General features: G+C 47.4%; 4 protein-coding genes across 5 annotated transcripts; 2 read left to right on the forward strand and 2 right to left on the reverse strand.

The window, feature by feature from the left end:
• Nucleotides 1–29,645: 29,645 nt before the first annotated feature.
• Nucleotides 29,646–33,044, reverse strand: GCC1 (GRIP and coiled-coil domain containing 1). Its single transcript, NM_001205744.1, has 2 exons — nt 32,013–33,044; nt 29,646–30,941 (listed from the first exon to the last, which is right to left on the reverse strand). The coding sequence occupies exons 1-2, from the start codon at nt 33,042–33,044 to the stop codon at nt 29,646–29,648; spliced, it is 2,328 nt and encodes a 775-aa protein (NP_001192673.1).
• Nucleotides 33,045–36,932: 3,888 nt separating this feature from the next.
• On the forward strand, nt 36,933–39,914 carry ARF5 (ADP ribosylation factor 5). Its single transcript, NM_001083671.1, is given in 6 exon segments — nt 36,933–37,116; nt 37,648–37,728; nt 38,055–38,164; nt 38,639–38,710; nt 39,200–39,325; nt 39,429–39,914. Coding segments are annotated over 6 exon segments (543 nt in total). The 5' UTR covers nt 36,933–37,049; the 3' UTR covers nt 39,516–39,914.
• A 1,951-nt stretch (nt 39,915–41,865) lies between these two features.
• Nucleotides 41,866–53,383, forward strand: FSCN3 (fascin actin-bundling protein 3). 2 transcript variants are annotated; one of them, XR_009494259.1, is made up of 8 exons: nt 41,866–42,162; nt 43,227–43,923; nt 44,257–44,375; nt 45,985–46,144; nt 46,778–46,948; nt 47,281–47,481; nt 49,850–50,128; nt 53,234–53,383. XR_009494259.1 is itself a non-coding variant. In XM_015470662.3 (7 exons), the coding sequence occupies exons 1-6, from the start codon at nt 42,019–42,021 to the stop codon at nt 47,479–47,481; spliced, it is 1,497 nt and encodes a 498-aa protein (XP_015326148.1). In that variant the 5' UTR covers nt 41,869–42,018; the 3' UTR covers nt 49,850–50,026. The 2 variants fall into 2 exon arrangements, 1 of the variants encoding a protein (XP_015326148.1); XM_015470662.3 differs by lacking the exon at nt 53,234–53,383 and having other exon boundaries at nt 41,869–42,162; nt 47,276–47,481; nt 49,850–50,026.
• A 512-nt stretch (nt 53,384–53,895) lies between these two features.
• Nucleotides 53,896–60,633, reverse strand: PAX4 (paired box 4). The gene is given in 12 exon segments (XM_024990953.2): nt 53,896–54,144; nt 54,146–54,212; nt 54,545–54,684; nt 54,948–55,003; nt 55,509–55,578; nt 55,932–56,014; nt 56,230–56,355; nt 56,922–56,997; nt 57,327–57,542; nt 57,799–58,076; nt 60,287–60,445; nt 60,561–60,633. Coding segments are annotated over 12 exon segments (1,401 nt in total). The 3' UTR covers nt 53,896–54,087.
• Nucleotides 60,634–70,860: the final 10,227 nt, after the last annotated feature.

Here is a 70,860-nt window from a genome sequence, read left to right on the forward strand (position 1 = left end):
TCCCTTGGACAGCAAGGCGATCCAACCAGTCCATCCTTAAAGGCAATCAGTCCTGAATACTCATTGGAAGGACTGATGCTGAAGCTGAAGCTCCAATATTTTGGCCACCTGATGTGAAGAACTGACTCATTGGAGAAGATCCTGATGCTGGGAAAGACTGAAAGTGGGAGGAGAAGGGGACAACAGAAGATGAAATGGTTGGATGGCATCACTGACTCAATGGATATGAGTTTGAGAAAACTCCGGGAGTTGGTGATGGACGAGGAGGCCTGGCGTCCTGCAGTCCATGGGATCGTAAAGACTTGGACACAACTGAGGACAGAGCATATCAGGGAATTTTATGCAAGGAAGTAACTCAGCTGCAACAATCCAAGAGCATCTTCTTTTGTGTCCACACCTCAGCTCACATGTCTAACCTCCAGGTTTTTCCTGAGGACCCATCTTTTGAGGCAGACCTCCTCAGCTCCCACATATGTGAGGCAAATAATGCCCCATGGGTTGAATCTGACTAAGGCAAGAGAGCAGCTGACAGATAAATTCTTCTCCCTTTCATCTCCTTATGGACTGCTCTGAAAAAAAAAAAAAAATCAAATTCAAAGCCAGCCAGAAAATAATCTCACAAGATTGAGAAATCAATCATCCTTTTTTTCTCCCCTTTCCAGTTTCATTGAGATGTAATTGACATAACAGCACAGTATAAGTTTAAGGAGTACAGCATAATGGTTTGACTTTTATACATCATGAAATGATTATCACAATAGGTGTAGTGAACAAATCCATCATCTCATATAGATGTAACAACAAATTAAAGAAATAGAAAACAACATTTTCCTTGTGAGAAATCAGTCGTTTTCAAACCCAAGTGGTGGCCTATTGACTGCTACACATTCACACTCTCTCCTCTCCTGCCTTACCCTCTGCCCTCACCCTTCTACCTGGGATTGGGTTCTGAAAGCACGAGTCCAAGCAGAGGTGCATCTGCTCTGCCACCTTACTGCCCAGCAGCCCCTGCAGGCAGTGCTAGAAGTATCTGCAGTGGATGAGAACGCTGTGCAGAGTCTCTGGAAAGCCTTGGCGGAAAGTTAGCACAAAACACGAGGGTTGTGAAGCAAGGCCAGATCTTCCGTGGCCAAGGACTATTCTTCATTTGAAAAACAGCTCCTGGTACCACTGAGACCTCATAGAACTTGACTGATCTTGGGCCATCAACTGACTGTACAAGTGACTATGAGAACTGCCCACTAAGCTGGATGGGATTAGATCACTGAATTATGAGGTCAGAGAAATACAGCAATCCACTATATGATGGAAAATGTGTATTTAGTTTTGGGCCCAAGCAAGTCCAGAAGGTATAAGCAAACTACCTAAACAGGCAGTTCAGATTCCCCTGCACCTCCCTCTAGTGCATTAACGCCTCTTCCTTGACTCACAGCCTCATAGAGGATTCCTTGATACCAATTAACAGAAGAGGAAAGGACTCAGGTGTGGTCCATAGATGGGCCAATACCAGTATATTGGTATAAAAACAAAATGCTACAGCTGCATTACTCAGGAGTGGGTCTAAAGGGCTGGGATGAAGGCAAATTCTCCCTGTCGGCAGAGCTCTGAGCAGTATACTTGGTCATCCATTCCGTATGGAGGGGCCTGAAATACAGATAAATATAAATTCCTAAACAGTGGCCAAAAATGGCTTAATGGTCAAGCCCTGAAAGAACAAGATTGGAATATCAGAAATAAGGATGTCTGGATAAACAACGAGATCCTAGTGTATAGCACAGGGAACTATATTCAATGTCTTATAATAACCTGTAATGAAAAATAATCTGGAAATATATATATATATATATCTGAATCACTTTGCTGTACACCAGAAATTAACACAACATTGTAAATCAATTATATTTCAGTAAGAAAGAAAGAAGTGGTCTGGGGAAGGGGTATGTGGATGGATCTATAGAAGTATACACTAAGTGTTTAGGTCTCTGAGACTCATGCTAACACCCTGAGTGGGTGTTCCTTCCAGCTAAGGCTCTCACCAACCAGATGGACAGGATGACTTGTCTTATGGACATGAGTCAGCCTTTCTTTCTTGGCCACCACTGTGCTTGTGCAGTAGACCCATGCTATACCCACAGCTTCCATCCATGCTCCCTGCTATGGATGGGCTAAATAGCATGAATTACCGCTCACTAAGACTCATGTAGCTACTACCACTGCTGAAGGCCCAAACTGCCAAGAGCAGAGACTGTCAATGAGCTACTGACACGGCATTATTGCTCAGAATTCGTGCTTCTCATTCCTTTAGCCTTAGACTCTGCTGTGTTAGGACTCCCTGTCCTGGGTGAGGATACTTCTGCTAGGAAACACAGTAAGACCTCTACTAACCTTGAAGCCTTGACTCCTACTTGGTCACTTTCATCTCCTCAATCCAGTAGACCAACAAGCAAATACATGAGTTTATTTCTAATTAGCATGAGAGGCTAGGATGGATACTACACAATGGAACAGGACAGAGTATGTCTAAAACCCAAGGCAAGGGACCTACTGGAATATCTCTTGGTGCTTCCTTGCCCAGTGATAACAATGGATGGAGAGTTGACTTATCAGTGACTGATCAAATTAAGGCAACTAAGGATTCTGATCCCTCAAAGATGAAGGTCTAGGTCAGTCTACCAGCAAAGGAACTCAGACCAGTGGAGTGTTGGACAAGGAAGAGAGGGATCTAGAAGGGGTGGCGGAGGGAGAAGTTGATGATGGATATCTACTACAAGTATAGGACAAGTTGCAGGTTGCAGCATCAGTTGTAGCCATTTTGCTAAATCTTTTCAGAACTTATGGCAGGCCATCATCTCGTGAATGTGCACCTCCTTTCTCAGGGAAGACATAAAAACATCTTCACATCACAAAAACGAAGGCCACATATCACAGTATGAGAGCCAGATACAGGGAGAGGGTAGAACCAACCTGAGAGATAGAAGAGGCAAGCTGTCTCAGCACTTGTCGCGCACCTGTCCAGACCTTCTTGGTCTCACCCACCCGCCTTTGGCCAGTTGTTCCAGATACAGCTGCAGTGGTAGTGACCTCTCCGTGTGGCCTCTGACCCACTGAGGCACACAAGAGCTGGTGCTCCACACCAAGCTGCACACTCCCATCCTTGCCCTGGAGCATCCTCACCAACACCAAGATACAGTACACACAGACCCACTCCGTGCCCGCAGGGCCCGCTGCAGAATTTGCGGTACAAACTGAAAATGTGAAGTCACTTGTTCAAAAGGCATAAAAGCCTTTTTCTTCTTCCAAAGTCTCTCTCTTGACCTGTCATGGTATATTTTATCTGCTATTTCATGCGGCACTCCCTCGAGCAGAGATGTACTCACCAGGTGAGTGTGGACCCTTCCTAGGGTCCAGGGCACCACCCAAGACCAAGCAGTACAAAGTCGGGCACTGAGAACCCATCTCAGGGAGGCAGGGAAAAGAAGAGACCACTCTGAGCAGAGGCACCAAGCCCCTCGGCGCAGGCTCCGTCATCCCTCAAACTTCGCTTATAAAACACAAGTTCAGAAATAAAATTAGTAAGACTTTCCAGGCAGTACCTACAGAGCATTAAATCCCAAGAGTGGGTCCGAGTCTGAGATCGGCTATGACTTCATTGGTCACGTGCCCAGGAAGCCTGCCCTGGTGCCTACTCATGCCCAGACAGGAGTGTAAGGGAATTAACACCCCTCACAGCAAACCGTTAACCAATGGGAGACGGGAGACAAGTCAATTCTTCTCCCTCCTTAATCCAGACATACTGTGCTGAAGAGCAGTTTCTCAGAAAATTAACCTATAAGAAATCAGTCCCACTGGATTCCAAGTGCAGGCTGGCTCCGCTGGGCATTTTCACATTAGTGTCTCCTTCCTGGACTCACTTTCCTTTTTTTCGTCTTGCTTGGGCTGCATTCCAATTAAAGTAATAGTACCTAAGCCATTTCCACAGGCTCTAAATTTTGGGTGACCCAGGCTAAGACCATCAGTTAACTGAAAAGGCAAGGCAACAGGGAACATACTTTAAATAGCTTGTTTTCATTTAAATGGATTATTTTAGTTTAGAATGCTATTTTAATTTAAAACATTTAAGCATGCATTCGTTTGCCAATGTTCCAAAGTTTTTTTTGTTTGTTTGTTTGTTTAAGATTCAGTTCACTCTGGAACAACCCAGAGGGATAGGGTAGGGAGGGAGGTGAGAGGGGGTTTCAGGATGTGGCATATACATGTATACTTGTGGCCAATTCATGCTGATGTATGGCAAAAAAAAAAATCACAATATTGTAAAGTAATTATCCTCCAATCAAAATTAATTAATTAATTGAAAAAAAAGAGGGGGTTCACTGGTTGAAGTCCTACTTTATCTTTTTTGATATACCATAGCCATAAGGCAACATTTACTGTTTGTAGGGTTGATTTATTTAAAGTAAAACAATAATTTAAAGACACTTTTAAAGCAATGTGAATGCACCATTTCTCAGTTTTTATCGATTCTTTTCTTTCTTTAAGAGTTGCCACACCAAGCCTGACTTGGCAGTACTCTTTTAGTGGGTATGTATATCAAGTCATTCCAAAGTACTCAGTATAGTTCCAGAATAAGAGTTATTTTTCTGACTATGTTTTCATAAGTTTATATGACATTTATTCAAATTACAGTCACAAGTATATTACCTATAAGCAGGTTTACATCATTACAATTCTAAAGACAATTGCAAGTACAATAAACGGGTTTGATGGCAAACACAATTGATTCCTGGTAACATTCAGCTCCACTGACGGGGACAGAAGACTGGGGTGTCCTTATATCAGTGATTCTCAAAGTGTCCCCAGACCAGCAGCAGCAGCATCCCCTGGGAAATGGTTATAAAAGCAAAATTCTCAGGCCACCTCCAGACCTACTGGAACCAGAATCCAGAAATGCAAGTCACACACAAGTGTGAGAAACATTGTTCTAGAGAATTATTTAGTAACCGAGAGCATTGCGTGATGGGCAACAACTAGTACACTTTACTAAGTAGAGAGTATCCTTATGTAACAAGTAGTTCATTGGAGGTCAGTTAAAAGAGTTTCTAGTGTGCTTTGTTAGGATTAGGCTTGACTCTGTCTAAACAAAAAATGTAAAACAAAATAGTTCATGTAAATATAGCTGGTGCTACAGAACTGTACACTTAAAGATGGTTAAGATGGTAAAGTTTGTATTATTTTTTACCAGAATTAAAGTGAAAGTGAAAGTGAAGTCACTCAGTCATGTCTGACTCTTTGTGACCCCATGGACTATAGCCTACCAGGCTCCTCCGTCTACGGGATTTTCCAGGCAAGAATGCTGGAGTGGATTGCCATTTCCTTCTCCAGGAGATCTTCCTGACCCAGGGATTGAACCCGGGTCTCCTGCATTGTAGGCAGACGCTTTACCATCTGAGCCACCAGGGAAGTTAAATCAAATTCAAATTTTAAAAGCAGTGGCCTGGACTTCCCTCGTGGCACAATGGATAATAATCTGCCTGCTGAGGCAGGAGACATGGGTCTGATCCCTGGTCTGGGAAGATGCCACATACCTCGAGGCAACTAAACCCACACACCACAACTACTGAGCCCAGGTGCTGCAGTTACGGAAACCTGGGCACCTAGAGCCCACGCTCCACAACAAGAGAAGCCACCGAAATGAGAAGCCCACGCGCCACAGTGAAGAGTAGCCCCCACTCGCCACAGTGACACTCACATGCAGCAATGGAGACCCAGCACAGCCGAAAATAAATAAATAAATAAATAAAAAGGATTTTCCTTAAAAAAAAAAAAAAGCAGCAGTAGCTTGAGCACATTAGAAATGTGTTTTTCTTTCATCTAAAAGAAACCCAGAAATAGGCAGTTCGTGACCTGTATGGCACTCCCTTAAGTGACCAAAGATTCAAGTGCCTTCTGCCTCACTTTCCACTGTCCCCCTTAGAGTGGGACGCTTGCCCTCATGGCCCAAGAGGGCTGCTAGAACTTCAGTCACTGCATCTACATCCCAGGCAACAGCATGGAACAAAGGAAATGACAGGGCAATCCCTCCACTGAAAGGAGCCTTCACAGAAATCCCACACAACACTTCCTTTTAACATCTCATTGTCCAGTAGTTACATGGTTTTCAATAGCTGCAAATTGAAAGGGAGCTGCAAACTGCAAAGGGAGCTGGCAAATATCTTTTAACTTGATGCACAACGTGCCCACTCAGACATTACTAAGGGAGAAGAGGATAACAAATACTGAGAGACAATTAGCCAATTCTATCACACATCCTAATTGCAAAATTATACCTGCCATTACCAAACCCCCAAATGAAGATATCTCTTGTGTAAACACTTTTAGACATTGCTGTCATAAAAATGCACATGAAGCCAGTCAGGTTTCCTTGAATAAATAAGAATTCACGTCTTTTTCATGAGATTTTTAAAGAGAATGGGGGGAAGAAAGACACCCTTTACCAAGGCCTGCTGTGTGCCAACCACAGAGCCTTTGCATCTGCATCTCATTGATTGTCTACTACCAGGAGTAGTAGGAAGTCTAACTTTCTATAATGGTCAAGGTGGGCTGGATTTGATGTAGTTAAAGAGAAAATTCCTGCTTACTTGTTGGGAGGGGGATAGGGGAGTGAAGGAATCATGCAAGAGTTCCTATAGATCAAAGAAGGGGAGATGACCACCCCTATCTTCCAGCAGGTGACCAAGTGCTGAGAACTGGAAACATCATTGGCTGATGGTTCAGGGTTAGAACGAAGCTCGTAGAAGCCAGGATCACTGCCTCACCACCTTTGTATCTAGCGCCTGGCCCACATCCTCACACACCCAAGAAGACTGATAAATGTTAGTTTGCCAAAGGAAAGTTTTAAAATCCCCCCTAATCTCCCGCATGAACCTCAATCATCTTTCTAGAACCAGTCTTCCTGAAAGAATTAACTTCTGCAGCATCATTCCTAGAATAGATGGTGAAAAAGATAAGAACTTGCTGAAAATTAGGTTCCACTCAACTTCATCCACATTGCCTGCCACCCAAGAGAAAAAATTCCCCAATGCAGCATGGATGCCAGCCTTCTAATGGAGGAAACACTTATTTTGACTTTCATGCTACAGTACAATTTGATGTGTCAAAACTCTTGTCTTTAATTTGCCCTTTTACAAGGACGTCATAACAAATGTTACAAAAGGGAAATACATTTTTTCTGATGATGAGGTTACATAGCAGACTAATCACTTTCGCTTTTCTGAAGAATCAAGTGCTGGTGTTGTTATTAGGGATTGTCAGCTAAATAATTTAAGCTGTGCTATTTACGTAAGTCCTTAATTACTGCTGGGATTTGAACAGTAAGATAGAGTTAATGATCTTTTCTGTCACATCTCTTCTGTAATGTGATGACTTTTGGGAGCTTCCTCCTTCTAATTGCATAAAACAACTAAAGCACTGTGTTAAGGAAAAATGAGTTACTAAATAATGATGAGTCAAAACCCACCTAATTAAGACATGAGTGCCAGAGCTGAGCCCAGAGCTGCTTAGGGGCACACGTCTCATCATTACCGGACATCTCAGAAACCAACCACACATTGATGTACCCGGGGAAATAGCCAGGATTATCCATCCAAGTGTCTTCATCAGTACCTTCCCCTGAGTCTCTGGTGTCAGTACTTTAACTCTGAAAGCCATGGAGTGCTGAAATTAGATAATTTGATACCACTTTGGACAAAAACCTTATTAGGTAGGTTCTCATTCACCTCTCTACTCCTCATTCTGGATCCATAAAGATTTTAGGCTTTGAAAAGAAATGGCCCTTGGACCACTGTGGACTTTTGGAGTGAATTCCTATGATTCTGAGGGAATTCTCCAGCTGTCCAGTGGTTAAGAGTGTGCTTCCACTGCACAGGATACAGGTTTGATCCCTGGTCTGGAGGAAGGCATGGCAACCTACACCAGGATTCTTGCCTGGAGAATCCCCATGGACAGAGGAACCTGGTGGGCTACAGTCCATGGGGCCGCAAACGGTCGGACACAGCTGAGTGACTAAGTGCACACATACACACATGCAAGCACACAGGGCACTAAGATCCCACGTGTTGTGCAGCATACCAAAAATACTTTTTTAATTTTTAAAATTGTATTTAGTTTTTGAGTGTGCTGGGTCTTCGCTGCTGCTCAGGCTTTTCTCTAGTTGTGATGAGGGAGGGCTACTCTCTAGTTGCAGTGCACGGGCTTCCATTGTGGTGGCTTCTCTTGCTGTGGAGCACAGGCTCTCGGGCACGCCGGTCTCAGCAGTTGCGGCTCCCAGGCTCTAGAGCACAGGCTCAATAGCTGTGGCACATGGAGCTGTTCCTTGTCATGTGGGATCTTCCAGATCAGGGATCACACTTGTGTTTCCTGCAGTGGCAGGCAGATTCTTTACCAGTGAACCACTGGGGAACCCACCCCCCAAATTTTTTAATAAAAAAAACAATCTGTGGAAGTGTTTGCTAGCCTGGACTCTGATTCAAGGCAGCTCATGCGAGCAGTCAGAGGGTAGAAGGAGAAGTGTCAGGACCTCCAGGCACATGACTCTGGTCACAAAGGAGGTTGTAGGCCCATCAGTCCGCTGGAGCAAATGAAGAGCAAGGGCAGGAGGGTGTCATCACAGAGAGGGAGTGTGGAACCGAGCTGCACCAGGAGGATGGAGACCTTCATTTTGAAAGTGGAGGGCTTGTGATTCTAGCTGAAAGAAGAGGTAAATCGGTACAGGGCTTAGAACACCCTGAGCTCAGGTGACTGTACCTCCGATGGAAACCCTTTATGGACCACATGCAGTTGGAGCTCAAGGAAACATTTCCAACAAGAACACAGATTTGGGAGTCACGCGTGGTGGCAATTACAGTAAGGAAACTGGATAAATACCCAAATGAGTTTTAGAGTGATAAGAGAAGATCAAATATCCGGGTGCACTGTAACATTTTGTAATGGGTGGTGGAAGAAGAGATGAGTCACAGAGGTCAGAAGAGAGGAAGTCACAGAAGAAAGAGGTGTTGGCCCCAAGGAGAGACGTTTCAGCAAGGGACGGCTCATGGTGTCAGAGGCCATAATGATCGAGCAGATCGTGAGTCTGAAACAAAGAGGCTCTTTGGCTTGGAGGCTCAGGCAAGAAAACACCCAGAGAAGAGAAGGGGGACACATCTCAAGGAACCACAAGGTCTACTTTGGAGGAGGATTCTACACATTTGTTTCCTTCAAATCACGGGACAAGGATTTCACAAAGAGATCCCACCTAGGGGGAGCCTTCACTGTAAGAATAGAAGGCATGGGGGAAACCTTGTATCACCTATGCTAATTATAATTAATTTTTGGACCACACAAGACTCACAAATGGGAACCTCCAGATCTGGGTCTCCCAGGGACAGCAGATCCCATAGCGCAGTCCCTCTGAAGCACATGTGCAGCTGGGGACTGTACACCCGCCCGCCTGTCCTCACCAAATGCATTCATTTCCCTCAAGCTGCCATCACAGAGTATAATCCAGGAGGTTTAAAACAACAGAAATTTATTCTTCCTTAGCTCTGGAGGCTACAGGTCCAAAATCAAGGCATCGGCGGGCTCACGGTCCCTCTGAGGGCTGTAGGGCACTATCCTTCCTTGCCTCCTCCACCTTCTGGTGGCTCCCAGCAACCCCCAGTGTACGCTGGGCTGTGGCCACACCATTCCAACCTCCACCTCCAACTTCACCTGGCCTCTTCCCTGTCTGTATCTGTGTGCCCTCTCTTTTCCACACCAGGACAACAGTCACTGGGTTAAGGCCCACTCGAATCCAGGATGACCTCCTCCTAACCAAGTGCAACGGCAGAGACACTATTTCCAAACAAGGTTACATTCTGAGGGTCCAGGAGGACCTGAACTTGAGGGACTCTATTCAGTCCGTTAAACTGAACACGTGAGCACCTCCCTAGGGAAACTTGCCCCAGCTTGAAGAGCATGACAGACTGCCGAGTCACTTTTCTCCCCTCCCTCCACCTCTTCAGTCCTCCTTTTTCCCCAGCAGTGCCCGTGGTGGGGTGGAGCTGTTCCGGAGGCTTCTTGTCTGGCCAGACTGTCTGCCTTAACTGTCATGAGAAGTGTGTTGGCCTGTCGTGCATGAGAGCAGAGACCCAGGAACCCAGGACTCCTGAATTCACTCCTGATTGACCCTGTTGCATGACTGGTCTACTAGCCCCTGCTCATTCTCAGACACAAAGGCTGGCTACACTTTCAGCTCCTGACCTTCAGCTCTGCCCTGGATGCAGAACTTCCCTCGACTCCCTGAGATAATGACTTCTTGGGTTGGTCCTTCCCTAACGGCCACTGGGACCTGGCCCAGGGCTACCACAGGCTCACTCCTTGTCGCTCGTTGTCCAGGAAGGCCTCACTCAGCCTAAGACCAGAATGCGTACTTCCGCTCCAATGCTCTCATCTTCCTGTCCACTCTGCCAGGACTTTCAAACTCTATCATTTATACACAGGTAAGTGGAACTCTTCCAGGCCGCACTGATGATACAGGAGCTACCTGCTAACCACTCTTCAAATGGGGCATATTGGATGATACTCTTCTTTTAAAATGGTCTGACCAAGTCAGAGCCAAGTGCTCTCATGGGGGTGGGAACAGTATGTTTTTGGAGGATTTAATAAAGCTTTAACTTCAGAATCATTTTAGATTTACAGAAAAATTTCAAAGACAATGTAGAGTGTCTATATACTCTGTACTATATATACGTGTGTGTGTGTGTGTGTGTGTATATATATAGTGTATATACCTATATACTCTAAACCTAGTTTTCTCTCTAATGAGGAAAACATCTTACATTGGTATGGCACATTTGTCACAATTAATGAACCAATATTGATTTATTACTAAGGCCCTTACTTTATTCTTTAATTTTGCGTATTTATTTAGGCCATAGCTCTCAGCTTGCAGGATCTCAGTTCCCTGCACAAGGATCAAACCCAAGCCCTTGGCAGTGAGAGCATGGGGTCCTAACCACCAGGGAATTCCCCATACTTTTTTTTCTTAATGTTTAATTAATGTCCTTCTCCTGTCCCGGGATCCCATCCTGAATGGTATTACGTTTAGTCATGTCTCCCCCTACTTCTCCTGATTAATTCTCCTGGCTGTAAGAGTTGGGGTGCTATCTTCTACAACAGCTCTGCTGTCTCAAACTCAACATCCATCTATAGCCCACCACCTAGACTCCAGAACCCATGAGCCCTGGGAGGAAGTTCATGGGGCAGACGTGGATCACTCAAAATAATGCATGTAGCCTGAGCCAAACCGCACTGTTTATAAATGCCTACAAAACAAAATAACTCTTACTATGGTGTGTGTGCAAGGTGGGGGGTACCTTGTCCTGTAAGAAACAGTATACAGCACAAGAAGAGGAATAGGAAATGGATCAAGAATAAAGCCTTCACATGGCTGTGAAGGAAACATCAGAACACAGGAGGAGCTGCTCTATCAGTGGGACAGGAGGGAGAGTGAGTAGCCTGAGAACCCAGAGCAAGGCCACCAGGGGGCAGAGACAGACGCTGCTAGTCCACACCTCCCATGGGGAGCAGGGAGACGGGCAGCTTCCAGTGTTCCACTCCAAGAGTCTTTATTTTCCAATTAAATGGGTAAACTGTGTGATGGGCCGCAGGGATATATCAGACTCACGGAACCCCTCTCTTGTGCCATGAGGACCAGAGACCCCCCCCCACCCCGCAAAAGGATATTTGTTCCCAGAACCAGAGATGCCTATCACCTGGAGACACCCTCAGCAGTCAGGGGCCATGAATTCTATTCTGTTCTCTGTTTCCATCAGCTCATTCTCCATTTTATCTCTATAGGGAATAGAACGGCCATCTCTCTCCTCCTCTGGTGCCAGGTCACCTCACAAGGTGAACATTCTGCTGACTGCAGTGAGGTGGTGGGGAAGGAGACTTAGTACATGCGAAAGAAAGGGGAAGCCATGCTGAGCCCTGGTGAAGGAACTGGGGGAAGGGGGCAAAACACAAATAGAAAGTACTTCACCCATCTCTTCTTCATGGTCTCTAATTAGTCATTACCCATTTTTGCCTCCTTGACCCACCTATTTTTTTTTTGGCAACTTTTAGAGATATAATAGCTTCCCTGGTTGGCTCAGAGGTTAAAGTGTCTGCCTGCAATGCGGGAGACCTGGGTTCAATCCCTGGATCAGGGAAGATCTCCTGGAGATGGAAATGGCAACCCACTCCAGTATTCTTGCCTGGAGAATCTCATGGACGGAGGAGCCTGGTAGGCTACCATCCACGGGGTCGCTCACATACAAAACAATTCACCCATTTAAAGTGTACAATTCAAGGGTTTTTAGGGTTTTAATATATTCACAAAGCTATTCAACTATCACCACTAATTTCAGGACATTTTTTATTACCTCCCAAATAACCTGGTACCCATTAGCAGTCACACCTCCACCCTTCCCTCCCCACTCCCCAGACCCTGGCAACCACTAATCTGCTTTCTGTCTCTATGGATTTGCCTGTTCTGGACATTTCATATAAACAGAATCATATAATATGTGGCCTTTTGTATCTGACTTCTTTTTTTTTTTTTTTTTTGTATCTGACTTCTTAACCTACTGTTTTTCAGTTTCTACCATATTGTAGCATGTTATCAGTACTTCATTCCCTTTCATGGTTAAGAAATGTTCCCTTGTATGGACACACCACATTTTTTTATCCATTTATTAGCTGATGGACATTTGGGTTGTTTCCACTTTCTGGCTATTATGAATAATGCTATTATGAACATTAGTGTCCAAATTTTTCTACAAAAATATGTTTTTAATTCTCTTGGATATATATCTAGGAGTAGAATCAACTGGGTCATATAGTAACTCTATATTTAACTTTTTGATGAACTGCCAAACCATGGCCATACCAATCCTTTCACAACAGCAAGAAAGAAACCTGTTATTTAAGCCAGTGTTCTTTGGGGTTTTAATGTGTATACAGCTAGGCCTGGTTATTAACGGCACACTTGGCCATCAAGTCTTCAGTGTTTTGTAAATGGGTACACACATTTTAACTGACAAAGTGTGTTATCTGCCCAATAAGACTGGGTGCAATTTGGAGATGAGGACCTTATCTTTCCGCATCTATCACAGAATCCAGCATGGTGCCAGGCCCCACAGAATTAATTTAAATACTTCTGGATGCATGGGTGTAGGGGTTCAGTCTAAAGAACACACAAGACAGAATCTGCCTTCTATGTCTACGAGTACTGAGAATTTCCTTTTTCTACCATTAGTCTGAGCTGTACCTTTTTAATTACAGGACACCATATTTTCTGTTGAAATTTATTTGGAGAGACACTAGGTGCTGCTGGTTTCCCATGAAAAAGAATATTGCTAGGAATTATAGAGTAATATTGGAAGCCCTTATTGCCAACAAGTTAGGAAGAACTTTGATTTTTCATTTTTAGCTTTTGCCAAAATTCTTTCCAGATATGGGAGAATGGCATTGAAACATGTAAAATATCATGTATGAAATGAGATGCCAGTCCAGGTTCGATGCACGGTACTGGATGCTTGGAGCTAGTGCACTGGGATGACCCAGAGGGATGGTATGGGGAGGGAGGAGGGAGGAGGGTTCAGGATGGGGAACACATGTATACCTGTGGCGGATTCATTTTGATATTTGGCAAAACTAATACAATTATGTAAAGTTTAAAAATAAAATAAAATTTAAAAAAAATTCTTTCCAGATAAAATATTTACAAAATATATAATATGTTAGGAAGAATAATATCCCCCCCACACCCAGATATTCATGTTTTAATCTCCAGAACCCGTTACATGACAAAGGGGAATTAAAGTTGCTAATCAACTGACCTTGAAATGGGGAGATTATCCTGGATTATCTGGGATGTAATCACAAGGGTCCCTTAGAATGGAAGAGAAAGGACGATGTGACTATGGAGAAAAGGCTCAGATCTGACATCGCTGGCTTTGCAGATGGAGGAAGGGGACCATGAAAAAAGGAACATAGACAGTCTCTAGAAACTGGAAAAAAACAAGGAAACACATTCTCCCATTGAGCCTCCAGAATGGAACACAGCCCTGCTGACACCTTGGTTTTAGCCCAGTGAGATCCTCTTTCAGATTTCTGATCTCCAAAACTGTCAGGTGATTATTTTGTGTTGTTTCAAAGTCATCAAGTTTGTGGTAATTTGTTACGGCAGCAGTAGAAAGTCAATATATGTAATATATATATATAAAATAACATTTTTCCCACCTCATATTTTTAAAAGTATGAATCTTCTTCTTGGGAAGACAGTGGAATAGGGGAGCTAAAGTGGGAGTTAGGTAACAGTTTACCAACATAGAGTTAATTTATCATTGTATTCTGTTATCTAGTACATGTGATGTCAGACATTAATAATAATTACATTTTATAGTACTTTATACTTTTCTAAGAACTTTAATGTACTATTTGATTTGATCAATGAACAAACAAAAATCATCACAATAACTTTGAGAAGCTCTGCAAATTCACTGTTTCCCTTTTTGACAGATTAAAAAGAATGAGTCACAAAGAAATCCCAGAGACAGGTAATGACAAAATGAGCTTTCATCTCTTCCAGGGGTGGTTCTTAGCCCTTAATATCTTACTCTTTCAAAGAACTTGGGTCCAGGATACTAGAAACCAAAAGCCCACTTTCCTAAGGACATCTGTATATCTGCAGGCATTCTGCTACCGTACCTAGCACTTAGGGAGAGAGGTCAAAGACATTAAGTTAATTGAAAGCTTCTACCTTGGGCTTGCAATGACCTGAAGTCTGGTAGGCAGGCAGGCCTAGCTATTTCAGACTTTATATCATGTTAATATGATTTACAGTTCCCAAAGGCCTCTCCTCATTGGCTCTCCCTCCTACCCAGCCTCCACCCTCCTCTGAACTCTGGCAGTAGCCTTGTGGGCCAGGGGTTCGCCAATGTCTGATACTGAATCTCTGGTTTGAACGTATCCCTCTGGCCTGTCTTACTCTGGTTTCCAGAAGTAGAAAAGTCTACCCTGTTTGTGACCACTCGAAGCCCAACTCTCTATACAAGTCAGACACATCCTACAGTTCATGTCACCTACATTCTCACTCTCCAATAGATGCCCCAGCTTCTACCTTCCTCCCCCCCTCCCTTTCTACCTTCTTTTCCTTCAATAAATATTGAGGGCACATCTCTTCTGCATACTGCACAAGACACTTGGCATCAGGCAGTGAAGAGCAAGCCCACTCTCTAGTCTCTGACCCTGACACCTACAGGGAATACGTACATTAAATAACAAATTCTGAAATACACATGTACATTAAATAACAAATTCTGAAAAGGGGGAAACACAGGGCATCCACACTCAGTTAGCAAGCAGACTGGCTCCAGCTCCCTTAATAAGCTTGGAATTGGTTATTTTCAGCTTGGTGATACCACTCTCAAGGGGTATCATAGTGCAATGATTAAGAACCTGGGCTCCAAAGCCAGACTTCCTGGGCCCAAACACTACACCTGCTCTTGCTAGCTATGGGCAAGTTAGTTGACCTTTCTTTGCCTCAGTTTCCTCAGATGTAACAAGGATGATGATAATAATGCTTCCTAAGGTATGATTAATGCTGATAAATTAATAGCACTGAGTCGCTCTTAAATCAGGTCTACATGTATTATAAATATACTGTACTTTATATAGTGTATATAAAATATATATATCTTAGCCTGGTATATATTAGGCTAAGATCATATGAAACAGCCATCATAGACTGAATATCAGCAACTCCATATGTTTTAATCTTGGCGAAAGTTATGTAAGTGTAGTCAGCATCTTTTTACAGAGCAGTGGGAGAGTGAGCAGATGAAAGGGCAAGGATGTGAGTGGCTCTGGAAGCCACAGAAGCTAGAAGAAAGGTGGCCTCTTCCCTCTTGAATCAGCACAGCCATTAAAACAGGTCAGAATGAAGGGTGGGAGGACACATGGAAAATGAACAGGTGCTACGAGGCTGCTGCTGCTGGGGCTGCTAAGTCGCTTCAGGCGTGTCCGACTCTGTGCGACCCCAGAGACGGCAACCCACCAGGCTCCCCCATCCCTGGGATTCTCCAGGCAAGAACACTGGAGTGGGTTGCCATTTCTTCTCCAATGCATGAAAGTGAAAAGTGAAAGTGAAGTCGCTCAGTCGTGTGTGACTCTTAGCGACCCCATGGACTGTAGCCTACCAGGCTCCTCTGTCCATGGGATTCTCCAGGCAAGAGTACTGGAGTGGGTTGCCATTGCCTTCTCCGCTACAAGATTATCTCAAGCAAAAAGCAAAACATCAAATTATAATGCAATCTTACAACTGCAACAGCGTAAAGGAAAGTATTCCTGGACAGATATTGGAAGGGAGCATCAAAATGAAAACAGCTGGTGCTTTACATAGCCAGGATATGCATGAAAAGCCTTTAAAAGCCTTTAAAAATCTTGTAAAGTGATTTAAACTTGATGGGGCTGAATATTCTCTCCATGATAAAGCTCATTTCTCCCTTGAATTCTTTGATAGCCTCTGCTGGTTTCCCCCTGCTTTTCTGTTGTCCCTCATCTGCTCTGCCTACTTTTTAGATGTTAATGTAAATATGTAGTGTTACATATTGTTATACCTATATTACACTTACACAGTGTTACATAATGTAGTGTTAATAACATCACTAATAAAACACTAAAGGGCTCCATCCTAGGGTTCTTGCTGTAGAAGAAACACACATGAGTTAGTGGATGGTAAGAAAAAACTGAGTAGAAATGGATTGGAATCGGAGATATTGGTGCAAACTGGCAATGTTTAAACTGTGTATGTGTGTATGTATAGCTACACATGCATGTATATATGTATATATAATTTATATTTTCAAAGTCTGTCTGCTAGCAATGAGCTCACATAGCTCCCAGATACTGGTTTCTAATACCAGTTTCCACAAAAAAGAACCAGAGATCACCAGAGAAGTAGTTGATTCCAAGACTGGGACACAGAAACTGTAAGATGAGCCAAAAACATATTTTCAAGACAGAAAGTAAGGAAGCACTCCAAAAATGATGGGAGTGTGTCACAAGAACATGGGAGTTTGAAGGGATTCTTACCAATCTGGGGAAATTTAAGCCAAAAAATTAAGTAAAATAGCAAATTATAAACCAATGAGTAACAGGAATCCATCAGTCTAGTAATAAATAGATAAATAAATGTTAGATAAGTGATGGAGAAGACAGGGCTCTCCCTGAGAAAATGCCAAGGACCAAAAGATAAATGTGGTAATAGTGCTAGAGTTGAAAAATCATTGATTTTCCATCATCAAAGCAAAGACTGGGTTATCATCAGTTAAATTTAGGGGGGAAATTTTGATAAAAGCAGGATATCTGCATGGATTTAAAGTGTCTCCTCAGATTATTAGCACTGAAGCAAAAATGCTTACTATACAGTGAAGAAATCAGATACCTTGTCTGAGGATCAGAATTATCACTAATGAGAAGCAGCAGATGGTAATCTGCCTCTGGGAGTGCTACCCTGAGAAGAGCATATAAAACAAGGAATGTGGCTTAACATCCAGGTATGCAATGATTAAGTCATCAGCCACTGCAGTCGCTGACCAACAACGCACCCCGGGAGGAATTCAGGATGGAAACCAGGAGGAGGTGCTCAGTGCTTCAGATAGTTAGATGTTTATCTCAGGAAGAATCTTCACGAACCCAGATTCTTGCATCTTCCCATACATGATAAAGCACTAAAATCATTAACTGATAGCTTTGCCCTGTGACTAGCAATAACCTTTTACCAAGTCATATGCTTGTTTGCACATACTCCCTAGCCAAAAATCAAAAATATACTGACTTCTCCCCTACCCCTCTAAAGAAATCACCTCAGAGCTACTGAGAGGCTATATCCCAGACTAAGGGCCTCAGTAAAACCCTGAATAAAATTTAAACTCATAGCCCTTATGTTGTGCATTTTTCTTTCAGTTGACAAGCACATCACCGATTCAATATTTTGGCAGGGAATTCACAGCCTTAATCTAATCATGAAGAAACGTCACACTCAAAATGAGGACTCTTCTATTTTAAAAAGTGGGGAGGGCTGTATTCTCTTAAAATGTTACTGTCATAAAAGACAATGAAAAGGTGAGGAACTATTCCAAATTAGAGGAGATTAAAGAGACAGGATAACTAAACACAATATGTGATCCTAGACAGAATTCTATAATGGGAGGGGGAGGGCGGGAAATACTATAAAGGAAATGACTGGGCTACTTGACAAGTTGGAATGAAGATGATAGATGACAGAATTGTACAGATGTTAAATTTACTGAAGATTTTAACTGTATTGTAGGCATTTAAGAGAATATCCTTGCTCTTAAGAAAAAATCACTGGTAAACGGTAAAGGGCCATGATGTATGCAATTTACTCTCAAATGGTCCAGAAAAAAATATGTATGTATGCATAGAGAGCACGTGCAAAGGATAAAATTATTGGAACACAATGTGAACAACGGATGAGTCTGGGTAAAGAGTACATGATTGTTCTTGTACTATTCTGGAAATTTTTCAGTGAATGAGATTATTTCCAGAAACGTCTTCTAGAAGGGGATGGGTGCCACTCCCGGCCGACTTCTCTGCAGAGTCTACACATCCTCTGTGTCATCACATGTACACCAGTGTCTGCCTCACCCCAGACTCCCAAATCTTCATCTTTACTCCAAGCTGTGCTCTTGAGTTCCCAAACTCTATGACAGTTGCTGCTGAGTCACTTCAGTCGTGTCCGACTCTGTGTGACCCCATAGACGTCAGCCCACCAGGATGCCCCGTCCCTGGGATTCTCCAGGCAAGAATACTGGAGTGGGTTGCCATTTCCTTCTCCAATGCATGAAAGTGAAAAGTGAAAGTGAAGTCGCTCAGTCGTGTCCGACTCTTAGCGACTCCATGGACTGCAGCCCACCAGGCTCCTCCGTCCATGGGATTTTCCAGGCAAGAGTACTGGAGTGGGGTGCCAGAGAGGCCTCTAACTAACTAGTGGGGGCAGTTAACATAATTTAAGATGGCTTGGTTAATGGAATGGTTGAGAGCTCTGCATTTCAGCTCATAATTATACACCATATATGATAACCCATACATACAGACATGGCTATATTTACATAACATTGATATTGGGTATAAAAATCCACTAAGGAAACCAAAGCATTGTCATTCAATATGTGTGCGTGTGTGTATGTGTGTGCACACATGCTAAGTCACTCAGTTGTGTCCAACTCTTTATGACCCTGTGGACTGTAGCCTGCCAGGCTCCTCTGTCCATGGGATTCTCCAGGCAAGAATACTGGAGTGGGTTGCCATGCTCTCCTCCAGGGGATCTTCCTGACCCAGGGAGAGAACCCACGTCTCTTGCATCTCCTGCATCAGCAGGCAAGTTCTTTAACACTCATGCCACCTGGGAAGCCCTTGCCATTCAACGCTGCTGCTGCTAAGTTGCTTCAGTCGTGTCCGACTCTGTGCAACCCCATAGAGGGCAGCCCACCAGGCTCCCCCATCCCTGGGATGCTCCAGGCAAGAACACTGGAGTGGGTTGCCATTTCCTTCTCCAAAGCATAAAAGTGAAAAGTGAAAGTGAAGTCGCTCAGTCATGCAAATCCTCAGATTATTGCCTGTTCTGAGAACTGCATATGTCTGCATCTTGACTTTGTAAATGACCTCACGTGTAAATTCACCAAATAAATATTTTTTTTTAAGGTTGGTCACTTCTCAGCTTTTAAGCTAAGATCACATGTAAAACGTTTGCAATCCCAAACCTCTAGACCTCATCCAAACTGCCCTGAACTTAACACCCCTCTCCTTGAAGTCATCATCCTTCTTCTCTGAGCTGGGCACCATGCCCCTCCCAGCTGCTCAGGTTGGAACCTGGGAGTCACACAACCTAGGTCAGAATCTGGGGGGCACACAGCAGCTGCTGGCTCTGGAGCCACATTTCTGTTAGGTCCAGGCCAGAAATATAGAAGCCTTGCCTGCCTCCCATTCAACTCAGTTCCTAGTTCTAATCTCAGGAGTCTCAAGTACCTCTGGAATCCTAGTTACCAAAAAATCTGACAAATATTGTTTCTAGCTGTTTCATCTCTGCAGTTCAGGAAGGCTGAATCCAAAGCAGATTAGAAGAAATGCTGAATGAGTTAATCTACTATATCTGCTACACACCCCCATGTCCACTCTCAGCACCACTGCCTCTCCATGTAGTTAACACCAGTTGGTGCTTATCTTTTGAAGCTCAACTAAAGGGTCACCTTCACTTTAGTTTCCTGATTCCTTGCAGACCAAGTTCAATGTCTTGTCTTTCCCTTCTAATCCTCCATTACAGCACTTGCCACACTGAATTACAATCATTCACCTTTGAACCTATATCGTGTGCTAAACACTGATAGAGTATATTTTGAGTGCCCAGCACAGTGCCTAGGATAAAGTGAAAGTTCACTCCACGTTTACTCAACTGATGAATAAACAGTGATATATCCTCCATGTTCCAGGCTTCACCTACAAGTGGTTTAAAATTTAGGTCCATGAACACTAGCACCCATGGGTGGGAGTTACTGGGTAAGTTATCCTTAGTTGAATCAATAGCACCATCCTCCTGGATCTCTCCCTTTTCCCTTCAAGAGGCCCAGGAGCAGCAGCAGGAAAGAAGAGGGAAGGCTCACGTATCAATAGACCCAGAGTGCACGAACCCACTGTGCACTCGATGCCCCACTCTGCCTGCCATCCAGTCATCACTTATTAGCCACTACAGGGGACAAAGCTTCTATTTCATTATTAAGCCACAACCTATGATAAGATCAATTTGTCCTGTGTGGGTCTTGGTTTGCTCTTCTATGAAGGGAATAGTGTACCAGGCAAGCTCCAATATCCCTTTCAGGTCGGACATTCTGGGATTCCATAAATGCCCTGATGGGCTTGCACAATGCAGGTCTGTGGTCCATGCACCCACCCATGTGGGATGCACTACCCCATCTAAGCCACTAGTGAGGGGCAGATCACTCAAGCCCCGACTCGTATTCTGAAGCCCTCCTTCATCATACTGGATCACTCCCTGACTCTTTACCGTCATCATCCACTGACCAACCCACTCCTGTTGGTGTCCAGCACCCACCTGGTATCGCAATTTGGATAAACATGCTGTGTGAACCCCAACAGACTGTAAGCAACTTCAAGGCAGGGTTTTTTTGTTTTGTTTTGGTTTTTTTGGAAAAGCAAGAGGGCTGAAATGGAGAGAGAAGACAGAGATGATTAGTGAACTCATGCTAGTTGCCAGATCAGCCTGATTCCCTCGGCCAAGTCTGCACCAAAACTTGAGAAGGATCTCAATAGTCATCTTTGCGGTTTGTACAGCATCTAGGTGTGACCTGTATCATGTGATGGCTGAATGACCAGGGATTGCTAAAATGAGGAAGCTTCTGGCCCCAGGTGCCTCACAAAGTAAGGTTCACAATTGTCAAAAATTCTGTTTCCTTCCGTACCCATGGGACTCACTGACAACCAGTCACACACAAGTGCTGACCAAGGTGCTGGAGAGGCTCCCGGAAAGCTCCCTGGGAAGACTTTCAAAGAGATAGTGCCCCTCTCCACTCTTACCTTCTGCTAGACAAGTGTATCTTGTTAGTCCCTCTCCGGAAGTTGGGTGCTGGTCTGAAGGACCAAGTGTCAACTCACAGGAAAGAAATCAACTTTTTTAATGACTAAATCTGGGAAGCAGAGAAAGAACAAAGGTTTCATTTGCCAAGAGCTTTGCCACAACCATAAAAGGATGTACAGGTGGAAGAAAGGAAGGTCCCTAATCCCCTTGATAAGGTAAGGTAGTGGAGGTGCCTGTTCTACACACCCCTCAAGTACAGGGGTTCCTTAAATTCAGGGACACACTGCCAGAAGCTTCCTGCTGTGGTCCTCATCAGGAGTAAGACCTCAGGCCCAAAGTTGGGCTCAGCATCTGAGCCTTAGGGCACTTGCCTCATTCTATAGCCTCCTTTTCTCAGCTATCTTCCTCCCTGATGGGACCAGAATGAACACTCCCAAATCCTCTAACAACCAAAGGAAGCTAATGTACCTAAGTCAATTCTAGTTATATTCCCAGAGACCTAGAGAAACGGCACATCCACTAAAATGGCCGAAGAGGAAACTAGCAGTAAAATAGCACAGTGGAAGAATGTAATACTAGCAAAAGTTAAATCTCTTACTCTGAATGGATAAGGTTGGTATTTTCAGTCTTACATTCATTGATTCTGCTGTTTATTGAGCATTTAATATGTGCCAAGTTATGAAAAGTCCTCAGAGTGCGAGGATGAATAGGACCTGGACATGACAGTAAGGGGGTCTATAGAGCAGTTGGGGAAACAGAGAAGTCAATTTAAAATGAAAATACAAGACATGACTGTGCTCAAGGCTGTATGAACAAAGTACTGAAGGACCTCAGGGAAGTACTAATGGGCATCCCTTGGTACGGAAAAAATCAGTATGGAGAGAGTGATGCTTTAGCTGAGTCTGAAAGGACAGGACCATACTGCAGAGGGCTGGAATGGAGCGCCGGGAGGGACTTTGAAGGTGGAAGAAACTGTGTGTCTAAGGATCCTAGGTTTGGGAAATGTAAACCCAGTAGGTGATACAATGTAGGCGGTTAAAAACAACACAAACAAGTTTGGTCTCCAGACTCCTTCAAATCTCCTCTTGCTGGCTAAGTCTCCAAAGTGGGCAGATACCCTAGGGGACAATTTCTTACCTTTATTTAAACCAGTTTTTAAAATGAAGCCTCAGACTAGGGAATTTCACATCCTGTTGGGTGGGTGTCCTTGCCCTGGCCACCTGTATAGTCCACAGGTGTTGAAATAAAGGTAAGATAATGGACCTGACTCTAAATACTAACCCTCAATATACTTTCAGAGAAGGCAATGGCACCCCACTTCAGGACTCTTGCCTGGAAAATCCCATGGGTGGAGGAGCCTGGTAGGTTGCAGTCCATGGGGTCGCTAAGAGTCGAACACAACTGAGCAACTTCACTTTCACTTTTCACGCACTGGAGAAGGAAATGGCAACCCACTCCAGTGTTCTTGCCTGGAGAATCCCAGGGGCAGGGGAGCCTGGTGGGCTGCCATCTATGGGGTCACACAAAGTGGGACACGACTGACGTGACTTAGCAGCAGCAGCAGCAGCAAAATACTTTGACTATATGGACAGCACAGCTTCAGCTAATAAAAAATTTTGCAGGTAATTTGCATTTAAAACCTTATATTCATGTAAGCTGGTATCAGTCTTCAAATTCACTCTCTCAGATATGAAAGAGAGGGTTTCATCCCTCAGTAGCAGCCCATGGGGTGGACAAATTTACACTGAACTAGAGATGGTCTTCCTGCTGAAGTCAAGGGATAGGGTTTACCCATGAGGGTCATTGGCTTACAGGTGGCCTTTGCTCTTCTGGGCTCCCTGCCTTGTGGGTCTGTCAGAATTATTGTTATTTAGGTGATTTAGGAGATTGGGTCCCAGGAGAAACAGCTGTCACTGCTGAAACTCACATAAAACTGTGTGGTAACAAAGAATCTATTTCACAACTTTCAGTGTGAAAGAGCTCTGCAGTTAGGGAAAAAATGAGGCTCCGTTGAAATTATGAGGCAGCTGGTTGCCAATGAAGAAAGGACCACCTGGACAAGGACCCTTCCTTCCCAGCCCAGGCCAGACACACAATCCCCCGAACTCCTCGGGAGGCACCACGATCGAGGATTCCACATTGCTCTTTGCTGGGAGGCAGCAGAGAGGCAGAAAAAGCTGGGCTGCTTGGTTCAGATAAACAGGTTTCAATCCAGGTTCTGCCATCCCTGGCTCTGGACCTTGGGCAATTCATCCTGCCAAGCCTCCATTTCCTCATCTTCAAAATAGATATGCTTTACAAGACTGTTGCAAAGATTAAGTAAAATAACGTAGGGGAAATGCTAGCCGTCAACTTTAGCGCAAGCACTTAATATAAGACCGTCATTTTTCCTTTTGTTTACAGCAATGTTTGTGGCTAAGCAATCAAGAAGAGCTCAGTCTTAACTCCCAATTCTGCCAATTTGTGTGTGTGGCGGCGGGGGGGACGGGGGGGACCTAATGTGGTTCAGCACCTACTTTGTTTCAGAAACTGTACTTACTTTCTTTATAACCTGAGAATGCAACCCTGAAATAAAGGTATTATTAATTCCCATTATACGTAAGTTAAGTTCAGAGAAATTAAGTAATTTATGACTTAAAGACAAGACAGGATACTATAAAACTTCTAGAAGAGAACACAGGCAAAGCATTTGGGGGCATAACCTTTAGCAATATTTTCTTAGTCTCCTAAGGCAATAGAAATAAAAAAAATAGATAAACAAATGGATCCTAATCAAGCCTGTAAGCTTTTTCACAGCAAAAGGAAACCACAAAGACAACCTATGGACTGGGGGAAAATATTTGCAAATGATGCAACCAAGGGCTTAATTTCCAAAATATACACAACAGCTCATATAACTCAACAACTGCTGGCTATATGGACAGCACAGCTTCAGTTAGTAAAAAAATTGCATGTAATCTCCATTTAAAAATTCATACTCATGTAAAGTGGTAGCAGTCTTCAAATTCATCCTCTCAGATATGAGGGGGTTTGGTCCCGCAGCCGCAGCCCACAAGGATGGACAAATTTACATTGAACCAGAGATGGTCTCCTTGCTGAAGGCAAAGGACAGGGTTTACCATGAGGGTCATTGGATTGCAGGTGGCTTTCGCTCTTCTAGGCTCCCTGCCCTGTGGGTTTGTCAGAATCGTTGATGAAAATCCAATCAAAAAATGGTCGGAAGACCTAAATAGACATTTCTCCAAAGAAGACATACAAATAGCCAATAGGCACATGAAAAGATACTCAATATTGCTAATTATTAGAGAAATGCAAGTTAAAACAATGAGGTATCACCTCACACTGGTCAGAATGGCCATCACCAAAAAGTCTACAAATAATACAGTTTGGAGAAGTTGTGGAGAAAAGGGAACCTTTATACTGTTGGTGGGAATGTTAACTGGTGCAGCTGCTATGAAGAAAAGTATGCAGTTTCCTCAAAAAAACAAAAACAGAGTTACCATACAATTCAGCAATCCCACTCCTGGGCATATGGCTGGAGAAGCCTGTAATTTCAAATGATATGTGCATCCCAACTGTCATTACAGCAGTATCTACAATAGCCAAGCCATGGAAACAACTTCTATGTCCATTGACAGATGAATGGATACAGATATGATGTACATATATACATATATATACAATGAAATACTAAAAGTGAACGTGTTAGTCGCTGCATCATGTCTGACTCTTTGTGACTCCACGGACTGTAGCCAGTCAGGCACGTCCAAGGAATTACCCAGGCAAGAATATTGGCATGGGTAACCATTCCCTTCTCCAGAGGATCATCCTGGCCCAGGGATAAACCCAGGTCTCCTACACTGTGGGCAGATTCTTTCCTGTCTTCTGATCCACCAGGCACTCATCCATAAAAGAGAATGAAATAATGCCATTTGTAGACATGGATGGACCTAGAAATTACATTAAGTGAACTAAGTCAGAAAAAAACAAATATATCATCACTCGTATGCAAAATCTAAAAATGATACAAATAAACATATTTACAAAACAGAAACAGATTCACAGACATAGAAAACATACCTGATTACCAGAGGGGAAAGGAGGGAGAGGTATAAATTAGCAGTTTGGGATTAACAGATACAAACTGCTATATATCAAACAACAAAGTCCTACTGTATATTACAGGGAACTGTATTCAAGAGATTCAGTATCTTATAGTAAACTATATGGAAAATATTCTGAAAAAGAATATATATAATAAATATATATATATAATAATTTTATTATATATTATATAGGAGATTCCCTGATAGCTCAGTTGGTAAAGAATCTGCCTGTAATGCAGGAGACCTTGGTTCAATTCCTGGGTCAGGAAGATCTGCTGGAGAAGGGATAGGCAACCCACTCCCATATTTTTGGGCTTCTCTTGTGGCTCAGCTGGTAAAGAATCCACCCACAATGTGCGAGACCTGGGTTCGATCCCTGGGTTGGGAAAATCCCCTGGAGAAGGGAACGGCTACCCACTCCAGTATTCTGGCCTGGAGAATTCCATGGACTGTATAGTCCATGGGGTCGCAAAGAGTCAGACACGACCAAGTGACTTTCACTCACTCGTATTATATAATAAAAGAATATACATAATATATACATGAAATACATATATGTATATGTATGAATCACTTTGCTGTACATCAGACACTAACACAACGTTGTACTATACTTCAATTAAAAAAAAAAAGAATGATCCCAGTTCTAACGTTAGCAGTCATCTAGAAGCAAGGGGACAGAACACCTTTAAGGTTCTTATGAAGAAGCACCATTGCCTGTTTAGCATTATTAGTGTGGAAACTTGGGCTGCAACTTACAGCTGGAGACTTTCTCTCCATTTGAACCAGCACAATTCAGCCAAGAGATCGGTCTCTCCATAACTAGTTATCACCCACGGAGACAGGCCTTGACCCTCCTAAGTCCTAAGAAGACAGGAATACCCAAGCTAAGCAGGCTTAGGGGTTCATCAGACCTGGTTCAGACATCAACTAGTTACATGATCCAGGGCAAATTTAACCTCTTGGCCTTTGTTTCTTCATCTGTGAAATGGGGGATGATAACATCTGTGAGGACTAAATGAGATGATGGATGTAAGTGGCCCAACATGGTGCTTGCACTCTTGAGAGTGCCAGAAAGAACCCTGTAGTAGCAGCTTCACAAGACAAGCTGCGCACCTCAGCACTCTGGGTAACAGATGGGAAATTCCAACATCCAGGGCACAATTATACAGATGTTTATGCCTCAGATCAGAGATGCTCAACAGGGTGGCCTGCAGGAAGGAATGCAGAAAGCTCACAGTTATCAACCTGCCTTCTTATCCTTTTCTCCCTCCATCTCTTCTTCTTCGCAGCAATCTTCCTGATTTGCAAGGTAATAAGTATGGCTCAGTCTCATTACCTTATCAACATACCCCATGCACTATTTGAAATTCTAGGACCAGGACCCAAAGAAAATTTATTTCTCTCTGTTGTCTGATCTAAATTCTCTCTCTCTCTTTCCTTAGAGTATCTAGCACAGAGAAAGCTAGTCAAATAACTGGAAAACTTATTTTGGAGAAAGGAATTTATCTTCTTAAGGGTAGGGAGGGACCAAGTCTTCTTCACTTGGGAGCATCTGCAACCTTACATTGGAGAAGGCAATGGCACCCCACTCCAGTACTTTGCCTGGAAAATCCCATGGATGGAGGAGCCTGATAGGCTGCAGTCCATGGGGTCACTAAGAGTCAGACACGACTGAGTGACTTCACTTTCACTTTTCACTTTCATGCATCGGAGAAGGAAATGGCAACCCACTCCAGTGTTCTTGCCTGGAGAATCCCAGGGACGGGGGAGCCTGGTGGCTGCTGTCTATGGGGTCACACAGAGTCAGACACGACTGAAGTGACTTAGCAGCAGCAGCAGCAGCCTTACATATACCAATGCTTAAAGTTATTAATCAGACACTGACTTGCCTCTTAGCTTGTTTAATATCTCCTCAGAATTCAAAAGCACAGAATCATTAGTCCTAGGAAAGCAACCGTGACTATGGATCTTTCTATTTCATTCAAACCACCTGGAAATAACATCATATCCTACAGGAACTTAGGATATATCCCGAGAAACTTTTCCAGGATATCATGAATACTGACTTGGAAATATAATAAAGCATTCAGAAGCACATTACTTTCAAAGTTTAAAGCAGAAATTATGGAAGTTTAGAGCCCACCCATGAGAAGGTTTTTGCCAGTGTAACAGCCTACACACACATATACACAATTCCAGGCCAAAATATTTGGTTTGTAACCAAGGCAGTTAAAGTACTAAGGTATTCCTCCCTAGATTTAAGTTTGTTCATTAATATATGAAGTATTTCTTACCTTCTTTTCGCTTACCACTTACATTCACACTGTGTCCAGACATATACATGCATGTATATACACACCATTAGGGAAGCAAACAGGTCAAACTGATCAAGTTTAATGATTCTGTGGTTATCATTATTATCACTTGAACACATCACTTCTGTTCCATTAAGTCTGCTCACTGTAGATAGTCCGGATCACCTAGCCTCCCAATCAGATTATTTAATCACCCCCAAACCCTCACAACACAGATCAATCACTATGATGAAGAACAGAAAGATACATGTTAGTCTGTGGCAGAGCACCCGTCTTTAGGATCCAAAGATCTCTACAACCAGCAAGAGCAGATGGGGGAAAGCAAAGAATAAGGAAATGATACTGTCTGAATCCAACTTTTCTGAGTCCCTCCATTAGTAGTAACACAGGTGAGGAAGATGAGTTTTATGGACTGAAACACTATGACCTCCCTAAGTGAGGGCAAAGGACTCTAGTAACAGTAATGCACAAACATTTTGGCTGCAGGGACGCGGAGGTTTAGCCAGATGGCTATCCATAGTGTAGCAAGTACCCCAGCCCTATTCGGCTGAATTTCTACCACTTTCTTGTGAGGGTCACAGCATCTTTCTGGAATCCTCTGTAGCACAACTAGTTGGGGGGTGGGGGGGTGCAAATCCCAGAGCTAATTCTTTGTATCCAGGCAGGATCAGAGCTTCCTGATCAGACACCTCTCTAAGAAGGTAGATTTTTTTTCTTAATGGGAGTTCAACATTGAGGGATAGACAGCAAAGTCACTCACTCACAGTCTCAAGCCAACACGGTACAGCAGGTTAAGGCAGTGAGGGACCAGTGTGAGCGGTCAGAAGCCTATCCAGGCCAAAAGCAGGTCACTCAAGAACTCCCTAAGAACCAACTGCTGTGCAGCTTTCTCCAGGATGGTCACAGTGGTGCGGTTTGTCCAGACAAACCACAGGGACTAGGTCGTGCCCTGCCCTAAGTATTTCAAGTTTCCCAGCTCCACGACGAACTCCCCAAGTTCACTATCCCTGGGCCCTTTGGACTAGGGGACAATCTGTCACTATTTCAAACTTCCTGGTCCCTCTCCAGCCTGCATTTATGTCCCCAGAGAATTGGGGCAGCAGTTGGCCAGACTCAAGATTGTGATGAAATGGAGTAAACAGTGGGTCCTTGTGTGTGTTTAGAAATTAAATGAACTCTCTTTGGAGTCATGGGTACTCCTAGCTCTGCACTAGGAGTAGGATATTAAAACCAAAAAAAAAAAAAACCTTATTTTAAAAGATACTCACTTCCCCAACTTTTGCACCTCTCAATCCTAACCTCTCCCCACTCCTCCCTTCATGCACAGGCCATCAGAAGATGCTGTCCCAACACTTTCAGTATCTCTGGGGCCCAAGGATAAAATGGCATTAAAGGCATTTGACAGAAGATCCCATCCCACACTGAGGATTCCTCCCAGGTCAACACAGTGAAGAAACAAGACGGTGACAGAAGAGAAGAGGTGGGAGAAACCAGAGCCTGTCCCTTTCTCACAGAAGAGGCACAGAAATTAGAGGAGTGAAAATGGCATCATCTCTTGCCAGAGGGCCACCAACCACCACCAACTGGCAGCCGCATGATCGCTTGCTTCTCCTCTGGACTGAAGTGCAAGATGGTCAGAATGGCAGTGAGCGTCTGCTGGCGGCCCAGGGTGTCCGGCAAGGTCAGGAAGCGGTAGATGATGTTCTTGAGGTACTCCAGGTTGGCCCCCTCCCGGCTCTGGTCCCGGCTGTGCTTCGCAATGTGGCTCTGCAGGGCTCCCACCTCCTCCCGATGCCGCTCCCCCTCCTCCAGCAACCGGTCCCGCAGGCGATGCACTTCCACCTCCAGCCGGTGCTTCTGCTTCCTCAGCGACGTGATCTCCACCTCCTTGCGGGCCAGCTGCTCGGCATACAGGAAGAAAGTGGGCTCGCTGACCGCGGCGAGTTGCAGGGCTTGGGTCAGGCTGTCCGGGGGGGAGGTGTCCGCCTGGTCCCTGGGGCCTGCGCCGCCCACGGGGCTTCTGCGCCCCGGCAGCCCGGAGGACAAGGCCACGGACCGCAGCTGCTCCAGCTCCAGGTCCTTCTCGGCCAGCACAGCTAGCGCCCGATCCCGCTGCTTGTGCAGCTCCTCCTCCAGCTTCAGTGTGCGGTCCCGGAAGTCCAGCTGGCTCCGCTCCAGCTCCTGCCGGTGGCCATGCTGCAGCCGGGCCAGCTCCTGCTTCCAGCCCTCGGCCTCCTGCTGGTGCTGGCGCTCCAGCTCCTCGCAGGACAGCCGCAGCGAGATGTACTTCTCCTTCAGCTCGGCCAGCTGCTCCCGGGCTTCCTCCAGCTCCTTGCCCAGGTTCCCGTCTTTGACGTTCTTGCTCTTGAGGACCACCTGGGCCCGCATCTTGTACCTCTCAAATTCCTCCTTCAGCTGTTTCAGCTCCTGCTGGTAGTAGAGCGCCGTGGCCTTCTCCCCATCAGCAGCCTCGGAGCTGGGCATTATCTCCAGGTCGCAGAGCTTCTCCACGTCCAGGGTCACCTGGCTCTTCCTGGCCGCCACCTGCAGCAGCCTCTTCAGCTTCTCCATCTTGTCCTTCAGGACATTGACATCCAGACTGGACTCCTCTCCATGGCTGTCCAGAGGGGACCGGCTGGAGGCTGCTAGCGCCAGGGTTTTGTTCTCCAGGTCCAGCTGCAGAATGCGCTCCTTCAGCTTCTGGATGGCCAGCTGGTCCTTCTGCTTGGCCTTCTCGTAGGTGCCCAGCAATTCCGACACCTGGGATATTTGATTCTCCAGGGCCACCACCCTCTGCTCTTCCAACTGCGACTGCTGGCGCAGCTGATCCTCAGCGACGGCTGTCTGAAAAAACAAGGGAACAAGTGGAGATGCATCCAGAAAAGCCACAGGGTCAGAGGGTCAACTTTAAGAAAGCAAGAGAGGGAGGACAAAAAGGTTATGCGATGCGGGTGGCCTGGCAAAAAATCGGAACTGGGAAGCTTTCTGAGTTTGGGAGCTAACCCAAGCTCCTGTAACCCGCTCTTAGACACACATTATACCCAGTGATATCAAGACTCTTTGGAGACCTGCTACCGTTCTGCTTTAGCGTTTCTACTCTCTCCACTCATACACCCAGCTCACGTGTAAGTGTGCTCTTCACCGTATTATATTCTTTTCCTCTTCCAACATTCCTGGAAGTTCAGAATTGACTTGGATCTCTCCCCACGCTGAAAGGAGGCACTGGAAAATAGCCTATCTTTCCAGACAAGGCAAATATTGACTGCAAGCAATAGAAGAGGTGATTTCTTCTGTGAAAATTCCCTTTGTCCCCTCCAGCCACCCTACCTACAGGCATCCACTGCTACCCATAGATAGGCATATTGCTATAAGCATCCACTCCACCTTTCACTACACAGCCGCTGCTACACTGCTTCACAGAGCACAGCTGGAAAGATGCCATGCCCCACGCTCAGATCTGTCTGGTTCCAACTTCAGACTACACTCAGAAACTCCACATCCTGTTGGAAGCACTCTGTTGATACTATCAACACCACACAGAAAAGGATTTCTCAGGACCCACAAGTGAAACTTTTTGAAGAGCATAAAAAATCAACAGTGCAGGCACTTAGTTCTGTCAAAGGAGAAAAAAAACCCTAATATTTCCCCATGTGTTACAAGTGTGTGTTGACTCATGTCTGACTCTTTACTTCCTTATGGACTGTAGCCTACCAGGCTCCTCTGTCTATATGGTTTTCCAGGCAAGAATACTGGAGTGGGTTGCAACTTCCTACTCCAGGGGATCTTCCTGACCCAGGGATCAAACCCATATCTCCAGAATCTCTTCCATTGGCAGGTGGATTCTTTACCAATGAGCCACCTGAGAAGCCACTTTAAGTTAAATGACTCACATTTGAAAGAGATGAAGATAATTACCTTCCTCATTTCCTGCTGCAACTGAGCCTGGAAATGGCTCTTAAGGCAGGCAGCCTCTTCTTGAAGCTCCTTCAGCCGGGGGTCAGGCTGATTCTTCTCATCTCGAAGAGCCTGAAGCTCACCTTTCAGCTCTTCCACCTCACGGGTTAGCTGCTTGGTCTGCAGTTCAAACCCTTCCATCTGACCGGCTGCATAGGCCCGCCCGGCCAGAGCTTCCCGGGTCTCTTCCAACCGAAGCTCCAAGTCCTGGCGCTGGGCCCTCTCCTCCTGTAGCAGCTTCTGGAGCTCACGCAGCATCAAGGCATGGTCACTCTGCTCTTGGGCCCGATCGTGTTGCTGCGTGATAAGCCGGGCTTTGGTTTCTGCTATCTGTTCCTGCAGCCCCTTCAGCTCTCCCTCCAGCCGGCCCCTCTCCTCCTCTGCTTTCTTACTGGCATCCTCTAAGTCCTGCTTCATCTTCTTTTTGTCGGCCAGGTAAGAAGCTTCCATGCGGGACTTCTCCTGGGTGACTGTAGCCAAAGAGCTGGTCAAAGTAGCCAACTGAGTCTTCAGCTGGTGCAGTCGTTTGTCCACCTCCCCACCCCCAGATGGTCCGTCCCCACTACTACAGCTAACGCCACTCTCTGACCCGCTGGCCTCTTCCAACTTTAGAGGTGGTGGTCCACGGGCCAGTCTGTCATCTTCTATCCCGAACTCACCCTTGGTGCTGGTGAGACTGGCCGCAGTATCCAGGCTGGCGGCGGTCCCTGTGCTATCCTCGCTGTGAGTGGAGCATCGGTCATCCACAGAGTCAGGAAAGGTGAGGCCTTGAGGCTGCACACCTGCGAGGCCCACATCCGCCTCGTGGGATACGGACAGTACCTTAATGCTGGCCTCCAGCGCCTCTTTCTCCTTCAGCAGACTTTTATAGGCACGGACTACATCCTTGAGACGTGTCTGGTACTGGAGGAGCTGCTTCTTCTGAGTCTCAATGATCTCCAGCAGGTCCTTCTTGCTTGGGCCGCCCCCGAAATTCATTCCAAACTTCTCCATGAGGGTTCAGGACGGGTTGCTCCAGGTCAGGGTTTGGACAGCCTGGGAGAGCGTCACGAAGATGCTAGTGGGGGTTGTATGCGACGGGGAGATAGCTGTCCCCCTCCGCAGCACATCCGCTCCAAGCAGCTGTTTGAGACCGGATGCAGGGCGGCGGGGCAGCCCGGCAGAAATGCTTGCCAGGTCCCAGGCGGGAGGACGGGGGCGGGTCCTATCCTAGAGGCGGGGCGACGCTGGCACGAGAGGAGCCCACTGCCAGGGCTCGCCCGCACTGCCCCAGAAGCCGCTCCGCGCTCCCGGCTCACCCAGCCACAGCAGCACCGGCCGGCCCCCGGCGCACTACAGACCAAAGGTTTAAGATAAGCGTAGATTCATCCCGACTTCCTAACTCTAGCGGCTGGACAACGGCGCTTCCGGGTCTGCTGGAAGTGACGAGAGCGCGACGTATGGGGCCCCGCCCCCAGGGCGGGCTACCTCAGCTGGCCGGTGGGAAGAGAACCCAGCAGGGCTGAGAACTGGTCACTCTCCAGCCGAGCGTTGGTTGCACTCCACCACAGCAGAGCAAGCAGAGTCGAGTACACCGGAGTCATGTTGGTTTGGTGAAGGCGCCGGATCTTGCTCTAACGCTAAGATCAGCGAGGGACGGGGGCGACATCGCAATGAGTCCTTACCAAAGACTCGGGTGAACGACGGGGCCCCACTGTTTGGGTGCTCAGTACCGTTGTCCTTAAAGAGCAACAGTTAAGACTACCATTTAGACCACAAAGATGACAACCTTTTCTAGGACAATATTTGACATCTAGACGGTGTATAATATAATCATTATTACATCTTTCCTGAGTTCTGCTGGGTTCATTTAACAAATATATAAAAATAAATATATATAGGCATCATGTCCATTCTAAGTGCCACTTATATTTCAGAAGCTTCACAGGAGTTTTGCTATTTAGTCTTTATAATTATTCTGCTGAGCATCATTAGCACTATTTTACAGATAGTGCAACATGAGGCACAGAGAAGTAATACACCAAGGTCACACAGCCTTGGGTTTTGAATCCCATGTAGATCAGTCTGATTCTCAACATACCAAGTGCTATGCCAGGTGATAACCAGGAAGGGACAAGTTCCTACCCTCAAGGAGCCCACATCTAGAGAAGCAGCAGCCATGCAAACACAAGTATATTCAAAGTGATACAGAAGTTAAGAGGAGGGAGCCCTGTCTAAGGGAGATAGCACAGGCTCTCAGGGGAAATGCATTGGAATTTGAAGGGTAAGTACTGATTGTCCATCTAACTGGAAATGAGGGGAACAACATTCTAGGCAGAGGGAAAACTTGCAAGGACTCTGGAGCATCAGAGAGTTTGTCTCACCTGGGAAGCATTGAGAATCATTTCAAGGCAGTAGCTTAGGGTATGCAAAGGAGGTGGCAATAGATACTGCTGACACAATAGATGAGCACCCAAATTAAGTTATTTGGATTTTACCTTTGGTTATAAGACACTAAAGGATTTCCAGCACAAGAGTGGCATCAAGTCTTGTATGACAAGGTGGAGATACCAAAGTGCAGAAGACCATTTTCAGTCATGGGGATCAGATGATAGTGAAATAGAGCAACGATAATAGGGCTGTAAAGAGGCTAATTAAAAAGAATGAAATAATGCCATTTGCAGCAACATGGAGAGAGTGTCATACTAAGTGAAGAGACGGAGAAATATCGTATGGCATCCCTTATATGTGGAATCTAAAAAGAAATGATACAAATGAACTTCCTTACAAAATGGAAAACGACTCACAGACTTAGAGAAGGAACTTAAAGTTGCCCAGAGGGGTAGGGCTAGTTAGGGAGTTCGGGATGGACGTGTACACACGGCTGCTGCTGCTGCTGCTGTTTAGTCACTGAGTTGTGACTGACTCTTTGCAACCTGGTAGCCCACCGGTTTCCTCTGTCCAGGGGATTTCCCAGACAAGAATCCTGGAGTGGGTTGCTATTTCCTTCTCGAGAGGATCTTCCTGACTCAGGGGTTGAACTCCAGTCTCCTGCTTGGCAGGCATTCTTTACTAGTAAGCCACTTGGGAAAGTCCCTGTATTTAAAATGGATAACCAACAAGGACCTACTGTATAGCACATGGAACTCCGTTCAACATTATGTGGCAGCCTATATGGGAGAGGGGTTTCGGGGAGAATGGTTCTGTGTATATGTATGTCTGAGTCCCTTCACTGTTCACCAGAAACTATCACAACACCATTAAACAGCTATAACCCAACACAAAATTAAAAGTTCAAAATATAAGGACGTTAGGACAGAGGAAAAAAAGGCTAATTGAAAGAGCTAAAGAGAACTTGATCAGCACTAGTTGTGTTATTATATTCGAACTCTTTTAAATGTGCTCTTCAATCTTGTAAAAGCCTTCTTAGGAATGTAAGCCTTTGAGGAATAGGAGTCACGTATTCACTGATACTTGACGCCCAAAATCTGTTTTCTTTACAGTGATGGTCAGACACTAGAAGTCTTTTGAAACCCAGTTTCTTGGTAGCCCAGATAACATCCAGTTGTATCATACAAAACATTCAGATACATTATCATTTTAATATCATTTTAATCTTCACCATAACCTCATGAGACAATTAGGACAGATATCAGTCTCCTTTTGTAGACGAGAAAATGATAGGTTTTATTGTTGAAATCAAGCCCTAAAAAAGGGGGGGGGGGGCAGAACTGGTATTTGAAATGAGGCCTGGAACAATGGCACCTAATGGGTACTCAGTAGATATTTATTTAATGCGGGAAGGAAGGAAGGAACAAACGTTCTCTGATTCCCAGCTCACCTCACCGTGTCCACTGCACAATTGATCCTCGAAGCCCGCTGAGAATCCAGAATAGGCAAAACGCCTGTCCTTGCTCCACTGAGCCACCAGTTAGTCCATTCAACCAAGCCAGCATTTGTTTTAATGTATTGGGTGCGGCATTGACCCAGTCTCTGTCATAAGAGAAATTAAAATTAATTCCCATCTTGAAATTTCCCCCTTTGATGCTAAGATCATTGGGGAAATAACTGGTGAAGCTCTTTGGCGAGAGCCTCCTCACAGGAGAGCTATGCATCAAAAATCCTGGTCCCCAGGTCTGTGGTAGAGTGAGGAAGGAACTTCAGAAAGGCCGCCCGGCGCGACCTGAAAGGCGTTATCGCAGGGCCTTCTAGGAGAAGGTGGAGTTCTGCAGTATACAGTAGGGTCTACGCTGACCAAAACTGGGGATCTTCAATGGTTCTGCTGATTGCGGATCTCTGAAACTAGAGTATTAAGGAACCATGAAGCACCTCTTCCTCCACCTGCGGCGTACTCCTCTCGAGAGTCTACGGTCACTGAACTACCTGCTACGTTCCAAGTCCCTCGCTGGAAGCTGAGAGGACAAAAGGAAAGAGGAAGACATTTGCACGGAATTTCCGTCCCCCTCCCCCGGGCGGGGGGGGGGGGGGGGAGGTGATGCACACAGTCAAGACTGCTGGTTACCAAGAGCTAAACCGGAGCCCAGTGTGTGTTGGACGAAACAAACCAAAGCCCGGCGACCGGCCACTGAAGATGGGGTGGAGGGCCGTTACGGAGCGTCGTAGGCTTTTCTCGGCTTCGCTCGGGTTGCTGGTTCAGTTCCAAGGACCTGACTGGCGTGCTAGAAGCCTGGGGAGACCCAGGTCCTTTCCATCTTTGAAACTGGCGCGCTAACCGTAGACTTGGTGAAGACTCGCTCAGCTTCAGTCTTCCGGAGCCAGGGCCTGGAGGCGGGGCGGAGGAGGGGCGGAGGGGCGGGGCTGATGGCTGGGGGGCGGGGCCAGAGCGGGGGCCGGCCCGAGGTGACGTAGGGCGGGCCGAGACGCGCGGAGGCGGCGGCGGTACCTCCTCCTGCTGCTGCTGCTGCTGCTGCTGCTGCTGCTGCGCCCCATCCCCCAGCGGCCGGCCGGTTCCAGCCCGCACCCCGCGTCGGTGCCCGCGCCCCCTCCCCCGGCCCCGCCATGGGCCTCACCGTGTCCGCGCTCTTTTCGCGGATCTTCGGGAAGAAGCAGATGCGGATCCTTATGGGTGAGGCAGACCAAGCTCGCGGCCCGGACGCGAGCGCCGGCCCCTGCGCAGCCCTGTCGCCCCCGCGTCCCTCCAGCCCCCGCTCACCCGTGTCTCCGACCCCGAGTCACCCACGTCCTAACCCCCCGGGGGGCACTACTCTCGGGTGGATCGTGGTCTGCAGCACCGCCCCCGGGGCCTGACACCCGGAGCTGCGGGCCTGGGTGGGGTGAAGCTCCCTGCGCCCCAGCCCGGCTGGTTAGAAGGGAGGATTCCCCGCCCTTGAAGACGACTTTTAAAAGGTGCGCTCGGCGTTTCTCTTGCACCTCTTTCCCCTCAGTCCTCCGCCGCCCCTCGCCCACTCTGGGGGCAGGAGTTGGCGCTCCCCACCCCGACTGCCCTCAAGGCCCCGAAGGTAGATAACACCGCGCACCTGGAGGCGCCCGGGCTCTCCGCCCCCGTCAGCATCGGTTGTCTTGGCCTCTCCCCTTCCCTGGGCTCTAGGGGGCTCCCTCGCTCTCATCTCCATCCCTGTGCCCCTCTCCGTTGCAGTTGGCTTGGATGCGGCTGGAAAGACCACAATCCTGTACAAACTGAAGTTGGGGGAGATTGTCACCACCATTCCCACCATAGGTGAGTTCAGAGGCGAGGCCGGGAGGAGCGGGAGCGCGGCGGCGTCCCTTCCGAGGATCTGCTGCGTATTCTGCCCCAGGCCTTTATCTGCGGGGAACTGACCCTGACATCGAATACTGCTACCTGAGAAGTGGGTCAGGGTATCTCTAACGGGATGGATGAGACCTAGCGCCGCCCGGCCTGTGGACTCTCGGGCCTCTTGGGGTTCTTTTCCCTAGGGCCTCAATCGTTGCCTTGTGGTTTTGTGTCCCTCCTGAATCCACTTAGTGTTAATGAGTTCCTTCCTTTCAGGACTTTTGCCTCATATATTGTACAATTATCTGCAGGCTTCAATGTGGAAACAGTGGAATACAAGAACATCTGTTTCACAGTCTGGGACGTGGGAGGCCAGGACAAGATTCGGCCTCTGTGGCGGCACTACTTCCAGAACACTCAGGTTGGGGCTACCCCACCCCCAGGGGAAGAGGTGTTAGGGTTAGGAAGGCTGAGGTGTTGGCCCTGAGCCAGGAAAAAACCCTTACAGCCTCTCATCCTCATTTGTAGGCGAGCCTCTCCTCATCCTTCAGATTGCCCTTATACTTCTGAGACTTAGCCAGCCACCTTCCGCTTCTCCTTAGAAGCAGAGTTCTGAATCCAAGCTGCCTGATTTAGGTCTCATCACATGTCTTTCCCTGTTGCCTTGCATTTCTTTTTGCTAGACCGCTTGCCTGAGGGCAGAGGCTGCATCCGTTGTAGGATGGCTCCAGTTTGTGCTAGGATATCTGCAGATCGTTATGGAATGAGCAGGCTTACTAGATGAGCAGGCTTTAGACACAAATAAAGACAGCCGAAAAGCAAAAGGTCCAGAGGAGGCTGTGTGTGTCCCAGACTTGGGAGATAGCTCCTCCTCCCTGTCTTCCTTTGCACCCAGGGCCTCATCTTTGTGGTGGACAGTAATGATCGAGAGCGGGTCCAAGAATCTGCTGACGAACTCCAGAAGATGGTGAGCACCCAGAGCGCTGGGGAAGAGAAGTCTTTGTGCCAATGTGAGAGTCAGAAGGTGCCTCAAGGGCCGCGAACGTACCTCTCTCTTTGTGGGCACAGTCACTAGAAGTAACTCACCCTGTTTTGAATCGCGGTCAGGTAGAAAGTATAAGACTGACTTTTCCCTTGAATTTTCTCTCCTGTCTTCACAGCTGAGTCTGAGAAGTTAAGTGGGGAGGGGGGAGTTATACCAGATGGAGGGAAACATCCTCTTACATTCTTGTTTTGCCATTTGGAAATGTCATCTTGACTAGGGCAGGTAGTCTAATTAGAAAAAGACCCTTGCAGGACTTAAGGCCAACATGGCCTTAAGCAGTTGGTAACTCTCTGTCTTGTGTTCAGTAGATGACACAGTATTCTGTTTTTCCCACAAATATGCTAGAAGGTAGAAGGTGGGAGGGGGCTCCCTGCACAGCTGCGTTCCACCCACCTCCTTCACCTCCCCCAGCTGCAGGAGGACGAACTGCGGGATGCGGTGCTGCTGGTGTTTGCCAACAAGCAGGACATGCCCAACGCCATGCCTGTGAGCGAGCTGACCGACAAGCTGGGGCTACAGCACTTGCGAAGCCGCACGGTGAGGGCCCGCTTGGCCCCAGGAAACCCCAGGCCTGGCAGGAAACAAAGGCATCTCCTTTTTTTTCCCTGCTACTGATCTCTTTCTTTCCCCCTCCCCACAGTGGTACGTCCAGGCCACCTGTGCCACCCAGGGCACAGGCTTGTACGACGGGCTGGACTGGCTGTCCCACGAGCTGTCAAAGCGCTAGCCAACCAGGGGCCGGCCCCTGCTGCCCAGAAGCTCCCGCGTGCATCATCCCGGGAGGACCAGACTCCCGGACTCCTCAGGCAGTGCCCTTCCCTCCCAGCTCCTCCTCCCCCGAAGACACAGGCCACTGCTCCTGCCTGCATGTTCTCTCTCTCTTGGGAGCCTGGAGCCTCGCTCTCTGGGCATGGAGAGATCTGATCTCCTGCCCGCTGGGACCTGTGGAAAGGGGTTTCCAGGGCCAAGGCCCCTTCTTCCAGAAGAGGAGCAGGGATCTGGGTTTAGTTTTTTTTCTTCCATTTCGGGTGTACCCTTTGGGCCAGGTGGGGAGGGGAGGTGAGGGCTCCGGGTGGTGCTATGATGTGGCACTGGATATTGAGTAATAAATTTGCTGTGGTTTGTACTCCGTGTTGTTTGTAGACTACAAGTGGGGGGCTGGGTTACTGGCTGCAAAGATAATATGGTCGTCGCGGGGGCAGGGCTCAAAGCTGCTAGGGCTTCCCTGGTGGCTCAGTGCTAAAGAATCCACCTGCCAATGCAGGAGACACAGGTTCAATCCCTGGATCGGGAAGATCCCCTGGAGGGAGGACATGGCAACCCACTCCAGTTTTCTTGCCTGTGAAATGCCATGGACAGAGGAGTCTGGCGGGCTGCAGGCCATGGGGTCTCAAGAGTTGAACACAACTGAGAGACTAAACGACAATAGCAAAGCGGCTAAGGCTGCCAAGCCAACCCCTTACCCCAAGCACACACACTCAACCTTACCCTCATATAGCTCAGCTTCTCCCTCCTTACTCTCAAGACTAGAAGTATTTAGGGCCTCCAGTGGAGGAAATTCCATTCCTTCACCAATTCCAAGGGGCCTTTGCTGTGGGTAACAGGCTCTACCTTCATGGGTTCGTAAACCACCTGACTCCCATTTCCCATCCACCTCCCAGCTACTTAGAGCAGTGGTTCTTAATGACTATGCACACTGAAACTTGAGGTAGGAAGAATATTAAGAATAAGGGCCCTGAGGCACACTTCTGAAAATGATTCTTCAGGACTGGTCTGAGACCCAAGAATCTGCATCTCTAAAACTAACCAGGTGATTCTGTCACTCAGTGTCTATTGGCCTTATTTTATAAAACCTTGGTAGGACTTCCCTGGTGGCTCAGATGGTAAAGAATCCACCTGCAATGCAGGAGGCCTGGGTTCTATCCCTGGGTCAGGATCGAGTGACTAAATGCAGGCAGGGTCTGGGGAGGGCTTCCCAGGTGGCGCTAGTGGTAAAGAACCCACCTGCCAGTGCAGGAGATGTAAAAGACATGGATTCCATCCCTGGGTTGGGAAGATCCCCTCAAGGAGGGCTTAGCAACCCACTCCAGTATTCTTGCCTGGAGAATCCCCATGGACAGAGGAGCCTGGTGGGCTATAGTCCATAGGGTCGCAAAGAGTCAGTCAGGACTAAAGTGACTTAGCATGCACACAGGGCATGGGGATTATAGTCCCTTACTGTGCACCACTGCGCTCTTTCTACCTGGGAAGACTCCACCTACAGGGAACAGGAAGATACGGGTATAGGATCAAGTGTGTAGAGTATTCTCCAAGTGTGGTTCACTCTGCCTTTTTCCCTTTGCATTCCAGCAAAGCTCGACAAACCCACCATCACCACCACTATTTCTTTTGACCTTTCTCCCTTATTTCATGTTGCTGGTTTCTCCAGGGGCTAGACTGGTTTTCTCCATGAGCTTTGGAGGCAGTGGGTTCTGGAGGCTCTTGGCCAGTGGAGACTGGTGAGGGAGGGGCTGGTATCTTTAGGGGCGACCTGGCTGGCTGCCAGCAGCAACACCCTTGGGGACTGAGGAGGGTGCCCTGGGCCATTCTCCGTACCCTGCCCCCAAGCCAGCCCTTTCTGATAAGCATGAGTAATCTGACCCTTGATGAGTATCTAGGGTTTCCTTACACTCACTGAAAAGTATCTCCTGAGACCATTCGGCCTCATCCACCCAAGAGCCGTAAAAGTTAATAGATCTTTCTTGGATATCTTGAATTCTAAAAACACTTGCGCCCCAAGGGAGCCAGGAATCCACTTCCTAGAAAGGAAAGAGGTTGATTTCTACCCTGTGATTAAAATGAGGCACACAAGTGAAGAGGGGAGAGACTTGCCTGAAATCACACGTGGTCGCTGGCCCAGGCTGAGTTCTGATTCTCAGACTGAGCTACCTTGATGCCTGGAGGGATGTGGGGAGGCGAGTGCCAGAGGCTCTGGACCCACTTCCTCTGGATTGATGCTGCTGGGCAGTGCCCTTTCCCCTCTATGGTGGGACAAGGCACAGCCCCCACAGTCACAATGCTCCCGGGTCACAGAGGCGCTGGGCCCTGGTCCAGCCTCTGCCTGGAAGTTTACTCTGGAAACATCTTCCGGTGGGTACTAAGGGCCTGATTCCAGGCCCTATGGCCTGTGGAACCTCACCACTGGGGGGAAGGCTGGGCTGGACTGAGTCATCACCTGTGGGGCTGGCCCCATGGAGGAGGTGGAGTGGACGCCAAGACAACCCAGGGCCGAGGACCTAAGGGTTGGGCTCATCAGCTGGGCAGGATCCTACCTCACTTATGAACCATTTAAGAATACGGTGACAGCTACAGCAAAAGGCTTGGGCCGGAGACAGGTAACAGAGCAAACCTGCACTGGAACCCTTTTTCCTGGTAGCCACGCTGTATGAGTGTGTGTGTGTGTGTGTGTGTCTGTGTGTCTGTGTGTCTGTGTGTGTGCGCGTGTGGATATGTTTTCAACCTAATCACTTTTCTAGGCTCTGCCATTGAGAAGGCAAGCCAGGCTTTTGCTCACAGGCCTCCATTGCATCATCTCCCTGTCTCTAAACCTGTCCCACATGGTGAAGCCTCAGCCCTGGCTTTGCTAACCTTGTCTTGCTCTGGCTGCTCCCCATCCTCTATCCCAGCACAGAAGGGTTGTGTTATCACCAAAAGGAGAGGAGGAGAGCCCAAGCTAGAAGGCAGGATTGCAGGCGTCCGGGGAGGTTGGACCAGTGGAGTTACTGCAAGTTCTACATCTTGGCTGTAATTTGAGAATGGGGTACTCTAGAAGCCATTGGAGAGTTGGTCTTTATTTTACAGAGTGCTGTAGGCACCTCTGGGATGGTGCTAGAGAGAGAGGCAGTAACAAGTTCCTCTTGCTTGTAACAAAGCTGATCACAGCTGAAACAGACAATTGCATCTCGACTGTCTGTGCTCCCATCCTTATCCCCGGACCCCATGGCCTGCCTGTCAGAAGTCTTGCTTTTCTCCTGCTGTGTTGGAAAAGTGGTTCTGGTGGGTGGATGTGTTGGCTGATTGTGCTGTCCAGAGGAAATAGTGAGAAAAGAGAGAAGAAAGACTTAACCCAAAGCTTTTATTGGAAAATTAGGTATTTAAGGAAGTGATCAAGGAAGAGAGAAGGAGTTTTACCTTCCATTACCTGGAGGAGGTGGTTACCTACAGTGTCTCTTGGGATCTTGAGAAGCCCTTTGGCTCCAGTGGTGGAAGTACCCTGAGATCCTTTGATTACCGCTGAACATGAGAGTAGAAGAGAGGACAGTTAGGAGGCCTATGTAGAGGGAATGTAGTTGATCTCAGTGAAGGTCCTGGAGCGATGCCAGGGGTGATGGATAGAGGGCTCCTCAGTCTAGCCTTTTTGCAGGACTAATTTCCCTCTTCTCCCTCCCAATGCCTCCAGACCTGGGAGATCCTAGTGAGCAATGAGCATGAAACACAGGCTGTGGTACGACTAAGAAGCTTGCAGGGTCTCTACCTTCTGTGCGAGGCAGATGGTTCTCTGTGCTACGGGCGGCCAAGGACAAGCCATCATGGGTGCTTCCTCATCCGTTTCCACCGCAATGGCCAATGGACCCTCCAGTGCATCATCAGTGGTCGCTACCTGGAATCTGATGGCGAGGATGTTTTCTGTACCTCCCGGGTCCTCTCAGCTTACCACATGTGGACCCCCCGGCCAGCCCTGCATGTCCACGTGATCCTCTTCAGCCCCCTCAACCACTGCTATGCCCGGGCTGACCCTACCATGGGCCGAGTCTGGGTAGATGCACCAATTCCCTGTCTGGAGGAATGCGGCTTCCTGTTGCACTTCCAAGATGGATGCTACCACCTGGAGACCTCTGCACACACCTTCTTGTCCCACTTAGACCGGCTGGTCTCCCAACCCTCAACGCAGACAGCTTTTCACATGCAAGTGCGTCCTGGAGGGCTTGTGGCGCTGAGCGATGGGGAGGGAGGCATGCTGTATCCACAGGGCACACGCCTGCTCCTGAGCCTGGGCTCCAATCCCCATGGAGGCGAGGAGTGGTTCATCCTACAGCGCTGCCCAACATGGGTTAGCCTCACGTCCAAGGCTCGGAAGTTCCTCTCCGTCATCTACGGCAAGTGCTGGGTCTAACAGCCACAGGGGGAGGGAGGGCTGGTTGCTTAAAAGAGGAAAATTTGTTTGGGATCAGAGAGGATTTTTGAACCTGGTGATTAAGGAAGATCCTGAGGTCCCCAGAGGATCTCTGATGCCATGGAGATGGGCTATAAAGTAGGGTCACAGACTTGCAAGAAAAGTGGCCCGAGTCTTCTCCAGGCTACTATGGGCCAAGATGAGAAAGGCTGAGGAGGGAAAGCAGAGGGAATGCCAGTTATCCAGTGTGGAGGAGGGGCTGAGACTGAGACTGGGGCCAGACTCAGGCTTCTTTTGACATCTTCTTCCTCTGTAGACGTGGAGGTGTGTGCTGCCTCTGAGCACATAAGCCCAATGTCGTTGTTCCAGTTTGAATGTGACAACGAGACCCCCACCTTGCAGCTTCGTTCAGCCAATGGCTGCTACCTAGCCCAGGTGAGACCTTGACTTTCTGGACAAGAGAACCCTTAAGCCCTGAAATCTCCCTCTCTGGACTCGCTTTTTCCTTCTTCAGGACAAATGATCTGATGATGAGATGAAGTATGGAGGTCCTTGTCAATAAACTCTTATTTTCATCCAGTGGGCACACTTTCATCCAAACAGGCCTCTTTTAAAAAAAGAAAATTTAAAAACACTTTATTGAGGCATGACTTACACACAATAAAATGCTCAAATTTTAAGTGTACGATTCAATAAGTTTTGACAAATATATACAATCATGCTGCAACCATGTCACAAGTTAGAAAATATTTCTGTCATCACAGAAATTCCCCTGTGGCCCTGCCCACTACCACCAATATGCATTCTGTCACTATAGATTAGATGTGCTTGCTCTTGAGTTTCATATAAATGGAATCATACAGTATCGCAGCATATATGCTTCTTTCACTCAGGATAATGTTTTTGAAATTTGTCCATGATGTCACATGTATCAGTAGTTTGTTCCTTTTTATTGATGGATTGTATTCCATAACACTAATCACAAACACAAACGTAATTCACTTATACCTTCACTTATTGATGAATACTTGACTTATTTCTAGTTTGGGCCATTGTAAACAAAGTTACTATGGACACTCATGTACAAGCCTTTTTGTGGGCCTGTGCTTTTCAGTTATCGTAGGCAAATAGGTAGGAGTGGAATTATTGGGTCATGTGATAAATGTGTATTTAACTTCTTAAGAAAATTTCAAGCAGTTTTCTAAAGTCATTGTACTGCTTTACGTTCTCACCAGTAATGTGTGAGAGTTCTAATTGCTCCATCTCACTAACACTAGGTCTTACCTGTCTTTTTAACTTCAGCCACTCTAAAATTAAATGTGTAATGCCTATTTTATTGTGGCTTTAATTTGGATTTCCCTTATAATTAATAAATTTGAGCATCTTTTCATGTGCCTATTGGTCCTTTGTAGATCTTCTCTGATGGGTGTCTGATCTTTTGCCTGTTTGTTATTGTGTTGCTTGTCTTTTTATTGAGTTGTCAGAGTTTTGGTGTGTTCTAAAATAAAGTCCTTTGTCAGATTTATGCATTGCAAACGTTTTCTCACAGTCTATGACTGACCTTTTCATTTGATTAATAGTGTGTTTCGAGCACCAATTTCTAATTTTGATGAAGTCCAATTTCTCCATTTTATAAGTGGTTAGTGCCTTTTTTTTTTTTTTTGGCCCCAGGAAATCACTGCTTACCTCAAAGTCACAAAGAATTTCTCCTGTGTTTTCTTCTAGATGTTTTATAGGTTGACTTTCACTTTTATGTCTATGATCCACTTTGAAACGATTTTGGAGTCTAGGCCAAAGTTCATTTCTCTCCATATGGACACAGCACAGACTGGAGAAGTGGGAGAGCTGATCTCACAACATGTTTTCCAAAAAAGCATCTGAAGGCATAAGCATACCCTGAGAGAATTAAAAAAAAAAAAAAAAGAGAGAGAGAGAGAGCTAGAGGGTGGAATATGGGAAGGAGAGTCTAAGAATAAAACTTACAAGAAAAAAGTTGAGAGTCTGAGTCCTTGCTTCCCTGCTCTGTTCCCAATATTCTCCTCAGAGACGCCATAGGGCAGTGATGGCTGATGGGCACCCAGTGGAGTGTGAAACCTTCTTTCGTATGCACTGGAATTGTGGCAGGATCCTCCTGCAGTCTCCCAATGGACGCTTCCTGGGCATCGCAGCCAATGGCCTGCTGATGGCCAGTGCCACCGTTCCAGGTAGGCAAAGCAGCCCCTGCCAGGTTAGTCCAAGTCAGAGTCGCTTTCAGAGGGAGCTTGGCAGAAGCTATGGTAGAAAGTTATGGTTATGGTAGAAAGACCACCACGGTTGGGGGCAGAAGATTCAGGTCTGTATCACCTGCTGTATCACCAACTCAAAGGACATGAATTTGAGCAAACTCTGGGAGATAGTGAAGGACAGGGGAACCTGGTGTGCTGCAGTCCATGGGGTCGCAGAGTCAGATCCACTTAGCAACTGAACAACAGCCTGCTGAGTCACTGACTTTTCATCATCACTTGGGTAACCCCCTTATCTGAGGTTCAGTTTCATTGTCTCTATCATCAGTGGAGGTGATAGCCAATCTGTCTGCCTCAGAGGTTTCCATGAAGATTCAATAATTCACTCATCTCAAAGGAAAGAAGAATATTAAAATGTCTTGGCCTCCATGCTGTAATGAGTGCTTTCATAAACATTTCACCAGCACCTAGCATGAGCCCTGGCACATGATAACTGTTCACTAAATATTAGGATATTGATGATACCCTTTTGCCATCAGGGCCCGTCTCCCTGCTTCCATCTGGGAAAGCATCTAGAGACAGCCCATCCAAATAACTTCTTCCTGCTTCTTTCAGGCCCAAATGAGGAATTTGGGATTCGATTAGCCAACCGCTCCTTCCTCGCCTTGCGGGGTCGGTATGGGTATGTGGGTACCTCATCAGAACACGACCTCCTGCAGTGCAATATGGATCAGCCAGATTGCATTCACCTGCTGCCCTGCCGCCAGGGCATCTACCACTTCCAAGGTGAGTAGCTCTACTTCCTCATCCCTGGCTTCATGATCTAGCCCAGCCTTAGCCTCAACTAAGACTTCAGGGACTGCCACTCAGGGCCCACTTTTCATAGGAGAAAAAACAGAGTTTTTGTTTGCTCTTACACTGCAAGTCTCCTGGAGTTGGTGGACAGAACAGAAACCTGCCCTCCTATGTTCCCAGAGAGCGACCTGCCAAGACAGGCAGGGTAGGGCAGTCCGGGAGGGGTGGCGGGCCTCCTGGGAGCCCCCTCAGAGGCTGTACTGAGAGAGACCCCCCAACTCCAGAATGGCCCACCAATCTGAGCTCTTCCCTCCCCAGCACAGGGTGGATCCTTCTGGTCAATAACATCCTTTGGCACCTTTCGGCCTTGGGGAAAGTTCGCCCTCAACTTCTGTATCGAGCTTCAGGGCAGCAACTTGCTCACGGTGCTGGCACCCAATGGCTTCTACATGCGATCCGACAGAAGTGGTACCCTGTTGGCAGACAGCGAAGACATTACCAAAGAGTGTATTTGGGAATTTTAGGTAAGGACCCAGGGGTCTGGGAGCAGAAGCTGATGAGGAGCAGCAGAAGAAGGGAGGAGGGTGCGGAGGCATGTGAGAGCAAGACCAATATGCACCCCAGGCTGGCATCTGTCCCATGGCTGGATCCACTCCCAACCTTTATTCCAAATCCGTGCCTTTTCTCATGGGGCTTCTAGACCTAGACTTGCTGGAGAGAGGAGGAGTCAGATCTAGGCTTCTCACTATCACATCACACTGACTCTTGTGCTTGCAAGTCAGACTGCAGGGGACAGGATGAGGGGGTACTTGTATATCTGTCTCTCTTCATTAACAGGCAGAGTTTTTCCCCCTTTGTAGGGAAGACTGGTAACTTTGAAGGGTATCCTTTCCATCCTAGGTACGTTCTACCCCTACACCTCAGATCCTTGGGGGTACTAATGGCACCCAGATTTATCTGCAGCCTGATCCTTCTCCTGAAGTCTAACCTCATCTCTTTCCAACTTTCTGACTGACAGTTGACTTGACTTCATCCTGCCATCTCCTCCAAATGAGCCTCCTCACCCTCCCCTTCAAAGGTGATCCTTCTTGCCTTCCCCATGGCCATAGAGGGCACCACCATCCTCTCAAATACTCAGGCTCAAGACTCAGCGCCATCTCTGCTTCCTCCCTTGTGTTCCCTTCACCAAACCCTGAAAACTCCAGTATTTCCTTGGCAGAGCCTCTTGAGTGCTTCAGTTCAGTCGCTCAGTCGTGTCCGACTCTTTGCGACCCCATGGACCACAGCACGCCAGGCTTCCCTGTCCATCACCAACTCCCGGAGTTTACCAAAACTCATGTCCATCGAGTCAGTGATGCCATCCAGCCATCTCATCCTCTGTCATTCCCTTCTCCTCCTGCCCCCAATCCCTCCCAGCATCAGGGTCTCTTCCAATGAGTCAGCTCTTCGCATGAGGCTGCCAAAGTATTGGAGTTTCAGCTTCAGCATGAATCCTTCCAATGAACACCCAGGACTGATCTCCTTTAGGATGGACTGGTTGGATCTCCTTGCAGTCCAAGGGCCTCTCAAGAGTCTTCTCCAACATCATAGTTCAAAAGCATCAATTCTTTGGTGCTCAGCTTTCTTCACAGTCCAACTCTCACATCTGTACATGACCACAGGAAAAGCCATAGCCTTGACTAGACGGACCTTTGTTGGCAAAGTAATGTCTCTGCTTTTTAATATGCTGTCTAGGTTGGTCCTAGCTTGCTCCTTAGTAATTACCATAATTACTGGCACAATTGTGTGGCAGGCTTTCCACCAAGAGCCTGCAGTGCAACAAGGGCTCCCCAGCCACCAGGCCCATCCCTACCTGATCTCCTCTCCACTGTAAGTCTACTTTTCTAAGCTGATGCCTCCATTCCATCTTTCCCTGTTCATAACTCTTCAGGGTACCTCATTCCTCTTAGCCCTGCCCCTTCACAATCATCCTCTCTTTCCTGGCTTAGGAAGTCAGGAGGATGTTGTAGAAAGAGATTCAGTTTTGATATTATATAGACCTGGAACCAAAATTAGCAAGGCATGGTCCTTACTAGCTTTGTAACCCCAAGGAAATTGCTCCAACATTTCTAGGCCTTGGTTTCCTTATCTGTAAAATGGAAATAATGTCTGTTTCATAGGGTGATATGAGGGGTCAGTGACTGTATGCCTCTAGATAGAGATCCCCATATTCATTCACTCTTTTCCTTCATCTTCTGTTGATTTTCTACATAAACCCTTTAATTGTGGCAAACGGGAAAACAAAAGGAAATCCCACTAAGTCGTTTCCTTATCTATTCCATGAAGGATTTGGATTGCACTAGATTTCTCTTTCCAGGCCTGACATTCTAGTAGACATTTCATCAAAGTGGTTAAGAGATCATTTCTGGACTCAGAGCTGGGTTCTAATTTGATGCTTATTAGCAAAACTGGTTGTTTGACCTTGGGCCAATGAACCTCTCAAAGTCTGTTTCTTGTAGGTGAAATGGAATATAGTGTGACTCTCGTGGGACTATTATGTTACATGAGCTGATGACAGTGAAATGCTTAGTAAACAGCTTGGCACCTTGCACACCCTCATGCCATCAGATGTCTTCCTCAAGTCAGTTTGAATTCTTAGGAAGTCTAACCTGTTGGTTGTAGTCTCCCTGTGAATTCTGATGGTATTTTGCACCATTCATTGGATTTTTCTAAATCACTTCTACTGCTCTTTCCTATAAACTAACCTCTTCTCCGTCCCCGTGGCACTTCCTCAAGATAGGAACAAATGACTTTATCTTCTCTCTTCCCACTGGGTCTCACCAGGTTTTTTCCTAAATGCTAGAAATTAGCAAGTGACCAACTGAAGGTTTCTATTTCCTCTTTCCTCCCCAGGTCAACAGGATGCCACCTATGGAAATCTAAATCTTCCAGGAGAAACTACTACACTAAACCAAACAAGAACCCCAGAGTCAAGATCCATGAGAAGAATATCTGTAACACAACTTTTCCTACCCAGTTTAGCAAAACACCTGTTTCAAGCAACAATACATCACAAACGGCCACCCCCAAGACCCTGGTGTGCATCTGACTTGAGAGTAGAGGTGTGAATGTGGGTGGCAACTGAGACTCCAGGTCACTTCAAGTGGTGTCCAGAAGAGGGGAAACCAAATGGTAACCTATTCTTCCACTGATTCTCCCTGTCCCCTCCAGAATCACTAGACTTTTCCCAGAGGTCCCATGAGGAATAAGCCTCGCCCTGAAGGATTCACAATCCAGATATGACTAGATGTCCTTTTGGCTTACGACAACGGAAGGATTATTAATCCTATAGGCACAAGGTAGTTGTAATGACAGCCTATGCATATATAGCCCACTGTCCCTCCATAGCTTACCGACCATACCACCTTATCATTTCCTTTTGATCCAGTCAGTAGGACGCAACAGGTATTTTCTCCATCACTGCCCACCGTTTACAGGGAGCTGAAGTGATTTGCCTATGACTGGGAGAAGGCGATGGCACCCCACTCCAGTACTCTTGCCTGGAAAATCCCATGGACGGAGGAGCGTGGTAGGCTGCAGTCCATGGGGTCGCGAACAGTCGGACATGACTGAGCATTTCACTTTCTCTTTTCACTTTCATGCATTGGAACAGGAAATGGCAACCCACTCCAGTGTTCTTGCCTGGATAATCCCAGGGACAGGGGAGCCTGGTGGGCTGCCATCTATGGGGTCGCACAGAGTTGGATATGAAGGAAGCGACTTAGCAGCAGTAGCACCAGCAGAGACCTCTGATGCAATTCTTCAATTAGAGTAGACCCTGATGCCCATGACTCTTTCCATCAAAACAGAGCTTCCAAAATGGGTGTCTTTCTTGCACTGTCTTCATAACATTGGCCCTTAGTGGCATACCATCTGCCCCATTAATGCCTTTCTTGACATAGGCTCTTAAGTACCTTTATTTAGAAAGGGATATTTTAATCACTATCATAAAATGGAAGACCAGAATCACTTGCCATGAGCAGAAATGAAGTGAGAGTTGCTCAGTCGTGTCCAACTCTTTGTGACCCCATGACTTTACAGTCCGTGGAATTCTCCAGGCCAGAATCCTGGAGTGGGTAGCCTTTCCCTTCTCCAGGGGATCTTCCCAACCCAGGGATTGAACCCAGGTCTCCCACATTGCAGGCAGATTCTTTACCAGCTGAGCCACAAGGAAAGTCCAAGAATACTGGAGTGGGTAGACTATCCCTTCTCCAGTGGATCTTCCCAACCCAGGAATCAAACCAGGGTCTCCTGCATTGCAGGTGGATTCTTTACCAACTGAGCTATCAGGGAAGCCATGAGTAGAAAGTGACCATAAAAATGAATATACTAAGACAAAAAAAAAAAAAGAATATAATGAAACCAAAGTGATGCCATAAATTTTAGTCATATTTCCCTTCCTTGACCAAGGTTCAGAGCCTGAAGCTCCCTTTCCGTCCGTTAAAAAAAAAAAAAAAAAACCAGATTAACAAGTGTTACAGAGTGGCTACAGAATAGAACCAAAATGAAAATTTTCTCTTTGATGCAATCAGAATTGAAAGGGAGTGGAAAAGGGAATAATTTTTGCTCATTGCTATCTCAATATTATATAAAGCAGCATCCAGACAGCTTCTCAAACACTCTCAAAGCCTGAGCCCTACTGCATCATCCCACAACTAGGCCCTGGCTTTTAAGTTTATTGAGAAGAGAAGCTGAAACCAGAAGCTGAGAGAGTTTCTGCTTGGGTAGAGGAAAGTGATGTCAAGTTTCCGTAAGTATGTTTTTCCTCAAGAAATATGAAAGAATTTTGTAAACATTTTAATGCAATAAGAGAAGGTTGCAAACGCTAAGGACCAGGGCATCTCCTTTCCTAGACAATGTTAAGAATAGGCCAGAGATGTGATGTGGAATCGGAGAAGGCAATGGCACCCCACTCTAGTACTCTTGCCTGGAAAATCCCATGGACGGAGGAGCCTGGTAGGCTGTAGTCCATGGGGTCGCTAAGGGTCGGACACGACTGAACGACTTCACATTCACTTTTCACTTTCATGCACTGGAGAAGGAAATGGCAACCCACTCCAGTGTTCTTGCCTGGATAATCCCAGGGACAGGGGAGCCTGGTGGACTGCCGTCTATGGGGTCACACAGAGTCAGACACGACTGAAGCGACTTAGCAGCAGCAGTGGTGTGGAATAGTCTTCAGAGATAAGACCTTGGGAGTCATTTAATGCAGAATCTCTTCTTCAGCCTTCCCTGAATAGATATAGTCAGACATACAGGAATGTATGTGCCCAGGGACACACGCACGTGCATGCGCACATGTGTGTGCGTGCTCGCGCGCGCACTCGCGCGCACACACACACACACACACACAGATGTGTGTGCACGCTTTTATGCTCCCCACAAGTTGCCATCCTCAGCTTGAATGTGCTCAGCCATGGGGCTTCAGCTTCCAGCTGCTTCCATTGCTAAGATCAGTTTGGTCACTGAAGTGAATGGCACAGTCTCAGTCCCCCAACAAAACCTTGGCCATTTCCCTGGGCCATCTGTCCAGTGGGGCCCCAGGTTGAGAGCAGAGAAGCAGGGCAGAGGCAGGTCATGCTCTGTTATCCTTGGAATTTCATGGTAGAGCTGTGCTGTCACATGGAGCTCTCTGTGCTGATGGAAATGTTCTATAATGCTTATTGTCCAACACAGTAGCCACAGGCACATGTGACTACTTCCTAGGTGATTTAGTGGGTAAAGAATCTGCCTGCTAATGCAGGAGATGCAGAAGACTCAGGTTCAATCCCTGGGTCCAGAAGATCCCCTGGAGTAGGGCATGGCAACCCGCTCCAGTGTTCTTGCCTGGAGAATCCCATGGACAGAGGAGACTGGTGGGCTACAGTCCATAGGGTCGCAAAGAGTCGGATACAACAGAAGTGACTAAGCACACACACAGTGTGAGTGAGGAGCTGAATTCTTCATTTTGTTTCATTTTAATCACTTTACTAGCCACATTTGGTTGGTGGCTACTTTTACTGGCAGCACAGCTCTAGAGTATTTTATGATAAAGAGACTTATTGAAGGATAACTTCTGGACCAGTACCTTTGCAGATGGGAGTAAATAAACTCTGTCCTGACCGTCACTTTGCACCATCATCATTCCATCCCCATCTCTTCAAAAAGGAAAGAATTTGGAGAGATGAGCCCACCCCTCACTCCAAATATCCCCTCCATCACGTTCCTCCGTGTCCCTCTCTTTTCTTACATCCCTAGGTTTCCCAGGAGGAGCCTGGAGATTTCTCTCTCTAGGAAGACAAAATTGAGATGATTTGGAACTTTCAGAAAAGAAGAAGCAAGCAAACATGCCCCAGGAGCACATATAAAGGGAGAAGCAGAATATAAAAAGGGGCATTTCCTCTCTGTTTGCCGCTGTGCAGAAAATACATATGCAATTAAGGAGTTCATACGTCTCTTAGATTAAGGAATTATTAGACATTTTCTTAGATGTGGTCACTGTGTTGTAGTTATGTAAGAAAACTTCCCTTATTTTTTGGAGATGCATGCTGGAGGACTCAGGGGTGACAGGCCATGAGGTGCTATCAGTATCTGTACGTGTGCATACGTGTGGGTATATGAGCACAAAAACACCAAGGCAGATACATATACATACATGTGCAGATACATGCATGCATACATACAGAGATTCGATAGATTGGATGGATAGACAGTAGCTAGATACATAGCATGTAAACACATAAATATATTAGATGATAGCTAGCTAGATACACATTTTCATAGATATTTAGACAGACAGAGGGCAAACTGCTTATAATTGTTAAATGCAGGGATGGGATTATGAATACTCACTTTAAAAACATGATGGACAACAGAACTACTGCCAATTTTAAAAATGTTTTTATTACTGCCAACTGGAAGCCTCGTAAGGCCAATGTGACATGTGGTTAAGCACAGCCTCTCCACTCAGGTGACGCACAAGAGGGGCAAGGTCCACAGACGAGGAGGAGACACAGGAAGGAGGAGGGGCCGTGCTTTGCTTGGACAGGTGGGGTCATATCCCCCCCACCACATCTCCTTTCCATACTGAGCCTCCTTCCTCATCCCAGACCTCACAGTGGGGAGCCAGGCCACTGCAAGGCCTGACGGGCACCAAGACTGGTGATGGGGGCAGAGGAAGGAAGGGCAAGGATGGCAAAGCAGGATGGAGCCCAGGAAGCTCAGCTGTGGGGGGCAGGTAGCCTGCAGGGATGAAGAGAGGTTGAGATTGGGCTTGCTGGTGGCACCCCAGCCCTCCAAGTCACTGTTGGGGAGAGAGGCAGATGTTGGCTCTTTACCCTGGATATATACACTCAGATCCCAATCCCGCCCCGTCTTCCTGCTACAGCCGTCAATGGTAGTATACACTCAGGGGTGCTAGTCTCCCCAACTCTGTGGGCCATGCAAGGAATTAGGAAAGCTGTATTGAGGTTCCCCTGATAAACCTGACTGGAGATCGGGCCTTCCGGTGAGTCAAGGAGTTGGTTTGCCCTCCCCACACCCTGCAGGAGCGCAGCCTGGCAAGGATTCTTACCCCAGCAGGACTGGAGACAGGCTTGTGGTGGGGTGTCACTCAGACACCCCTCTGATGCTGTCCCCCAGCGCAGTGGATAGTAGGGACCCAGGGATTCCAGGGTAGGTAGGACTGCCTTGGACACACTGCCGGGGGACTGCGTGGAAAGCAAGAGGAAGCCCTCAGCTGCCAGCGACGCCTCCTGTTTAGCACGGCCAGGACCCCTGCCCCCAGGCTGTATCTTGAACAACTTCAGGGGGCGCCATTCACACAGTAGACTGTGAGGATGGCGCTTCCTGGAAGCATGCACTGTGGGGGCCCAGGGCATCGTGAATTCCAGCTCAGGCCTCTACTGGGAATGGGAGGAGCAGTGACCCCTTCGGCCTTCCCGATTCACAAACTCCCCCTCCTCCTGGATACCTGTGCAGAGAAGATTCCTGGGGAGGCACTTGGTACAGTCAGACCCCGGGAACCACCTACAAGGTAAGGGAGAATCCACTCAGCAGGAGGAACAAGGGTCTGTGGAGCAGGGGATGGTGGTGAGAGGCAGGGGAAGTTTTAGGAAAGGCGACGACTTCTGGCAGGGGTGGGAGGGGGTTGATGCTACAGCCCTAAACTGCCTCCTCTCCAACGCGGGATCTTAAAAGACTGGGGAAGAAGGATTAATTCCTAGGGATGATAAATCTGGGGCTGTGCAACCCTGAAGAGCAAGGATTGTGTGTGTCCAGCATCCAGTACAAGATCTGATGCGTGGGATGTGCCAAGTAAATGTTCGGTGGATGGATAGATGGAAGGAAAGATAGGTGGATGGATGGATGGAGGGAAGGAAGGGAAAGGTGAGTGGATGGATGGATAGATGGATGAATGGAAGGGAAGGAAGGAAGGGAAATGTGAATGGATGGAAGGAATGAAAGGGAAGAAGGAAGGAAGGAAAAGAAAGGTGAGTGGATGGATGAGTAGATGCATGGGCTGAGAAATCACCTGGAAACTGCATCTCCCACTTGAGCTTCTCTTGTCGGCGCCATTTGGCCCTTCGGTTGGAAAACCAGATCTGAGGGAGGGCAGAACCATGCAGCTGACTGTGCGCTCCAGGGCCCAGCACCTACCGTTCTCACCCACATGTTCCTGACCTGGACTCAGAGAGCAGACCCTTCCCCAGACCCAACCTCCCCGCTTCCTGCTCTGGCCTTTGCTCTCTGACCTCTTCCTCAGCACCAAGGCGTGGAGAGGGAGGATGGGGAGAGCAATCAGCAGCAGGGGAACATGGAGGAGCTTGTCTCATTTCTACTCCAAACGAGCTGGTCTCCACCTTCCCACCCCCTTCTCTACCGCAGCCCAAAGCCTGCCTGGCCCAGACTCTCTACGCTTCGGGCCTGTGCACGCTGTGCAGCAGGGCTCACTCACCCTCACCGTGTCCTCGGGCAGAGAGGTGGCTGCAGCCAGTTTCCCACGGGCCACTGAATCAGGATACTGCCCACGCTGGAATTCTGCAGAGATGGAGGCTCACACGGCAAGGGCACAGGGAGAGGAACAAGGCCTGCTTCCCCCTCAGCAGCAGCCCCCCAACTCCCACCCTTCCTAGGACAACCCTGAACTGCCCTCCTCCTGGAGGCAGGGCCACCTGCAGCCTCCAGCGCTCAGCCATGGCCTATAGGCCTCTAGGTCCTCACCTCTGTGGCCCCCATCCACCCAGCCCCGGCACCTTTCTCCAGCGCCTCGGCTTGGCCTGGGGAAAAGATTGTCCGATTCCGGTGGCCAGTTCCTGGGTGGGGACCCCGGGGAGCCTCAGAGTCACAGGGGGGAGTTCGAGGAATTGGACCCAGACCAGCTGCAAAGGGAGACAGGAGCTGGAGCAGGTTTGCGACAGCGATTCCTCCGGGGCTGTGGGGCCGGGGCAGTGTGGCTATAGAGAGGAGCTGCACTGCTGGGACATCCACCGGTACTCGGGGGTTGCTGCAGGGGCACTGGGTGAGGGGCACACTCCATACCATGGGGGCGCATGCTTAGTATTTGGAGGGAGACAGCTGCAAGGTTTGGTCCAGGCTTGTGTGACCAGACCACATCAAAAGTGGTCTGAGAGGCTGTGATCGAGGCAGAGGGAAGATGTGGAAGCCCCAGTCCTGCCTCCTCCTCAACAGATCCTGAGAACCTGGGGCCTAGGGAGCTGGTCTCCGTTCCAGGACCTGCCAACACCTAGCTAGTGACCTTGGGTAAGTCGCTTCCCTTCCTCTGAGCCTCCATCCTCTCCTGCCAGGAGAGAATAAGACCCCCTGCCAGGCCCTCTAGGTTGTCTTGTGGTGAGGGTGATGCAAGAAAGAACAAGAAAGGAACGTTGGAACTGTTAGATGCTTACTTGTGGCTCTGATCATCCCTGGAGGCAGCTCCAAGACCCACCTGGCAACCTGAGATGTATCCAGGGCGGTCTCTGGTCCTCCTGCAATGCCCGCAGGACGCGGTTGATAGAGGAGACCTGAGGACGTGTGGTGTTGAGTAGGAAGATGGTACACAGAGCCAGGGGTGCTTCCTAAGGATGTCTCCCCAACATTCTCTCTCTTTCTCTCTCTCTGTCCCAGCCAACACCTTACTTCCAAGGGCAGCCTCCTCTCACTCCCCATACTTTCTTCATCTCACCTGTCTCACCACTTTTCAGAAGAGAAACTTCTGGGTCAGAAGCGAGCCCAGGAGCCCCGCCCCCAGCCTGGGAGGCCCCACTGCAAAGTAAGAAGGAATCTACTTCTGCCTCCCCAGACAGCCTGTCTGTGGCTCCACTTCCAGTTCTGGGGAGGGGAGAGCACTTACACTGGGAGTCTTGTCCTGGGTGCAAAGCCCCTCTGCACAGAGCTGGCGTTGGATCTCCCAGGCAAAGAGGGCCGGGCACTGCCCCTTGAGCTGGGCGATTCGTGCCACCACCGGCGGCGTGGCCAAGCGTGGCTTGCTTCCTCCAATCCCCTTGGGCTCCAAGACACCTGTGCGATAGTAACGGCCTAGGATCTTGCTCACACAGCCATTAGATACCTGCATCAGGTGAGAGGCAGAGACAGGTAAGGCCTAATGGCCAGAGGAGGAGTGTCCCTGGGACAGAGGAAGCTATAAGGCCACAGAGTGGAGTCCAGCCCCACCTTCAGAAGTCTGAAGCTCCCTATCCCAGCCCTCAGGGGAGCAGCCCAAGCCCAAAGGCCCTCCCAGTCTGCACCAGCTCCGGACTTGCCTTAAAGGGGCTCCTCTCCCCGCTTCTTGTCCCCATCACTGCGTGAAGGGCCCAGCATCGTACCTTGAGGCTCCGGGAGATGTCACAGGGCCGCATCCCACTGATGGCCAGTTGCACAATCTGTTGCCGGGTATCCAGGGGCAGGGGCCGACCATTCACAAAGAGCCCCCCTAGCTGGTTCACGCTGCTGATCCCTGGGTGGGAGAAAGAGGCATCCAACCCGGCAGCTCCCCTCTCTCCAGTCCACCTGTGGCCAGGATGACCCTCCTGGGAGAGGGTTACCCCTCCAGCCTGCCTTCCCACCGTAGAGAAAATCCTCTCCCCAGGGGATGGCCCCTCTTCTGCTCACAGGGTCCCCCAAACATGCCACTTTCTCTGGGAGCTGGCTCATGAGTGAATCTTTGCTCCTTGGCCATAGGCACTGGCCCTACCGAGCTTACGGACACAGGGTGGAACAGAGAGACTGTCTGGACTGAGCTCCCTTAGAACGCTGGCCAAGGGCACAGGAAACCACGTGGATGGAAGCAGAACCTTGAGCCATTTCTTCCCTCCTTTTGCTACCTGTCCTTCCAGCTTCTCTCGGGCATCTTACCATCTTGCGGCATGCTCCAGGCTGAGCCTCCTCTCAAAGGACAGGCACTGGGAAGACTGGGGAGGGCAGTTTCTCCTGGGAGGTCCTTCTTTGTTCTTGGGGCTGAGCCTACAATAATCCAGGGTTCTTTGGGTGGAATCTCTCGCTTGGAATGATCTTGGGATGGGGTTTTGTGATAGAGGATAAGGTTTATAAAATTTGCCAGTAGATTGGTTACAAAGATTCAAATTCGTTTTACTAAACCTTTGAATTAAAACATCACAGAGCTAGGGGACTTCCCTGACGGTCCAGTGGTTAAGACTCAGCACTTCTGGTGCAGGGTATGCAGGTTGAATCCCTGGTCAAGGAGCTAAGATCCCTCAAAAGTCTTATCAGCCCCCAGCAGGTGATACACTTGGGGCAAGGGTCCTGCCTCCTAAGCTCAGGAGGTTCTGCCCAGCCAGGAAGAGCACCAGGGACCACAGATCCCCATCACCCTGGTCCAGGGCTGGGAACCACATTCAAGGCTCTGCCTGCAGTCTCATGCAGGTTATGTTCTCCAAACCATCAGCCAGAAAGCTTCCTTCAGAGCACCTTATAGGAGGGTCTTGCTCTGTGTTTTATGCTCCCCAGGAAGGTCTGGGGAGATACCAGGGCTCGTCTCTACCCCCAGGCATTGTAGCTCAGGCCCCACCCCCTGGAAGTAGAGATGAGCAAGCCTGAAGTCTCCCAGAAGACACCTCTCTTGACACCTTCTAACCCACTGGGGTTATTATTTCCTGTTAACTCTGGAGAGTTCTAGATCTCATACTCTCAGAGGTCAGCTCTCCAAGGCCAGACACTCATTCCTTCAATTACCATTTACTGAAGGGATGTCGAAGGGAGGGAGGGAGAAGCAGGAAAGGGCTGTCTCTGAGCTGCATAGATGCCAAGGTGAGCATGAGAGAGTCTTTGGGCAGCTAGGGACACAGGTCATGAACCACCATGTCTGTCTTGCTTTTAACGGCTAGACATGGCAGTTGAAGCCACCTCCTTTCATGCCTGGACCCCCGGCAGGTCTGGGGGTCACCCCAGAGAATAGCTTATGCTTCGATCTTTCCTGTAATAACCACACCATCTCGACTTAGTTAACTAATCTGCAATTATTTACTGAACATGGTATTAATTATGAGTACACAGCTGGTTGCTCAGGATGAAGGGAGTAAAATGGAAAAGGACAAGGCTTTTGCTCTCCAAGAGATCACAGAGCAGCCAGGAAGAGGAGACTAGTGCTGGGGAGAAAACAATGAACTCAGGAGGGACTTGAGAAACTCAGGAACTGAAACAGCTTTTACTCACTCATCTCTAGACAGAGAGAGACACATTCCCCTACCAGCTCTCATCTTTCCAGAGAGTCAGGAAGGCAGGCAGAGGTTTCTCCAGAAAGAAAACTGAGGGACAAATTGGGGTTCTCACAAATAAGAGGCTACCCAGGGAGTGAAGTTCAGGGAAGTGTAGAAGCCAGTCCCTCCTCAGAAGCTGAAATTTCTAGCTTCTAATCCTGAGGCTCTCTTTCTCTGCCTCCACCCCTGCCACCACAAAAACAATGGAGAGAAGGAAGTCAATCTGGGGACTTAAAGGGCTGTGTCAAAAGCTCAGAAAATCAGCCAAGCCCTGACTCCTTGAGAGGACTCTGTCCTCCCCTCAGTGACTAGAGCTCAAGAGGAGCTGTGGGGGCTCAAGTTCAATATCCAAACCTGAAATCCCCCCAACTCGAAATAGTAACCCATTCCCAGTCACTGCACCACACATTTCCAACATTCATATTGACTTTTCTGAGGAGACAACCGGTCCTCACAAGATGGGAGAGCAGGAGAAGGGGCTGAAGGGGCAGGAAGGAGGTAGCTGCAGAGACAGAGGAGGAGAGAGGTTGGCTTGGCCGCACAAAGACATGGAGCCAGCCTGGGAGGCAGAACAGACAATGAGCCGGAGGTGAGCTACCTGTGTGGAGGCACTGAGGTGAGAGCTTCGACGCTTCAGGAGTCTCAGGCTCCTGATCTGGGCTCCTGAGACCCCTGCAGTCTCCAGGGAGGGTGCTGGTCTGGTCCTGGTAACAGCCTCCTCTCTGTTTCTGCTTCAGTCCCGCCAGGGGGTCCAGAGCTACAGAGAGCCCGGTGATCAGGAGCAGAGGGCAGCCTTCTGGGAGCAGCCAGTGATGTCACAGGCCATGAGCAGAGGAGAGAGGAGGAGGGAGGTGTGCATGGGGCTGACTGACGCCGGCCCTGACTCAGGGCGAACCACAGCCAATGACCCACTGTGTCCTTCCACTGGAAGTCCTCGGAGCCCATGTTGCCCCCACCTGCCAGCCTGAAGCAGGACCAGAGCCAGTCTCACCCAGGGCGCCCAGCCCCTGAGCACACCCACTCAGGGGCCAGCACTCCTGAAGTGAATGAGGAATAAGGAAGATGGGGGAATTTCAGACTGTGTCTCCAAGTCTTCAGGTGCTCAGAAGCCCAAACGTGACTTCCAGAACCACGGACACAGCCTCCCACCCAGAATGCACTTTTGGGTTCTGGGTCAACTCCTGAGTCCTGTGTTGGTTGAAAAGATAAATGGGTACATAGACCAACACCTAAATACTGGCCAAGTTGGCCCATGAATCTCTCAGAGAATGAGGTATGTGTAGAAAAGAGTGTCACATGGCACCAGTTCTTCCGGAGTGTCCTAACCAAACCTCCAACTGGCTCCTTGACTGAGGTGATGCCCAGGATGAGTCTTGCTTAGGAACTGGGGGACCCTGGGATTCAGAACACTGTCAACAGGGTTGATGGAGGGAATAAGCCTCTGAGGGGAGTTAGGTTGCAGGTGGGGTATCTATCCATTTCTAGATTTATCAGGCTCCATTCCACTAAGGATATGGTGGTTTTAGACTCTAAGTTATGAATGACACTCCTGTTCCCACCGTGGACACCACAGGGTACCCGGATCTTTGTTGGGGTGGAAGGCCCAGCAGCTGGAAAGAAGACAAAGCCCCCAGCGCATGGAAGCTCTGTTGCCACCTCCAGCATGGGCAGATCTCTTGTGAAGGAGGCAGCATGGAAAGCTCTTTGGGTCCATCCCATACTTTGGATTCTGAGAGACTCGCAGAAGTCAGGCTGAAAGTAATCAGGGTGTGGAGATCTAAGACTAGGTTTCATTGGTAAATGCTTTGGTTTTGGGGGAACAAGGGCATGGATATCATGGTCGATCCTAGGGTTGGGAACTCATTCTCAAGACAGAGCCAAATGTATCACAAAAGTGGGTTTTCTCCCTTACCCTGCTACTTACTCCCCTCCTTTTCCAGCCTCCTCAGGCTCGTCCAGAGCCCTGGGCAGACTGCAGCAGGTGGTTTCAGCACCAGGGGCAGGACAGCACATGCCCCAGTGGCTGTAGAGCCAATTCACTCCCAGGGCAGCTGGGACTGTTGGTCCCAATGCTCAGCCATGCCTGGGTGAGAGGAGGTCCTGAGGAAGGCATGTGGTACCCCTGATCTTAGTCCTCTTTTCCTGCCTCATCTCTTCCCTTTTATTTGCCCCTGCATCTGGGGACCAAAGGCTCCATGTTCGGACCCCCTATTCCCATGGACAGCTGTGTGAGGGTGGAGATAGGGGTATCAGGGGGAGCAGGGACAAGACCTGGCAGATGGTGGAGGCAGTGATTTCCCCCATAAACTACCCTCTCCCCCCGCCTTTACAACACACTCTTGGGTCTGAATAAACAGAGGCTTTCGACCCAGAGGTGATGGGGGGAGGGAAAAGAGACGAAGGGGAGCCTAGCCAGCCCAAAGGCTCAGCCACTCAGCCCTCTGCCCAAAGCGCCAGACTGTTTGAGGAGCAAATATCTGCCTTCACTGTCTGACTCTCTCCGCTGCCCCCACCGGGCTTGGGGCTAATTGTCCCTCATTAGCTGGGCCCAAGCCCCAGGCTGCTGCCAGCCCCCGCCATCTGCTCACAATTATACATTAACTCAGAGGTCTTGCCACCCGCCAGCCCGACTGTGCGCCCCTCTCCAGGCCAGCCGTGGCCACTCCTGATTGTCCCTCACCCTGTTATAGAGCCCGAACCACTGGCTTCTACTGCCCTCGGGGGCCCCTGGTATAAAGCCCTGAAGCTGTGGGAAAAGACCAGTCCTCAGGTGAAGCGGCTGGAGTTCCCCTGCCCTCCTCATGGGGCCAGCAGATGAGACAAGCCCGTGCGTAAAGCTGGAGAGGGCAGGGCGCAGCCGGAGCTGAAACCGGAGGCTTTGCCCTGACTCCTCACCCTGGGCTTTGGGCACTTAATGGGGGTGGCGACGCCAGTTCCAGGCTATTGCTATCCCTCCCTGTGGCCCCTCCTAGTGAGCTGTAGGGTTCTGGCTCCTAACTTCCCTCTTTCCAGAGAGCCCCGTTTCCTGCCAGTCCTCAGCTTTCCAGAGCGCCCTGGCCACCTCGCCAAAACCGCTCTCTGGCAGCACACGTCTCCGAATTGAAAGTCAGCGTAGTTTCCTGGACACAAAAACGTGGGGAATCTTCAAGTTCCTTGGATATTCCCAAGCTTAGTCCTGAAGCTGCAACTCCCGCCACCGCCAGCCCTGCTCTCCCAGGCCAGGTCTGGGAGACCCTTTTCTGTAAATCCCAGCACTTTCCTGGCCGGTGTCTGAAACGCTGGCTACTCAGCTCCCTCCCTCTGAATGTGCCAAGGAGAGTGAAGAGCACTTCCTCTCAACTGGGGACACAGAAAACATCCCCTTTTCCTTCTTTTTTTCACTAGGAGTGCCTAACCTCTGCGCTCTGTCCTCCCCACATTTCTCTCAGGACTAGGCTTTGCTGGGCAGGGTGGGGAGTCTGCACTTTCCTGCACAACCCTTAGCAGAGCTGGGGAGTTAGAACCAAGGACTCCAGGAGGCCAGGCAAGGAAACTCGTGGTGTTTGGGGTGAGGGCAGCAAGGAAGAGCCCAGCCCAAAGCTGTTAGGTCCGGCGCCATGCACCTCAGACCACAGAGGCCAAGTCACTTGTGCGGAATACGTCTCTGGGTATGCCAGGGCACACTAGCCCTGCCCAAGGGGAAGGGGCAGCGTCCTGACTGGAGTTTTCACACCTGCCTGCTGACCCAAAGTTTCATCTGGTTTTCTGGGATGGCCAGCTCTGAGCTCCACAAAGCTCTCCCACTCCAGTGAAGAATCTGGGGAAGCAGATAGTGGCCCATTTTTAAAATACATTTTATTTTAATAAGCTTTATTTTTTAGGACAGTCTTAGGTTTACAGAGAAATTTCAAAGAGAGTTTTCATATACCTCACCCACTGTTTCCCCTGTTATGAACATCTTACATCAGTATTTGTTATAATTAGTAAACCAATGTGGAAAGGGCTTCCCTTTTGGAAGGGTGGCTGTTTGTGGAAAGGGTGGCTCAGAAGGTAAAGAATCCCCCTGCAATGTGGGAGACCTGGGTTTCATCCCTGAGGCAGCGAAGATCCACTGGAGAAGGGAATGGCTACCCCTTCCAGTATTCTTGCCTGGAGAATCCCCATGGACAAAGGAGGCTGGTGGGCTACGGTCCATGGTGTCACAAAGAGTCAGACACGACCGAGCAACTAACACTCATTGATAATTAAAATCCACGCTTTATTTTAGAGTTCCTCAGTCTTTCCCCTAACATCCTCTTTTCGGTTTCAGGACGCCATCCAGGACACTACATTTAGTCACCAGGTATTCTGAGGCTCTTCTTGACTGTAAGGATTTCTCAGATTTTCTTGTTTTTGATAACTTTGAAAATTTTGAGGAGTCAGGTATTTTACAGAACATCTCTCCGCTGTGATTTGTCTGATGTTTTCTTCATGATTAGACTGGGCTTATGAGTTTTGTAGTTCAAACAGTAAAGAATCTGCCTGCAGTGCAGGAGACCTGGGTTTGGTCCCTAGGTCAGGAAAATCCCCTGGAGAAGAGAATGGCAATCCACCCCAGTATTCTTGCCTGGAGAATCCCCATGGACAGAAGAGCCTGGTGGGCTACAGTCCATGGAGGTGCAAAAAGTCGGACATGTCTGAGTGACTAGCACACGCGTGCGCATGCACACACACACACACACAGGTTTTGAGGAAGAAGATCCAAAAAGGTGAAGTGCCATTCTCATCATATCCCATCACAGCACGTGTCAAAATGACTCACCTCTGTTGATGTTGACCTTGATCATCTTGCTGAGGTAGTATATATTAGGTTTCCCCACTGAAATTACTCTTTTTCCCTCCTTTCTAGACGGCACTTTTCTGCAGGAAGTCCTGAGTACAAGGCACCCTTAAGAGTGAGGAGTTATACTTTACCTCTTGAGGGTGATTACATTGATTTTGGATTTCTTATGCCCCAGAGATTTTTTCACTTCTCTCCCATTTATCTGGGGCTTCCCAGGGTCGTTGTTTTTCAGTCACCAAGGCCTAGTCATGTCAGACTCTCTGTGACCCCATGAACTGCAGCACGCCAGGTGACGTGGTGTTAAAGAACCTGCCTGTCAATACAGGAGACACAGGAGACGAAGGTTCAATCCCTGGGTTGGGAAGATCCCCTGGAGTGGGAAATGGCAACCCACTCCAGTATTCTTCTCTGGGAAATTCCATGGACAGAGACTGGTGGGCTGCAGGCCCTGGGATTGCAGCGTCGGACACGACGGAGTGACTGAACACGTGGCACACACCATCACTTATCTGTTCACTAATTTATGTCTATCAGTATGGACTATGGAGACTAATTTTACTCTTTGGATCATTATCCAATATACTACTTCTTCTTGTTGTTGCTCAACTTGTTCCAGCTTCGGCCATTGGGCACTCTTAATTGGCTCCTGTATCCCTTTGGCATATCCTCATTTTCATGGGGTTCAGTTTTTATTATGTGTGTGTGTGTGTGTGAGAGTATCTCCTTATTTATCTTATACATCACCTGCCCCAAGCCTAGAATTAGTCATATCTCCATGGAGCTCTGGCTGCCTTGGTTGGAGAGTGGTATGAAAAAGCAAAGATCTGGGCACTAGCTTTGCTTGCTGCTACTGGGATATCAGTGCTTCTGGATTCTCTCAGCTGAGAGAGCAAAGAAATAAACATTAGTGTGTACTAATCTGTGTATGTAGACATATTAATATCTGTAAAGAGTTCCATATATAACCAATTCCATCCATATAAACTAAACATGAGTTCATACTCATGTCTCCAACTCCAATCCATTATTACACAGATCATTCTAGTTTCCTCCCTTGCATTTCTATAAAGTCTATATAATACTTATGTATAATTCATTTTACCTTTAGTTTTATAGACTCCACTCATTTCCAAAGTTACTTAAATAGGCACCCTTTTCCCCACCCGCTTCCCTTCATAATCTAACTGTAGTACAGTTGGATTATTTAGTCATATTCTGCATTTCACTTTAGGATTCCCTGACCTCTAAATAACTTTTAAAATCTGTATAAATTAAGATTCACTCTTTGTGCTGTAAAGGTCTATCAGTTCAGTTCAGTTCAGTTCAGTTGCTCAGTCGTGTCTGACTCTTTGTGACCCCATGAATCACAACAGGCCAGGCCTCCCTGTCCATCACCAACTCCTGGAGTTTACTGAAACTCATGTCCATCGAGTCAGTGATGCCATCCAGCCATCTCATCCTCTGTCGTCCCCTTCTCCTCCTGCCCCCAATCCCTCCCAGCATCAGGGTCTTTTCCAATGAGTCAACTCTTCGCATGAGGCTGCCAAAGTATTGGAGTTTCAGCTTCAGCATGAGTCCTTCCAATGAACACCCAGGACTGATCTCCTTTAGGATAGACTGGTTGGATCTCCTTGCAGTCCAAGGGACTCTCAAGAGTCTTCTCCAACACCACAGTTCAAAAGCATCAATTTTTCGGCGCTCAGCTTTCTTCACAGTCCAACTCTCACATCCATACATGGCCACTGGAAAAACCATAGCCTTGACTAGACGGACCTTTGTTGGCAAAGTAATATCTCTGCTTTTGAATATGCTATCTAGGTTGGTCATAACTTTCCTTCCAAGGAGTAAGTGTCTTTTAATTTCATGGCTGCAATCACCATCTGCAGTGATTTTGGAGCCCCCCCAAAATAAAGTCTGACACTGTTTCCACTGTTTCCCCATCTATTTGCCATGAAGTGATGGGACCGGATGCCATGATCTTCGTTTTCTGAATGTTGAGCTTTAAGCCAACTTTTTCACTCTCCTCTTTCACTTTCATCAAGAGGCTTTTTAGTTCCTCTTCACTTTCTGCCATAAGGGTGGTGTCATCTACATATCTGAGGTTATTGATATTTCTCCTGGCAATCTTGATTCCAGCTTGTGCTTCTTCCAGCCCAGCGTTTCTCAAGATGCATTCTGCATATAAGTTAAATAAGCAGGGTGATGGTATACAGCCTTGATGTACTCCTTTTCCTATTTGGAACCAGTCTGTTGTTCCATGTCCCGTTCTAACTGTTGGATTCCTGACCTGCATATAGGTTTCTCAAGAGGCAGGTCAGGTGGTCTGGTATTCCCATCTCTTTCAGAATTTTCCACAATTTGTTGTGATCCACACAGTCAAAGGCTTTGGCATAGTCAATAAAGCAGAAATAGATGTTTTTCTGGAACTCTCTTGCTTTTTCAATGATTCAGAGGATGTTGGCAATTTGATCTCTGGTTCCTCTGCCTCTTCTAAAATCAGCTTGAACATCTGGAAGTTCACGGTTCACATACTGCTGAAGCCTGGCTTGGAGAATTCTGAGCATTACTTTACTAGCGTGTGAGATGAGTGCAATTGTGCAGTAGTTTGAGCATTCTTTGGCATTGCCTTTCTTTAGGATTGGAATGAAAACTGACCTTTTCCAGTCCCGTGGCCACTGCTGAGTTTTCCAAATTTGCTTGCATATTGAGTGCAGCACTTTCACAGCACCATCTTTTAGGATTTGAAATAGCTCAACTAGAATTCCATCACCTCCACTAGCTTTGTTTGGAGTGATACTTTCTAAGGCCCACTTGACTTCACATTCCAGGATGTCTGGGTCTAGGTAAAGTTCTATAGGTTTTGATAAATGCTAAATCTGTGTATTTATAAGTACAGTAAACTATACAGAATAGTTTCTCCCACCCTAAGAAATCTGTAGCATTTCACCTATTCAACCCACCTCCCTCCCCACAGGCCCCTGGCAACCACTAATCTTTGTATGAAGACCATCGTTTTGCCATTTCTGGAATGTCATAATGAAATCATAAAGTATGCTGCCTTTTCAGACTGGCTTCTTTCACTTGGTAATATGCACTTAAGATTTCTGCATGTCTTTTCTGATAGCTGATTTCTTTTTAGGACTGAATAGTAGTCCATTGTATGGATGAACCATAGTTTATGTATCTATTCACCTACTCTAGACAAAAGTTTTCAACTCTTTTGGGTAAATAATAAGCAATACAATTGCTGAAGGACATGGTATGAATATGTTTAGTTTTGTGAAAAATCACCAAACTGTCTCCCAAAGTGGCTGTTCCATTTTGCATGCCCTCCAGCAGTGAACAAGAGTTCCTATTGCTTCACATCCCCATTAGCATTTGGTGTTGTCAGGATTTTGGATTTTGGCCATTCTGATAATCACAATGGTGTGATCATTGACCTAGAGCCCGACATCCTAGAATGTGAAGTCAAGTGGCCTTAGAAAGCATCACTATGAACAAAGCTAGTGGAGGTGATAGAATTCTAGTTGAGCTATTTCAAATCCTGAAAGATGATACTGTGAAAGTGCTGCACTCAATATGCAAGCAAATTTGGAAAACTCAGCAGTGGCCACGGGACTGGAAAAGGTCAGTTTTCATTCTAATCCCAAAGAAAGGCAATGCCAAAGAATGCTCAAACTACTGCACAATTGCACTCATCTCACACGCTAGTAAAGTAATGCTCAGAATTCTCCAAGCCAGGCTTCAGCAGTATGTGAACCGTGAACTTCCAGATGTTCAAGCTGATTTTAGAAGAGGCAGAGGAACCAGAGATCAAATTGCCAACATCCTCTGAATCATTGAAAAAGCAAGAGAGTTCCAGAAAAACATCTATTTCTGCTTTATTGACTATGCCAAAGCCTTTGACTGTGTGGATCACAACAAATTGTGGAAAATTCTGAAAGAGATGGGAATACCAGACCACCTGACCTGCCTCTTGAGAAACCTATATGCAGGTCAGGAATCCAACAGTTAGAACGGGACATGGAACAACAGACTGGTTCCAAATAGGAAAAGGAGTACATCAAGGCTGTATACCATCACCCTGCTTATTTAACTTATATGCAGAATGCATCTTGAGAAACGCTGGGCTGGAAGAAGCACAAGCTGGAATCAAGATTGCCAGGAGAAATATCAATAACCTCAGATATGTAGATGACACCACCCTTATGGCAGAAAGTGAAGAGGAACTAAAAAGCCTCTTGATGAAAGTGAAAGAGGAGAGTGAAAAAGTTGGCTTAAAGCTCAACATTCAGAAAACGAAGATCATGGCATCCGGTCCCATCACTTCATGGCAAATAGATGGGGAAACAGTGGAAACAGTGTCAGACTTTATTTTGGGGGGGCTCCAAAATCACTGCAGATGGTGATTGCAGCCATGAAATTAAAAGACACTTACTCCTTGGAAGGAAAGTTATGACCAACCTAGATAGCATATTCAAAAGCAGAGATATTACTTTGCCAACAAAGGTCCGTCTAGTCAAGGCTATGGTTTTTCCAGTGGCCATGTATGGATGTGAGAGTTGGACTGTGAAGAAAGCTGAGCGCCGAAAAATTGATGCTTTTGAACTGTGGTGTTGGAGAAGACTCTTGAGAGTCCCTTGGACTGCAAGGAGATCCAACCAGTCTATCCTAAAGGAGATCAGTCCTGGGTGTTCATTGGAAGGACTCATGCTGAAGCTGAAACTCCAATACTTTGGCAGCCTCATGCGAAGAGTTGACTCATTGGAAAAGACCCTGATGCTGGGAGGGATTGGGGGCAGGAGGAGAAGGGGACGACAGAGGATGAGATGGCTGGATGGCATCACTGACTCGATGGACATGAGTTTCAGTAAACTCCGGGAGTTGGTGATGGACAGGGAGGCCTGGCCTGTTGTGATTCATGGGGTCACAAAGAGTCAGACATGACTGAGCAACTGAACTGAACTGAACTGATAGGTGTCTAGTGGTATATCATTGTCATTTTAACTTGCTTCCCCTTAAATGATAGAATGTGGATAATCTTATCATATGCTTCTTTGCCATCTGTTTATCTTCTTTGGAGAGGTATCTATTAAGGTCTTTGATTCATTTGTTAATCAGGTGTCTATTTTCTTATTGTTAAGCTTTAAGAGTTCTTTGCATAGTTTGGATAACATTCTTTTCTCAGATATGTGTTTGCAAATGTTTCCTCCCAGTCTTCGACTTATCTTCTAAGATTGTTGACCTTGTCTTTCCAAGAGCAGAAGTTTGTAATCATACTGAAGTTCAGCTTATCGATTATTTCTATCATGGACCATGTCTTAAGTGTTTTATTTAGAAAGGCATCATCAAACCCATTAACTATAATTTTTAGAGCTGCTTTAGATTCACAGGAAAATTGAGAAGAAAGTACAGAGAAATTCCATATACCCCCTCCCCCACACAGGCACAGCCTCCTCCATTTTCAGTATCTCCAGTTTGTTACAGTTAATGAACCTAAGCTGTAAATTTTGTAGATGTTCTTTATCAAGCTGAGGGTGTCCTCTTCTATTCCCCATATGCTGAGATCTTTTATCATGAGTGTGTATTGGATTTTGTTAAATGCCTTTTCTACATCAATTGATATGATCATTTTTCTTCTTTATCCTGCTAATGTGATGGATTATATTCATTGATTTTTAAATATTGAGCCAGCTTTCCATGCCTGGAATAAACTCACTTGGTCATGGTGTATGATTCTTTTTATACACTATTGGATACAACTTACTAATATTTTACTGATTTTTTTTCACCTATGCTCATGAAAATACTAGTGTTCAGCTTTCATTTCTTATGATGTCTTTAACTGCATTGGGGGCTTCCCTGGTGGCTCAAATGGTAAAGAATCTGCTTGTAGTATGAGAGACCCAGGTTCCATCTCTGGGTCAGGAAGATGCCCTGGAGAAGGGAATGGCTACCCACTCCAGTATTCTTGCCTGGGAAATTCCATGGACAGAGGAAGCTGGTGGGCTACAGTCCATGGGGTCGCAAAGAGTTGGACACAATTGAGCATGTCAGGGTAATTAATATTGGTCTCATAAAATGAGTTAGGAAGCGTTCCGTCAGAGAGCCAGCTTTGAGAGTGAGGACAGGGTTTACTGAGCACCTGTAACTCAGGCTGAGAGACATGCAAAGCGCATCTCCTGTTTGACATCCAGGATAGTACATCTCAGTAATTAACAATGGGATCTGTAGAGCCAACAAACCTCAGTTCCTGTCCCAGCCCTCCCACACGTCTGCATGATCCTGGGCCAATTAACTGTTAATTTAACAAATAATAATTGAATACCTATTGTGTGCCAGGCACGGGGATAACAGTAGTGGATAAAGAG

The sequence above is a fragment of the Bos taurus genome, chromosome 4, assembly GCF_002263795.3.
Source record: "Bos taurus isolate L1 Dominette 01449 registration number 42190680 breed Hereford chromosome 4, ARS-UCD2.0, whole genome shotgun sequence".
NCBI lineage: Eukaryota > Metazoa > Chordata > Mammalia > Artiodactyla > Bovidae > Bos > Bos taurus.

Excerpts from the sequence above, each read along its gene's own strand:
- FSCN3 (XM_015470662.3), top strand. The coding sequence starts at position 42,019 with ATGGAGGAGGTGGAGTGGACGCCAAGACAACCCAGGGCCGAGGACCTA. Across the intron at positions 44,376-45,984 it reads ATGGCTGCTACCTAGCCCAG|AGACGCCATAGGGCAGTGAT; the intron begins GTGAGACCTTGA and ends TATTCTCCTCAG. Across the intron at positions 46,145-46,777 it reads GGCCAGTGCCACCGTTCCAG|GCCCAAATGAGGAATTTGGG; the intron begins GTAGGCAAAGCA and ends TGCTTCTTTCAG.
- GCC1 (NM_001205744.1), bottom strand. The coding sequence starts at position 33,044 with ATGGAGAAGTTTGGAATGAATTTCGGGGGCGGCCCAAGCAAGAAGGAC. Across the intron at positions 30,942-32,012 it reads TGCAGCAGGAAATGAGGAAG|ACAGCCGTCGCTGAGGATCA; the intron begins GTAATTATCTTC and ends TTGTTTTTTCAG.